Source organism: Bidens hawaiensis, unplaced genomic scaffold (genome assembly GCF_021521415.1).
Source record: "Bidens hawaiensis isolate Kalapana, Puna unplaced genomic scaffold, B.hawaiensis_p1.1 tig00016188_1, whole genome shotgun sequence".
NCBI lineage: Eukaryota > Viridiplantae > Streptophyta > Magnoliopsida > Asterales > Asteraceae > Bidens > Bidens hawaiensis.
In genome coordinates, this window is record NW_027492472.1 from 403,860 (window position 1) to 475,948 (window position 72,089).

The following is a 72,089-nucleotide window of genomic DNA, read 5'->3' on the forward strand; positions in this document are numbered from 1 at the left end:
GCCCTTCATGTTTTTTATTTTTATTTGTAGTTTGTATCTCATCTTGTAAACTTGTAAATTTCAATGCTTTGGAATGAAATGTTGTTTTTCCCTTCTTCGCATCTTGCGCATTTCCCATTCATCTCTTTATATTGAATGCTTGCTTGTTGAATTTATATTGAATGCTTGCTTGTTGAATTTAATCCTTGTCATATTGTAAGTGATTTTGCCATATCTTGATTATGTTGACACGTGTCTTGGCGTTTCCATTATTCCTCTTTTGCGCGACGTTATCGCGCATTATGGAATTATGAGTTTTTTTAGCCTTTACGTGTCAATGTGTTACTCAGATATCCATTACAATTTTATGCGCGACCTCGACCTGAGACCTTAACAACTATGTTTTGGCATTTGTTTTGCCTTAGTTGTGTTTAGGTATTTTTATGGTCAGGCTGCGCAGTATGTAGGATGGATGTTGTGAGTGATTTGAGCTAAGGCTCACATTATTGGGCTAAGGCCCTGGCGTTTTAGAGTTAATACTCATTAACGCGTTTGAGCTTGAAGCTCGCGCATGTATGTTTTACTTCGTTTTATTTCGTTTTGATGTCAATACCATGTTGTCATATTGCTCAAAATTAATAAAGGGAAGTGTGAAACATGTATGCAAAAGGTAATAGAATTGGGCTAAGGCCCTGACGTTTTAGAGTTAAGACTCGTTAACGCGTTTGAGCTTGAAGCTCGCGCATGTATGTTTTACTTCGTTTTTATTTCGTTTTGATGTCAATACAATGTTGTCATATTGCTCAAAACTAATAAAGGGAAGTGTGAAACATGTATGCAAAAGGTAATAGAATCCACATTAAGAGAAGATAGCGCGTATCATTATTCATAATGGCTTAAAAAGCCTTGATTACAAACTTGACATTTACATGAAACATTTTCTAAGCTGTGCCGCGTTCCATGCGCGCGGGATCTTCTTTCCATTCAAATCTTTTAAAGCGTATGCACCTTTTCCCAATTCCTCCGAGACTTGGTAAGGTCCCTCCCAATTGGGGGACATTTTTCCCGGGGGTATCGCGCGGCTAGCTTCATTGTTTCGAAGGACAAAATCATTTTTCTTGAAGTGGCATTCTTTCACGCGCTGATTGTAATATTTTTCCAGTTTTTTCTTGTACTTGGCTTCGCTGATGATAGCCGCTTCTCTGCGCCCTTCAAGTAAGTTGAGATCCAACCTTCTTTCGCGCTCGTTATCAATCTTGCTCATCATGAGCACTCTATGGGATGGGCATCCAATTTCTGCTGGAATCATTGCCTCCGTTCCATAGGTTAGGCTGAACGGGGATTCGCCATTGCTGGTTTTGCTTAATGTCCTGTGTGCCCACAGGACATTAGGTAGCTCTTCGACCCAAGAATGGGATTCTCCCTCCAACCTTTTCTTCAGCCCATTTAACAAGCTTTGATTCGCGCGCTCCACTTGTCCATTCCCCTGAGGGTGATAAACTGAAGTGAAAATTTGGTTGATGCGCAATTCCTTGAGCCAGCTGGATATCTTCTTGTCAGTGAATTGTTTGCCATTATCGCTCACAATTTCCATGGGCAAGCCAAAACGGCATATGATGTGGCTCCAGATAAACTGTTTCATCGCTTCGGCTGTGATTTTTGCTAGTGGCTTGGCTTCAACCCATTTTGTAAAATAATCTACTGCCACTACCAAAAATTTTACTCGCCCAGGCGCTTGCGGTAGGGGACCCACAATGTTGATTGCCCATTTGTGGAAAGGCCATGCTGAGGTTACTGGAATCAAGTTGTTCTTTGGCCGCATGGTGTTTGGCGCATAGCTCTGACATGCTTTGCATTTTTGGATCTCCTTTAGAGCGTCCAAGTACATGCCTGGCCAATAGTAACCTGCGCTCATTGCCTTGGCAACCACCATGCGCGGGCCAGCATGTATTCCACAGATTCCTTCGTGTATCTCTCTGATCACATAGCTTGCTTCCTCAGCATCTAGGCATTTCATGAGCGGCCCAAGATAAGAGCGTCGATAAAGTGTACCATCAAGCAGTTCATAGTTTTGAGACTTGTGTCTTATCTTCCTCGCCTGTGCGCGATTGTCTGGTACTCTTCCCTCCTTCAAGAATTCCATTATTGGAGTTATCCATGATGAAGGGGTTGTATGAGTTACAAGGACAGACTTCGCCCCCACCGACAGGTTGCTCATTACTTCTACTCTGACATCTTTGCCAAAGTGATCGAAGCTGGTTGATGGCATCTTACTCAGCGCGTCTGCAGATTTGTTTTCACTGCGCGGAATATGAATGATTCTGAAGCAGTCAAATTGCTCGATGAGCTTTTTCGCCTGCTCTAGATACAGAGGCATGGTGTTCTCTTTGTCATCATAAAGGCCATTGACCTGTGCTGCTACCAAGTATGAATCAACATGGGCCTCTAGCTTTTTAACCCCGAATTTGTGCGCGATGCGCAGGCCAGCCAGCAGGGCTTCATACTCAGCCTCATTGTTGGTGCTCTTGAAGTCCAACCTGATGGCGTAAGTATATTCATGATTCTCTGGATCCACCAGTTTGAGGCCTGCGCCGGACCCTTCATTGTTTGAAGCTCCGTCAGTGAACAATCTCCAAACATTTTCTTCATCATTGGCTCGCGGAGGGTCTACCTCGCGCTGAGCCTCTTCAATTTTTCGTTCGGGGACTTCTGCAATGAAATCAGCCAAGACTTGTCCCTTTATTGCTGGACGGGGCTTATAGGAGATCGTGTGCTCTCCTAATTCCAGCGCCCACTTTGTCAGCCTTCCTGAGAGCGCGGGACTCCGCAAGACTTGCTGGATGTTGTAACCAGTCAGAACTTCAATGGGATGACCATTGAAATATCTATGAAGCTTGCGCGAAGCGTGTGTTAGTGACAAAACTAACTTTTCCATGATGGAGTAGCGCGTCTCAGGATCTGTCAGCACCCGACTCACATAGTATATTGGCGTTTGGATTCCCTTGCGATCCACCAATAATACTGCCGATGGCGCGCTCTCCTGCTGATAGGTATAATGTCAAAGTTTCACCAGGAAGTGGAGCTGTGAGCGCGGGCAGATTTATCAAACATTCTTTTATCTCCCTGAAAGCTTGCTCGGCCTCAGGAGTCCATTTGAATTGGCTTTTCTTTAAGCAATTCCTCAATGTGTTGACAAACGGGGTAGATTTGCTTGCATGGTTCGCTAGGAACCTGTTGATTGAAACCAATCTACCATTCAGCTTCTGGACTTCTTTCATGGTGGATGGCGAGGGCATGTCAAGGATGGCCTCCACCTTCTCAGGGTTCACCTTGAAACCATCCTTGATGACCATTACACCTAGAAATTTTCCCTCTAGTACGCCGAAAGTGCATTTGCTCGGATTGAGCTTCATGTTAACTTCCTTTAGGCGCCCAAGGGTTTCCTCGATGTCTTTGAGCATTTGTTTCTCCTCCCTGCTCTTGATCACCAAATCATCCACATAGACCTCTAGGTTTCTTCCAATTTGCTCGCTGAAAACGGCATCCATAAGTCTTTGGTAGGTGGCGCCCGCATTCTTCAAACCAAAGGGCATTTTTGTGTAGCAAAAAACACCCTTGTCGGTTCTAAATGCGGTCTTGTCCTCGTCTTGTGGTGCCATTTGAATCTGGTGATAGCCCTTGTAGGCATCCAGGAAACATTTGAGTTTGAATGGCGCCACGGAGTCCACCTTTGCATCGATGTTTGGGAGGGGGTAACAATCTTTTGGGCACGCTTTGTTGAGGTCCTTGAAGTCAATGCACATCCTCCACGACCCGTTACTTTTCTTTACCATCACAGGATTGGCTACCCACGTCTGGTATCGTATCGGGCGGATGATGTTTGCGCGCAGTAAATCCTCAACCTGCTCATTCATGGCCCTCGCTTTCTCATCCCCCATGACTCTCTTCTTTTGAGCAATTGGCTCTACAGACTTGAAGGTGTTGAGAGAATGCTGCGCCAGGTCTCGCGGAACCCCAGTCATATCAGAGTGCTACCACGCGAAGACCGACATATATGCTGTGAGCAATCTTTTCATTCTCAACCTCGTGTCGTCTGATATCGTTGCGCCAATTGTGATTTTCTGCTCCGGGAATTTTGGGTTGAGAATCCATTCCTCTGGCGCGTTGTCTGCCATTGGAATTTTCATTCTCCCCTCCCGCGGAGTACTTGTCACTGCACACAAATGATCCCGGTATACAAAAGTGACGCCTGTTGGTGTTGGGAACCCCAACGCGCCGTGCGCTGGCGACGGTATGGCGTTGAATTGGGCAATCGTTTCCCTACCCAAGATCATATTGTGGCATGAAGTGGTGGGCAAGACCAAGAAGTTGACAACTTCGGCTCGCTTGTGTTTCTCATCCCCCATAGTTAGCTCAAATTGTATTTGGCCTAGGGGATGAATGATTTCATTTGAAACACCAGAGATTGGTGCATTCACAATTTCAAGCCTTGCTTGGTCTGCCGGATCCAGTTTCCTGAAACATTGCTCATACATTATGTCTGATTCGCTGCCAGTGTCCACCAGGACTTTTGACACTTCATAATGAGCAATGTGTGTAGTGATGACAAGAGGACTGCTGATGGAAGGGCCTCCCCTGATTCTTGGGAAGATGACTTGTTGCTCGCGCCAATCTCCTTGGATTTGCGCGCTTCTCTTTCTTGATATTTGCCCTTGCCTTCCTCCCTCGGCTACACAGATTCTTTTGTACTTTTTGCTGGCAGAGGCTCCTTCTGGTTGTTCATTTTCCGGTCTTGAGTTTTTTACCAGGTGAGCCAGCTTGCCTGATTTTACATCTTTTTCAATTGCATCCTTCAAGTGGTGGCATGCATCAGTGTTGTGTCCTGTGGACTTGTGAAACTCACAGTACTTGCCACTGTCTGATGGTCCCTTGTAGTGTAGTGGCTTGGGGCTTTTGAACTGGACATTCTCAGTGCTTAACACCTGTGAAGGCGTTTTAGTGAGGGGAGTCCATATTCTTGGCAGAGGTCTGCTAGGATCTCTGCCGCCTTCCCTCTTATCACCTTCCCCGCGATTACGAATGTCTTTTTGGGGCTGAGGTGAGCTTGGTTGCGCCTGTTTTTCTGCGGGAGAAAAACTGGTTGGTTGCAACCTGGACCATACAGAGTTCTGTTTGCCCCCTTTTTCTTTGCTGCGCGGTGACTCGGCTTGATGCGCTCTTTCTCTTGCCCTATCTTGGGCAATTTGTTTTTCATTTCTCGCGAAAACTCGCGATGCTTCCATTAACTTGGCCCACGTGGTGGGCATGCCATCTCTGCTTACGAGAGCTCGGCGGAGTTGATCACTGCGCGCGCCTTGTATAAAGGCCACGCGCAATAGTTGCTCAGTGATACCTCCGATTGCCAGAGACTCCTGATTGAAACGAGTGATGTAGTCTTCAATCGTTTCATCATTCCTGCGCACGCAGTGCATGATGTCATCAGGGTCGCGCGTGTGTCTGCGCTGCTGTACGAAGTGGGCTTGGAACTTTTCCAATAGTTCCTCGAACCCATCAATTTGCCCAGTCGGCAAGCTCTCGAACCAGACACGTGCCGCGCCCGTGAGGCAGCGAGCAAACATGTGACACCATGTTGGCATCGTCCAGCTCTCTAGGTTTCCCGTGTTGTAAAAACCTTGCAAGAAATCGTCTGGATCTGTTGTGCCGTCATATTTGCCCAAAGCACTTGGCATCTTGGTTTTGTGCTGGATGGGAGCCTTCGCGATGCGCTCAGTGAACTTTGAATGTTTCACCAAGATGGCTGGTCTGTACGGTGTGGTTACGTCCACTTGCCCTCTAACTGGTGGGCTGTACGGTATTTGCAGATCCAGATCGGCTCTGGCTCCAGGCGCCATGTTCACGTGCGCGCGGAGCTGTGAGCCTCCTGCATGAGTATCTCGCGTCTTCCTCATGCTGTGCACTTCTTCATCACTGAACTCAGTGTGTGCAGTGTGAACAGAATGTCCTTCTTCCGGCGCGTGCGCCCTTTTTGTTCCATGAACAGTTTGCTTATCAAACGCTTGCCTTTGTGTTAAGTCGGCTAACTTTTTCTGTTTGACCATCTCATTATACTTGTCCATTAGACACCGCTGCTCGTTTATGAGCCATTCTTTAGGGTCATTTGTTTCATCTTCTGGACCCATTGGTCCTTTTTGTTTCGCGCCGGCAAGATTTTGTAACGTGAGATCGTCTGGAGGAGTTTCAGTCTGGCCATGAGGAGTTGTGATGAAGGGACGGTTACTGGTGGTGCGCGTAGAATCACGCGGCACCCTCAGAAACTGCTGTCCCTCATTAACATCCTCACGTTCAATATCCTCCAGAACTTGATCGACGTTACGAGCACCAGAAACCATGGTGAAAATTTGTTTTTTTTTTATAGATCTGATGAGATCTTGTTGCCGTTGTAATAGCGGATGGCGCCAATGAAGAAGCGTGGATCGACTCACTGGTAGACGATCTACTTTCCTCGGGTGTGATTATGCTATTTCACCGATGGTTCTCTTGGATCTGAGTTCTTCCACCTACAAAATGAACAGCACCGTCAACTTACCCCTCAGAAAGGGACAGAGGGGTCCTCTTTGGGGTAACCCTCCGGTGTGAGAATAAGTATTTGTAGGAGAAGATAATGATATGAGAGTAAGGAAATCTGGAGAGTATTGCTTAATAGCTGAATACTCTGTGATTGGATGTGATTGGATGTGATTGTGTGTTACTGGCTGTAACTGTCTGTGATTGAATGTAATTGAATATGATTGAATGCCTCTCCTTGTGGAGTTGATGCTGTATTTATAGTGCTAGGGTTTCCACTGATTAGGCTCAGCCTTGTTGGCCTCCTCCAATTGCTCTGCGCCACGTGTCCTCTGGGACACCTGGTGCTTTCTCGTTGGTTATAATCACGTGGTAGCACATGGGTTATGCTGAGTTGTCCATCTTTCATTTGGCAGCTGTCAACATCAGCATATTCTTATTCCTTAAAAAGATACCTTCTGGAAGGTTGTCTGACGTGCACAATCAAGGTTGCCCTAATCCTGATTTGGATAAGGGCGAGGTTGATTATGTGCATGTATGATATGCACCTATCCTGAGGATGCGCGAGGTCTTCTCTTTATTCTCACGCGCAGATGTTTCATGCGCAGATGTGATATGCACAAGCATGTGATATGCGCCACGCGCGGATGCGCCACGCGCAGATGTGATGTGCGTGAGCCTATGTGATGCGTGAGCATATGTGATGCCTGAGCATATGTGATGCCTGAGCATGTGATGCATGCGCCATGCGCATAGGTTTTGGCTTTGTGCCTTCATAAAGTCTTGATTTCAAGCCTCTTGTCTATATCTTGTGGGTTAACCCGCCTCGCTCGGTGTTGAGGCGGGTACATACCTCTTCATATAGCATCTGTCGAAAGTCACCGACCGACCATAATCAATAGAATGTTATAAATAGCCAACAATATGAAGGTAAATTTAAAACCCAATTGACAATCAATGACTAATTACTGACAGGTTATCGACAAACATCTTAACCTAGGAAAGTCAATAATAGCTGATGGATTGCTAACATGGGTAGCCCATATTTCATGATTTTTTGTGGGACCCTTTTGTTGATGGTTAATCCATTAGTAACATGTGGATAATACTTTTGGTAAATTCCAGTCATAGTTTTTCTGTGGTTTATTGGTTCATTTAAGTGAGACACTGGAAGAGTCGTCGATAATATGTAGTTAGTTATCGCTAACCGGTCAGTAATATCCTTCAATAATATGTTGGAGATCAAATTACACACGGCCTGATTTCATATGCTTTATGACGATAAGTACCTTTATAAAACTTGAAAAGTAGGAAAATTAGATATCAACAAACAAGAAAAACTTACACTTGGTATGCATCTTTAAAACATGTCAACAATTTATCAAATTCCTAAAACATGTTTAACTATTTATCAAATGCCTAGGAAATGTGCTAATTCTTTGGTTGTTACGTATGAATTTTGTTCATGTCTTATGAAAACTGTGGTTTTGAATAGAATAGTATGCATGATGTGTATATTTTTGGTTGATTGGTTATTTTAGTTTTGTTCAACGACGTTATAATATGATAGTATGAGTTTTTTGATTATTAAAATAAGGAAAATTAGTTTTTATTGGTCCCAAGTATTTCATTTTCGTCGGCGCTAGTCCCAACTTCCATTTTGGCTTGCAATGGTCCCAACTTTTACATTCGTTTCTTCCATCAGTCCGCGACTAACCAAGTACAAACTCCGTAATCTCATTGATGACATGTTCATCCTACTTGTCAAAAACATATGACATGACAACCTACGTGGATATTAGTTTATACTTAACACTTTTACATTCATAATCCCCAATTCTCAATATTTCACTCCTTCGAACATAACCCTTTATCCTCAAAATACTCTCGACACTATCAAGCCATAAGTATTCGGTAGTTAAGATTCTTAAACAAATTTAGCCGTGGATGCACGGCGGAAAGTATGATTAAGAGACGCAAGTCTACATATCTCTTGTGGGTTTAAGTACACCAGAACCACCACACTCTCCGGAGAATCGCTGAGATTGGATTCCGGCGGTGCTGCCAGAATGGAGGTGGTGCTGCTGCGCATGAGGAGAAAAGATGATAGCCCAGATCCCATAAACCGAAACCCAGTTGATGGGTTTTGATTTGGTTTGATTAGGGTTTGGAATTCGATTGAAATTTGGGGGGAATAAATACGTGGTGAATGCGCCTCCGAATGAGTGAGATATGATTAGGGCTTGAGAGAATTGAGGATTTTGATTGTGAATGAAAAGTTGGAGAATTGGGGATTATGAATGTAAAAGTGTTAGGTATAAACTAATATCCACGTAGACTGCCATGTTATATGTTTTTGACAAGTAGGATGGACATGCCAACAAAAAGATAACGGAGTTAGTACTCAGTTAGTGTTGGACTGATGGAAGAAACGAATGTGAAAGTTGGGACTGTCGCTAGCCAAAATGAAAGTTGGGACCAACGCCGACCAAAATAAGATAGTTGGGACCGATAAAAACCAATTTTTCTTAAAATAATAAGAAAATGATGGATCAGCCAGTTTACTTTCTCAACACAGAGCATACGCCAATCAAAATATCAAGTGATTCTTTTGGGTATAACCCTACGCATTATATTTTGGAAGAACTAAAGGCCATGGAGGAAGTCGAAAGCAAAATAAACACTATCTATCTATCTATCTGTCTGTCTATCTATATATCTACCTATATTTGTCAATCAAAAAATCCTATGTGTCGCTCTTTGGTCGCACCTGACCCCCTATCGTTCCACCAGATTACTTTATTTCTAAATGTTGAATTCTCATTAATTTGACCCGTTTAAGTTAAAAAAAAAATAAGTGGGTCACGGGTCTCACAAAACCAGGGTAGCTATTAAACGGATTATAACATCTCATTTATTTGTGAAATCTTTTCATCATCAAATAGTAATTTTCGTGGGTCATGAGTTCACCAAACCCAAATAGCCCATAAACGATTTATAACATCTCATTTACACGTGAAATCATTTCATTTCAAACCTTAATTTAATTTCTCTTCTTGATATATTCTACGTCGCAAGTCTATCTTATACATCACCGGTTAACTTCCGATTACAACTCACCATCGTCAACCTCTCCTCTCATGTATCAACCACTGTTGTCACCTATAATATCACCGGTTAACTTCCGATTACCACCCATCATCGTCAACCTCTCCTTTCATGTATCAACCACCATCGTCATCTACATTAACCGCCCCTTCTTTGTTGGATTTTCCTGAATCACCTAATGAATACAGGTTAATCGGCATCCGGTTCAAATCTGGTCGCCCCTTACATCATCTTTTTTTTTATGAAACACTATCTAGGTCAACCCGTTTTCGTAATTATCACTCTTACCCTTATCACCACGCCAAGCTTGATTCTAGATTTTCAGGCCTAGAACGGTTGTTACTAGTGGAAGATACAAACATACCATGTTATCTTACATTTATAAAAGCATGACTGATTTAGTTTTTTATGTTAATGCTTTCTAATATAAACCCGAGTTAAATGTTCGTTTATTTAAAATTTAATTGAAGAATTCATGAAAAGAAATGGACATAACTGAACAAAGGTAAACGAATATAAATAAACATATATGAACAAACGTAAATGAACACAAACAAACATAAACGAATATAAATAAACACGCTTAAATGAACAAAAACGAACAAATACAAATCATTAAGTATATAATTCATTTAACATTTCATCCATAAATAAACATAATCGATATAAATAGATTAAAATGTGTTTTAAGTATACAAAGTTTCTAACAATGAATTAAGCTAAAATCCAAAAATTATATTCACAATATTAATTAGAAATGTCAAGTATATAAAAACTTCATGATAAGACGGCTAAAAGCTAGTACATCTATGAAAATAATTTTTTTTTCTAAGCATAGCGGCGTGGAGCGAAAGATAATAATAAAAATGAGATATTTTTTCTCTTAAAATCCGTTCGTGTGTTCTTTGCAAACATCCTTTACCCTTCCAAATTTAGAAAATGTAGAAAGAAAATATTAAAATAATAGTAAAATAAGATATCTTTTAGAACCACTCTTCCAACTTGATGGAATATATACATTTCTGTTTCTTAGAAATATATTAACAAATAACAATTATATAAGATATCAATTGGGCTAATGGTAATATCAATATGGTATGGTCTCTGTACCTGTAAATGTGGTATATTGATTTAAATAATTGCTACACAAAGAAATATGAAATTTTAGATGTTAAAAAGGTATTGTTAAAAAAAGAATTACAAAACAAATCAAGAGATAAATAACAAAACAAATTATAATAATTAATAAAATTAACTTGATTTTTTTAAATCAAGTGTTCTGAAAGGCATTCGCTAATGTGACACCGCGTAATGGTTTAACTGATTTCTTTTTTTTTTTTATAAAAATGAAAGCTGAGTATTATAATTGGTTGTATTTATAGTTGGCCCCAAGTCCCTTACTCATTACTACACTAGTGCCAAGGGGGCATTTTCTTGTTTGGCGACTCTATATTTAATGTAGTATTGATTTGGGCGACGTTAAAAAAAAGATTAACTAGTATTCGTATGTAAAAACAACTTTTAGTATTATGATTTATATTTGATACTCATATCACTTAGTATTATGATTCATAGAAGCAACTTTTAGTGATATATTGATAATAGATCTAAACAACTAGCTAGTATTCGTATGTAAAAAAGATTTAACTACTTTATTAGAAAATAAAAGAAAACTAGAAACGTGTGATCATTTTTATCATATAAATTTGTTTATTCTAAAACTACGAAGTGGTCCTGTATTTAGAAACAAACAAGCACCTAGAAAATTCAATTACAAATTAAAAAAGTTAAAAAGAATATTTATATGATAGTAGGGAAAAACGTAACTAGGACTTGTTTGTGCACTTGTTGAAGTAGATTATTTGGAGGCACATGTTATACATTTTACACATTGTTGTAATTGATTTAAGTACACTCTTGCAAATAGTTAACACACCGTTGTACTTGGACAAATTAAACCAGTTATTTTAATTAGTTTAGATACACCGTTGTAATTAAAAGGGGGTTGCGACGTAGCTTGTTACCAGTTTATCTGTTTCTCTATTGTAATCGGATATTTTATGAAATTAGTTAGATTAAAAAATATTATGATTTAATAAAACCATCAAATTCTTGATATTATGCTTTATTTTAATTTAAATAACAAACTATATAAATGTTATTTGAATTATAAAAAATTCCAGTATCTATGTTTTTAGACAAATCTCACATGAATGCGACGAGTTTGATATTAGGTTATATATACACTCGAATCAGTTGCTAGAAAAAATCATATCATTTGCCCGAAGTATACACGTAAAGAATTTTCTTTTGTGCTTATTTTCTTTCTCATTCATAGGTAATGGAGTGATACATGTATATATTTTTTATTTTTATTCATTTTAGAACGGCGACTTTTTTGTATTTAAACTACCGCGCGCTTCAAAGTTTGAAAACCCCGATGTCCCACTTTGGTCAGATTATGTTGTGTTAACCGGGCTCAAGCTGGCTTCAGAGTGATACATGTATATACTAATTCACTAACTTAATCTATAATCACCAATTATAAATTTATATAAAAATTAAAACATAAATAAATGCAGTTGGCATTCCTAACATATAATTTTTATTTTTAACAGTATACCCGAGAACTAGAGTAATAAATATTTGGCCATGAGCTAGTGGTGAGGTGGTAAGGAAGATACTTTGTGTTCCATGTAACCCGGGTTCGAAATCAGCCCCGAGCATTTAGATTTAGCGACACCAGGGTGATGATGGGAGACTAGACGAGCAAGTGACATTCACTAGTTGGATCCTTGAACTGAATGAGTTTCACAACGCACTATCGTGCTTTCGGACGAGTATTCACAGACGTTAGCCTTAGGTGACAGATTTCTCTAGATTGAAAGATGAGTATATCCCAGTGTGTTGCATTCAGTCGGAGTTTATTTGAAAGATTCGTTGGCCGTTTCAGAAAAAATAAATGATTAGCCAACCGGGTAAAAGATGCATATAGACTATAAAGTGTGAGAAGAGATTAGTGCTATATTAATTCTCTCAAAACCTTGTCATTTGTGGGTTTGCATGCTGCTTACGCACCACATGACGTATATAAATGGCCGGCAAATATCAAATTATAAAATAAGCCGGTGGTCGGTGGTTCGGTCTTATATATGGAACCGTTTTTTAATACATGTATAGCAATACGTGTCAATAATGACAAGGTTTGGTTTGCTTACAAAACTAATCATTAGATTATTATGAAAAAAGTTTATAATTTAAGTTCATATAATCTATGTTGTATTGTTTTTATCATTTTAAACTTTCATAAAGTTTTCATATTATTAGTAAATAATAGGAACTACAACATAGATTGTTGATTTAAAGATTTCAACAATATAGTTTAGTACTAGAGTTAATGTTCGTGAGGAGGGATGTGTTTTTTAATCGTACCCGACCTGAAGCGACCCGAATAACGAATAAGCTGACCCAAATTCACCCGACCTGATTAAAATCTTAACCCAAATCTGATTTGGTTTGAAATACCCAAATTCGGGTTGACCTGAATAACCCGAAGTATGATCAATCGATGCATGTATCCCTAATTTTATAGGGTAGTTTAGCGCATGAAGTAACGGGGGACCTTATGTGTGCTTGTTTGGATGTTCTCAAGACTCTTAACTAATAATGTATCGATGCATGTATTAATTATCCTGATGTAAATCAAGAGTATGTATCTTCAATTCATAACCCTAAATTACTAATAGTATTTAAACTAATATCTATCGAGTATGTTTCTTCGATCCAACCGCAAGTATTGATCCACAACACTCATTCAAATTTGTTTCAAAGGTTCAAACCCGTATGATGTATGATAACATGTTCAAACCCGTCTAATGCATGCTTGTATATTACATTTCATGCTTTGCTAAATATATATGAAGGTTTTGTATTATGTTATTGTTGAATATGGTTGTATGTTAAACTTGATTTGATTATCGTTTTATGAAATTGGAATATGGTTTTTAATTTATAATATTGTTAAAGGTGGATGAAATAATTGTCTTTAACTTGTTAAACTCAAAATCTGACCCGTTTAACTCGAAACCCAAACTTATTCGGGTTAGTTCTTGAGTCAATTTGTTTTGAGCTCAAACCAGAATAACCCGAAAAATAACGCGAAGAATGCCCCTAGGGAGTGGGGAAACCTTTCAAAATCAATTTTAAAATATTTAAAGTAGTTATAAAAAGAACTTTCACTATTTTAGTTTTCTTATAAACCCTTGTAGTACTTTAATCATTTCAACTTATTAATAAGCTCTTTTTATAGAGAACATGATCATTCTAGGACCTTCTTTGTGAGCGTATAAAACTTTGACCCTTTTCTTTATTATAATACACTTTAATCAAATTTAATAATTATAAATAATAAAGCTTGTTCAAACATAGAAGTGAAAGAAATAATTAACATATTTCTATATAAAGTAATAAAAAAAACAAACAAACATACTAACTTAAGAGAGAACAAACTTAATGGTGGGGGCCTTAATCCTAACTTCTAAATTCCTAGCGCTCTAAGCCTCTAATTCTAAGCTTATTGCTTAATCTCGTTGCATGAAGATTTTTCTTATTTGACCAAATAAATAATTATTCTTTCACTAATTCATTGTATTTATATATTCTTTATTGATATTTTCTTCTCATTGTTAATAACTATATTATTGAAAAAATGTTATGTGGATGGTTTATAAAATACTTTTAAGCTTTATTATGATGTTTTATAAAACATATACTTTTAAAAAAAATGTGACGGCTTAACTTTTAAGTTAAGTTATGTGGGCCTTCCGAGCGAAATATTGAACAATCTAGAAATTGCTATACAGTTTTACTAGTAATGGTTGTTCCATGAGAGAGTTGTCTCGACAAGGTAAGAATAAATATTAGGTGACATGGCCTACAAACTTGCATGTTTGTTGGGGGTGGGGTGGGGGTGGGGGGACTCAAAGCGTCACTAATATTGTGTCACGTGTTTTAACACACAACAATCAAAATTGTTATAAGCGGTGTGACCAACCCACTTCACATGCCACAAGTTTTAACCCACGACTATCCAAATTGGTATAAGCGACGTAACCAACCCAATTCACATACCTTTTTGCATCACCCACCCGTAAATTTCTTCATAGTGGTAAAGCTCGCAAAACTTACTCAAGTACCTAACTCGATCGAGATGGGGCGATGTGCTATGAAGCTTGTTGAACTCGAGTTGGGCGAGTAGAAAGCCCCGCCCATCCTTCGCACATCACCCACTTTCTTACGTTTAAACTATTTTAAATTTGTAAATTATAAATTTACATTTAAATTGTATTGGTATATTTCGTTGTATAACATCAACTCTATTTATAATCTTGTATTATGTTAACACTAAGGCATAGACACAAAAAAGAAATACATCCAAATGACACCGCACTTGTTTCCAGACCCTTACACAAACCTAGTACTTAATGCCCATGATATTAAGGGACATGTCCTCGTGAGTGGAGGGACAGTAGGTCAACCTCAAGATATTATTGATATTATTGAGCTTGAATTGATATCTAATTTCCATTCACATCCAATCCAATCTCACTTGTTAGATACGGTATCCATAAAAGGATAAACGAAAGGGTTTGATTATTAAGATCGAAACCATCCGTCTTGCTCAAAATATTTAAAAAGTAGTGTTTACATCATAACAGAAAGCAAGCGGGCAAAAAGTTGCGCTCCTACGTTGTTTTGAATTACATAACCCAATCTTGAAAGTTTGAGAAAAATTAGAAAGTATATTGGTTTTTTATGGTATTTTCTAAACGTATAATGAAAGTAGGGGTGAGCAAATTAACCGTCATAACCGCAAACCGAACCATAACCAACATAACCGAACCGATTTTAACCGGTAACAGATATAACCAGTGCGTTGATTTAATGAATTTTTTAAAACCGACAAATGTTGGTCGATTTTGATTAATGTTAATTCCAAACCCACCATAGCCGAAGCGTCCCATTTATGTAACTAGTATTTGAGAAATAAGGACATGAAAATTAGAATTGGTGTATGAGTAGGATATTTTTACACTTATTGCCGTTACTTATTAATATTCATTCCAATGTTTCATAATTGTCGTTCTGAATTTCCATCCAAATTGTCATTTCAAATATTTAACATGTCAATCAGATATGTATAATCCATAAATTGCAGTAAAAAAGGGAACATATATTTGAATTCCACAATAGAGGTAGCGACAATTCAGTGTTTGCAATCATATGAAAGGATTGCTTATTTTGTTCATGGTTAAACGACTCATAACCGACTCCCAATAACCCTTAAAACCGATTAACCGCAACCGCCATGACGGATCGGTTATGGTTATGGTTATCTATTAACTGCTATATCGGTTACGGTTACGAGTTTGACAAAAATCTGCCCCATGCACACCCCTAAATGAAAGTTTAAGTGATATTTTTCTTTAAAAAAATGTTTTATATAAAAGAACATGCAAGTTATTAATTGAAATCTTCCTATCAAATGGAGGAATATCTCCTGCATTGGCTTTAAATGCTATCGAGACACACATGGCATTTCATAATCCTTTTCTAAAGCTAACATATGTTAGGATGGTCGAGCTTTATCTCAACAAAAACTTGGCAAAACTTGGAGGTTTTTATCTTATATAGACCGACTAATGTAAGGTATGAAATAATACAAATATTATCATATAACTTGGTGTGCAAGTTCAAATAATATCTTTATTTCATGTGCAAACCAAAACTTTGACCTTAATTGTCCTGAATCAAAATCTAAAACAAAATTATGAAAGTGGATTACAACCACTAGAATTTAGACTTTTGCCTAATTCTTGTCACATACTTGTGGCTACAAAATGTGTTGTTACAAAAATCTTGTTAAACAAGTTACCTAACATTAACAAAAATATTGTTAAAACTAACGGATCAAAAATAGTGTATTTAATCATTTAGTTTGTAATATGTTTATATCAAATCAAATTGATAAAGTAAATATTTTTTAACTAATTAAATAAAGGGATATTGGTTTTTAATACTCCCAACTTTTCCTCATTGGTAGATAACACTCCCAACTTTTGATTTGTCACTCACCACTCCCAACTTTCACCTTATTTTCCTGTACCACTATCCGTCTAAATGAACACTACACTCGTTAATGTTTTGGACTAAAAATGTCATTCAAATTAGTTGAGGGGGTAAAACAGAAATTTTATTTTTAACACACAACCTTCATTTCTGGTGACCTCGTTTTTCCGGCAACATCGTTTTATCCTGAGAATTAGAGTTTTCCGGCTATCTCGTCTTTCAGAACACCATATCCATCATTTCACCGAGCTTCACATATGAATTTGAGTTTTCCGGCGAGTTGCTGTTTCCCCAAAACCGCAACCCTCGCCTCCCGCCACCACCATTGTCTCACCCAGCTACCTTCCGGGATCGCCTGCGTGCCGGAAAATCGAGTTACAGGTTTCCGGCGAGCACCATCTTCATCATATCTCTACCGGTGTACAATCTTCATGATCTCCATCACCTTTTTACACCTCTGAACCATCTCCATTTTCTGAAGCATGAGATATTCGGAAAACTCAAATTCGCCGGAAAAACGAGGTCACCGGAAATGGAGGTTGTGTGGTAAAAATATAATTTCTGTTTTACCCCCTCAACTAATTTGAATGACATTTTTAGTCCAAAACATTAACGAGGTTAGTGTTCATTTAGACGAGGAGTGGTACAGGAAAATAGAGTGAAAGTTGGGAGTGGTGGGTGACAAATCGAAAGTTGGGAGTGTTATCTACCAATGAGGAAAAGTTGGGAGTATTAAAAATCAATATCCCTTAAATAAATAGGACTGTGCTAGAAATGGTAAATCTCATCTTATTCATCCCAAATCAGAAGTGTTTACCGAATGACAAATACAAGAACGGACAAATATAACTATTGATAAGAACTCGGATTGACAATATGATGACCTAAAACAGAAACGACAACGAGAATAAACAAAGAACAAATAAGAATCACCAATGAGACGAAAGTCACGAAACCATAGATAGAAAGCTTAGAAAGATGATCACATTGGAGAGAAACGGACGAGGGGATCACACCCTGAGGACTATGAACATCCAAATCAACCGCTAGGTTTCAGACGTTTGTTTAGTTAACATACTCCATCGAGTAAAATGATCATCCGGCCCCTCAGGTTCGAAACCTACCAAATCATCTATAAGTAGCCCAAATGAATTGACACAATTCTTTTTATCTCTAGCCCTGCTAGATGTTGGTCAAGCCAATTATCTCTAGCCCTGTTTTACCCCCTCAACTAATTTGAATGACATTTTTAGTCCAAAACATTAACGAGGTTAGTGTTCATTTAGACGAGGAGTGGTACAGGAAAATAGAGTGAAAGTTGGGAGTGATGGGTGACAAATCGAAAGTTGGGAGTGTTATCTACCAATGAGGAAAAGTTGGGAGTATTAAAAATCAATATCCCTTAAATAAATAGGACTGTGCTAGAAATGGTAAATCTCATCTTATTCATCCCAAATCAGAAGTGTTTACCGAATGACAAATACAAGAACGGACAAATATAACTATTGATAAGAACTCGGATTGACAATATGATGACCTAAAACAGAAACGACAACGAGAATAAACAAAGAACAAATAAGAATCACCAATGAGACGAAAGTCACGAAACCATAGATAGAAAGCTTAGAAAGATGATCACATTGGAGAGAAACGGACGAGGGGATCACACCCTGAGGACTATGAACATCCAAATCAACCGCTAGGTTTCAGACGTTTGTTTAGTTAACATACTCCATCGAGTAAAATGATCATCCGGCCCCTCAGGTTCGAAACTTACCAAATCATCTATAAGTAGCCCAAATGAATTGACACAATTCTTTTTATCTCTAGCCCTGCTAGATGTTGGTCAAGCCAATTATCTCTAGCCCTGTTTTACCCCCTCAACTAATTTGAATGACATTTTTAGTCCAAAACATTAACGAGGTTAGTGTTCATTTAGACGAGGAGTGGTACAGGAAAATAGAGTGAAAGTTGGGAGTGGTGGGTGACAAATCGAAAGTTGGGAGTGTTATCTACCAATGAGGAAAAGTTGGGAGTATTAAAAATCAATATCCCTTAACTAAATAGGACTGTGCTAGAAATGGTAAATCTCATCTTATTCATCCCAAATCAGAAGTGTTTACCGAATGACAAATACAAGAACGGACAAATATAACTATTGATAAGAACTCGGATTGACAATATGATGACCTAAAACAGAAACGACAACGAGAATAAACAAAGAACAAATAAGAATCACCAATGAGACGAAAGTCACGAAACCATAGATAGAAAGCTTAGAAAGATGATCACATTGGAGAGAAACGGACGAGGGGATCACACCCTGAGGACTATGAACATCCAAATCAACTGCTAGGTTTCAGACGTTTGTTTAGTTAACATACTCCATCGAGTAAAATGATCATCCGGCCCCTCAGGTTCGAAACTTACCAAATCATCTATAAGTAGCCCAAATGAATTGACACAATTCTTTTTATCTCTAGCCCTGCTAGATGTTGGTCAAGCCAATTAGCTACTAGATAGTAGATGTTAGCCTACTTGTCAATTAACCAATTCTCATTAACACAAGAGCAAAGAATTAGAACTAATATTGTTTTAGATCTATCTAGGCTATAATATAGGGTTCCTTTAATCATTCTTGACACAGTATGTGAAGTTTTTAAAAATAAACAAAAAGCGATTTGCTTAGTCAACCATGTATGTTTCAAAACATACAAAATGCAAATAAAACCTTTTTTTCTTAGTTTTAACTCTCTAGAAATGTGATCATTAATTATTTTGTAAGCAATAAAATAGTTTTGTATTATGGATCAATTTGGTTGGTCTGGTCACACTAACCTTGATTTCTCTCTCATGTGATAAGCCTTGGTTGTCACTTCATGTCTAATTAATTTATGTCGGGCCTCCATGGGCCCAGCCCATGCTCTAAAAAGTTTTATTAAATAGTTGCTAAAGTTTAGATGTAACCTGGGCCGGCTCATATTCTGCGGCTCTTTTGTTAGATAAAATTTAAGTATTTCTTAATAAAAGTTATATTCTCACAATGTAATTACAAAATACGACCAATAGGCATTTGGGCCAACTATATCCGGGTGTTTGTTAGGTGCTCCCTTTATTTAGAGGTTAATGGTTCAAATCCGCAATATGTAGGTATGGTGAATCTAGATGTAGTTTAGCCGTTAGAAAAAAAAACATAAAATATATTAAACTGGAAATAACTGAAATTTCACCTTTCATATATGAAAGCAGGGCATATACAATTATTTAGGGGTGAGTTAAAAACGGTTCGGAACCGTCAGAACCGAAGAACCGGAACCGAACCAGTGCCTCAGAACTGCTAATTTGTGTACTGGTTCGGTTCTCGGTTCTCATAATTTGCATTAAACGGTTCCCGGTTCGGTTCCGGGTAAAACCGGCGGTTCTAAACTTGGAACCGAAGAACCAGAATATTCAAAGCGTTTTAAATAAATTTACCAATCCCCATTATTTATAGAGTAACTTATTAACCGGCATCCATTCAATCATTTTTTAATTCAAATCTTTTTTCTTTACGTTCAAGAACTAGCACCCATGGTCAATTTTGATTTAAGCTATCAAGGTAATTTAATATAAAATGATATGATCTTCCATTAACCTATCGTTGCTAATGATTTATTTAACTTCAACACTTAGATTTTAATAAAAATATAACGTATGTCCATGTTGTAATCTAAATTAGTTTTACCGTGAAAGAAGACATACAATTGTATAAACTTGTTTTGCAGTTTGCAAAGTTTGCATAACTCATTTAATAAATAAATGTTCATACCGGTTCTAGCCAGAACCGATTAGCGAGAACAGGATTTAGCGGTTCTGAAACCGAACTGGTTTACTATAATAGGTTCCGATTCCGATTCTATTTTTCACTCATTTTCGGTTCCGGTTCCGGTTCGGGTCTCACGGTTCCGAACCGTTGCACAACCCTACAATTATTTATTAAGGAGAGGATTCATTTGGTAATGCGAAAAAAAAAACAAAGAAAGTTGATTTTGTAACCTATGCCAAATTTTGGCATTTGAATTTTGAGGAATTGAGGGGCTTGATTAGGGCTTGATATTATCTTTTGTGGGCTTTGGGAGCCCACTTGCAAATAACTCACCTATAAATTTGACTTTTTTCCTTCTTTCCTTTTTAAACCAAATCTATAAATAATTTTGTATTCTTTTAATACAATGCTATTTTTCATGTAAAAATATTAAAATAGTGAATTTTTCTTTAATCGTTTTTAAGCAAAACTGTTTTTTAGTTTGTATATACTTCATATATAACCTATGTAGTATGTACAACACGAGGTTGAAGTATCAATAATCATCATAATTATTAAACCTTTACATGTATGCAAATTCTAGGTGTCTATTATCTCTCTCTCACACACACAAACATACACACATATATGTTCGTATGCATGTAATCTTATAAGTTAAAGTGAACCTAGATTTTGGTTCATGTGGTTTCTTACAAGTATCAATTTTAGTGCAACTAGTTAACAACATCCACCCAACCGTTAAATACTAGTTAACAACATCCACCCCAATTTGTCTCCATATTTCAATTTTAAATCGTTTAACCTAACAGCCGATGCTTCAACGTTCCATCGCTTAACCCTACTTTTAATCAAAACGGAAGAGTTCATCATTAACGATTTATAATTTAGGGTTCCTTCGCACTATTAATCTGTGGATGGTAAGCAATGATTGGCAACATTTTTTGATCCAATAAGAGTATATGGTGAGATTTTAGGTCATTCTTGTAACACTTTTTTTTTATTGATTATGAACTTTAATATGTGTTGCTTTTATTACTTTTAGGTGAAAATGCTACCATTTTTTTTTTACTGAATCTCACATATTTAACGGTTGAGTAGATGACGTTAATTGCTTGGACTTAAATTGATAGATTTTTTAAAACAACTATCAATTAAAATTAATAGTTAAATAAAATTATTGTACAATAAATATTCAAAATAAATTCACATGGATCAAAACCGAAGTTCACTCTATATTTTATGCGAGTTTACACTATGTAATTCACCGAATTTGTAACTCTATTTTATGCATATACACATTGATCACATACATGCATGTGCATTATTTATAACACTTAGAAAAGTACAAAGAACCCGAATAGATCATTTTAATCTATTAGACTTAAAGACATATTAACTCACATAATTTATTCCACATATCATTAATCTGTCTCTAAACTCTCTTTAATGTTTTGGATACAAGATAAGACACATTTTGATTTATTGGCATGCTGTCTACCAAAAATACAATAATAATCACTCAATAAGGTTTCTCACCAATATAATTACCCGGAGGATAATAATTACATGTCATGAAAACACCTCTACCACCAAAACATGTAACTCTAGCACACCCAATCCTCTTAGTCTTTTTCCACACAATTTGTGTATAATGCCCACACTCCCTTCCTCCGTAACACTTATTCGAGCCATAGCTATACCAACGTTGCTCCGCGACCCACACCAATGCTGCTTGAGCCGGTGTCCACCCATCACCACTACCCCAAAATATATTCTCCCCATACGGTCCATTCGAATGCTTTAGCAAGCAATCTTGACGCCTTTGTCTAGCGTACATGTCAGCATATCGTGCTAGACCTGCGTCCCACACGAGTGGTGGCATTCGCAGGGCGGCTCGAGCCTTGTTTTGAAGAGTTAAGAACTGGTTGATGATATTGGTTTGTGGTTTAGTTTTTTGTTTTGGTGGTGTGAGTGCATTGAATGAGTTTGAAGTGAGGAAAATATAGAGGATAATAAACAAAATAATTAGAGGTGGTTTTTGAGACATTGTGGGATTGAGTTTGAGGTTTCATTTGAGTTGGTATATAAGTGTTGGATTTTTGTCGAATATTATTAAAAATTTAAGATGAAATAAAGTATATGGTTGTTGGGTTTGGAGAATTTAAGGCGCAAATGAAGGTGGCACCCATGTTCGATAATGATTACCATTTTGTTTTTGTTAATTCATTTTGTATTTTATATAAGAATAAAAGGGTTGAAATATAGCCGCTTTTCATTATAATTATTGGAATATTTTTGGTGTAACAAATTAATATTTTGTTACGTAAACTTGTTTCATACAAGTTATTTCATTTAAGCTTGGGCATACACGTTGAGAGGGACGGACTCAATACGTATAAAAAAATTCATAGACTAGAGGGGGGCGGGCTCAAAATTTCGGTCGGAAACGGGTGAATTACACCATGTATACAAATTTTCGGCTGAAAAATGATAAATATTCACTGCTGAGCGAAAAAACGGAAGAGACCGGACTCAAAATTTCAGTCGGAAACGGGTGAATTTACACTATGTATAAAAATTTTATAGGCTGAAAAATGATAAATTTACACTGCCGAGCGAAAAAACGGAGGAAGCCAGGCTCAAAATTTCGGTCGGAAACTGGAAAATTTACACTAAATATAAAAATTTTCGGACAAAAAAGGTCAATTTTACGCTACCGAGCAAAACCGGCCTCAAAATTTCGGTCGAAAACGAGCAAATTTACACCATCTATAAAATATTTCGACCAAAAAAGGATAAATTCACACTGCCGAGTCAAAAACGGAGGGGACGGGGCCACCCCTGGCCTCAACTAAGCTACGCCCTTGATAATAATAGCTATAGTCATGTGTTATATATGGTTTTTTAACTATATCAATTTATAAAAAGAATATTATAGTTTGAATGGTTTTAAAGTTAAAAAAGTTGAAATGTGTTTAATGTTTTAACGAATTAATTCCATTATTTTGTTTAGTCTTACAAGCAGGTTGGATTAAGTAAAATATATAATAAGACAATATATGCGTATGAAAGGGCAAGAGGTTTGTCAACGTTATTAAAAATATATTATGTATCAAATTTATATCATAGTTGAATGAAACATATTATATTAATATTGGTTTGTTCATTCCTTTTTATTGTGTATTGTTTATGATTTTCGTTCAATTTATACTCTTTCATATCATATCTTAGGGTATCCGTTATAGGAGGGGTGAAAAGTAAGATGCGAAAGAGTGAATCACGATACATATACGGCTAGACACTGAGATGGTAAAAGAGGTTTTTACATATCAAAGACGCGTTATCTTTATACATACCTTTCCATGGGCATGCAATTTGAAGTTTTAAAAGAATATTGTTCCATCTTCTATGACTCGAACACAATTATAGAACGAGTTATGCTCATAGAGAATTCAGTTTAGATTTAAGGCGCCACCAACATTTCATTAGTGGTGTGTTGTTTGCGGTCATTAACAGATTTAAATTGTAACCTTGTGGGTATGCAGGTTTGTATATTAAAAAACCAAACGGGTCGGGGGCAATTTGGTCAAGTCAATAAAAAACAAAGAACATGAAAGGGAAATTTTGCACATTTAAAAACTGTTATATGCATGTTTAAATACAACGAGTCAGGGTAGTCTGCTCAAGTCCGTTAAGGGAAAGAACAACTTGTTTTATAAAGTTTGGTGAAATGCCTAGAAAAAATAAAAAGTTGTGGTTGGGAAGGTTATAGTAGCCAAAGCCATTGGAATTCTTAGTTTATACATTAAGTTCAGCTCGATTTTGGTTAACGCTATAAATTGAACGATGCAAACCCCTAATCCATAATATACATATCAGAATCTGAGCACGGACGGGACCTTCGTTGTGAAGATTCAGGTGCGTTAATGTTTGTAAATAGTGATGACATTATGTACTACACGGGCATATAACAAACAAATATCAACCTCCTACTCGGTACTACCTATTCTATTTCCATATATCAATCATTAACATATTTAAAAGTTACTCGTTTAATGGCTTCAAGTTCCATCTCTAGTTTACTGCTTTTGTAGAATCTATAAGAAGCCAAAAATTGAAACCTTAGATGCACCTTGGTATTACGCTACATGTACACAATCAAAATATGCACATCAAATATATAAAAAGGGAGCTAAAATACTTTTAACATTAGAATCAAAAACTTTTATTTGTTACACATTACCTTCGTTCTTGCATTTAACAATATGCCTAAGTACTTATGTATATGATGTATATTGTTGCACTTATGGAAGTAGCCTAGAACAGATAAACATTTAGTTAATAACTTTAGCAAATTGCGGCATGCAGTGGGTTTGGTGAATCCGTTTAATAAGTGAACATCTAGTTATGAACCATTTAGGATTATCCTAGTTTGGAGAATTCGACAGGTCTTTTGACCCGCAAAATTTTAAGCTTAAACGGGTTAAACGTCTAGGAGTTCACTATAAAGCAAAAAAATGAATATGGTTGGTACTATGTCAGCATAAAAGGGTGTGGAGAACCACTAGAGAGTGCCACGTCAGATTTTTTGTTATTCTTTTATACAAAGTTTTGATAGATATTAAGCTAACCATTAAATGTTAATACATATATTGGAGATGGCTTAACCAACCATAAAACTATGTTTTAATTCCATGTGCATAAAAAGAATAAAAAAGATATTTCGTTTGAGAGAACCATAGAAAACCAAAATATATTACTATAGTTAAAAAATATTCTGTAAATAATTATTAATATATTATCGTTTATAGTTTTTATGAGGCATCTCAAATATTTATATTGAAAAAAAGATTACTGAATTAGTTTTTAAGAGGCCTAAGCCCTAAATAGTTTGGCCCAAAACTATGGCCTGAATTTGCACTTTTTAGGTATATACTGGCCCAAAACTAAGCCCTTCTAAAAGGAAAAAAAATCAGCATACGAGGTGTTATAATATGATAAACATTTGAAATAATAATAATATTAAAACAATTATAACAGTGGTGGTGGTGGCGGTGTCGAAAAAATAAGACGGAATGAAATGTAAAAGAAGGAGCTGGGAAGGAATGGGATTTCTTATGTAATCGTTGATTCCATGAATTCATTGACGAACCATATATATTTTTTTTCTTTTCATTTCCTCACATAGACCAGTTCCATTCCACTTGTTATTCTGCGTACGAGACGCGATCTAACAAATCTAAGAGTGGAGAAAGTGATGGTTAGTATGAAATAGAGTGAAAATACTTGTTTTAGAAAGTAAGGAATACTAAATTTACTGTGCACGAACAATTAGAAATGGACAAGCAAGATATAGATTTACTTATGGTCCGAAGGAGATGAGATCATGGATGAGAATGGAATTATGAATCAAAGTGTCCCAATGGAAGTGGTGATAACACTTGTTTCCACTAGCTATTTGTCAATTTCAAAAATGTCAACTTCTGCTTTTTATTTTTTTTCACATAAACGCATATAGTGACGAAATCACACTTCAGTTTTTATTCAACTAAAATGACACCCTCATAAAAAGTTACAACTCCACTTGAATTAATCATCATTTTATCTTAATATAGATTTTTGACAAATCTGTATAGTAATTAAGCAAATGAAAGTTCCACTTTGAAGGATTAATCTTGAATTATTAGTAAAGTTAAAGGTTTATTTTGTTAAGTTATAATTTAGTTATTTGAATTGTAGTAGGTTTAGGAAATGTATGTCTTGGAAAACAAGTTTAGTGAGTCTATAAATAGGTCTAGTTTATTAGTTTTATTGGTGAGAGTTGAGAGAGTTGAGAGGGAGTTAAGAGAGAGTCAAAGAGTCTCATCTCCATGTACGTTTGTTAAGTTCGTAAAGTTCGTTTGTTAAGTTCGTTTGATTATATGAAAAGAGTCGAGGGTCGTTACCCCAATATCCCGTGTTAGTTTGTTTGATAAGTTCGTTTGATTCGATTGTTTGATCCGCCTGGGCCAACAATTGGTATCAGAGCTACACAAAGCTAGTACTAAAGTTCGAAGAGAGCAGCCGATCACAACAAGAGTTTGATCATGGTAAAGAAGCCACTTATCGATATAAAAGATCGATCATCGAGTCATGGCCAGTGATAAAGAAGCAGGAAGTTCAGGAACAATGAAAGAAACGATAGGTAGTTTTGTGTTACAAGCACCAAAGTTAACTTCAACCAACTACACGTCATGGTCGGTTATAGTGAAAATTATTTTGGGTGCGAATGGTTTGCATGATGCGATTGATAAGGAAAAGGGGACTGGAATTGAAGAAAGAAAGAAGTTTATGGCATTGGGTGTTATCTTTCAAACCCTACCTGAAGATGTGATGCTTCAGATGGCCAAGTATTCAGAACCGAAAAATGTTTGGGAAGCGTTAAGAGTTCATTATCTTGGTGCAGAAAGAACTCAGAAAGCTCGTGTTCAAATGCTAAGAACCGAGTTAGATGCATTGAAGATGGGGGAGACAGAAAGTATTGATGATTATGCAGCGAAGTTGGGTGGAGTACAATCAAAGTACAAAAGCTTAGGAGCGGTACTTGAAGAAGAGGTTTTGGTAAGAAAGTTCTTGAACTCTATGCCGGATAAATGTTTACCTATTGTTTATTCGATGGAGCTACTCGCAGACATCGAAACAATGGCGTTTGAAGATGTGGTTGGACGTTTGAAGGCATATGAAGAAAGAAACAAGTTCAAGAATGTGAATGGAAGTTCATCCCAAAGTCAGCTCTTGTTCACCCAAAACGAAAAGAAAGTTGAAAACTACCGAGGACATGGTAGAGGCCGTGGAAGATACAACGGACGAGGAAGAGGGAACCAAAGATGGATTGGTGAAAGAAAGAATGATGAACGGGGTGAATACCGAAAAGGAACCCTGAAGAATGGGAAGATAGAAGGAAGTATGTAACGTGCTACAACTGTGATAAGATTGGGCACTACTCGAATGAATGTAAAGAACCGAGTAAAGGGAACGATGAAGTAAATCTGACAAAGAAAGGAGATGACGTTGATCCTTCTTTGTTCATGGCAGTTGGTTCAATAAATAAGGTAAGTTTGAATGAAGAAAGGGTTATCCCTGGTGTTTTTGAAAAGGATGAAAAGAGTGAAGGTACATGGTACTTAGACAATGGTGCTAGTCATCATATGTCAGGAAAGAAAGAGTTCTTTACTAACTTGGATGAAGGAGTTTCGGGTCAAGTGAAGTTTGGTGATGGATCCGAGATCGAAATCAAAGGTAAAGGTAATGTGACTGTAATAAGTAAGACTGGTGAAACGAAAACGTTTTGTGATGTTTTCTATATCCCTAAGTTGAAGATCAATCCTCTTAGCTTGGGAAAGTTGGATGAAGAAGGACGTAAGATTGAAATAGCCAATGGTACATTGAGGCTATATGATCAGAAAGAGAGATTGTTGATGAAGGTTCAGAGAAATCTGAATAAGACGTACAACATCAAGCTTCAGGTATGTTGTAATCCTAATAACTTTGAAGTTGAAAAGAAAGAAAGTTATGATGTGAAATCGATTATGAAAGTGAAGGATATTCGGTTTGGAACGATCCCGAATGATTTGTTTGGAGTTCGTGAAAGTATTAGTCAAGAACGAGTTGATGAGAAGAAGTGATTCGAGAAAGAAAATGACAATGTGGTTTCAAAGTTAAGTGCGGAAGGAACGAATGCTAAGATTGAAGAATCAGTGAAGCAAGTATGCTATAGTTAGTTGAAAAGGAGGAACAAATGCAAGAAGAAATACAATTCAAGATTAAGGGGGTGAATGAAGGATTAATCTTGAATTATTAGTAAAGTTAAAGTTTATTTTGTTAAGTTATAATTTAGTTATTTGAATTGTAGTAGGTTTAGGAAAGGTATGTCTTGGAGAGCAAGTTTAGTGAGTCTATAAATATGGTATAGTTTATTAGTTTTATTGGTGAGAGTTGAGAGAGTTGAGAGGGAGTTAAGAGAGAGTCAAAAAGTCTTATCTCCATGTACGTTTGTTAAGTTCGTGAAGTTCGTTTGTTAAGTTCGTTTGATTATATGAAAAGAGTCGAGGGTCGTTACCCCAATATCCCGTGTTAGTTTGTTTGATAAGTTCGTTTGATTCGATTGTTTGATCCGTCTGGGCCAACACACTTGTCATAATTTTTTAGGCCTTGTGTACCTTTCCGATTGTCTGTTTTTTTACTTAATAAATAAGTTTGTTTTCGATTCTCTTTCTTAACTTTAAATTATCATTTACTTTTTCCGCTTCTTTTATTCGATCTATCGTATATTTATTATTGTTTATATACTTATTTCTATATCTCTATTACTAAATATTTAATTTTAATTTAATATTTTCTTTATTTAACATGTATAATACAAAAGTTTCTAGCCTACTTGTTGGCATATAGGTTAGTGATTCATCAGTTTTTACCCATATTCGGTTTTCTAACTAAACGCTATGGATGGCTTATTGAAAGTTCCGGTCTATCTTCACTGACGAATATGCGACAAATCTTTTTAATCAAATAGTAGCTTACACAATTGGAAGTTCTTAAAAATATTGTGCATGCGGCATAAATGATTAAACACGAAGATTCAAAAAGAAAACATGTACCTTATTATTCATTATAAAATTAGATCACATTTTTTTCATGAAAATAGTAACAAATAAATACTTTTTATAAAGTTCTGAAATCTTGTACATACGATCAAACATGATCTTTACTATGTACCACCACAATTGATCGGAGCGACCTAAACCTCACCTCAAAGCTTTTAACATGTGATGATATTTCACTATCATTGGTCATTTCGTTTTCCTAAGTTTTGAGGATCATAATGTTCTAAAACAACAAAAATGGGCCTTGCCCACAAATATATGGAAGCACCATGCCAATATTGCAAATTTGACTTACATTGATTCTATCCATTTCCGAAGCACTGTCCATCTCTGTATTTTCTAAGTATATATCATTAGAGTATTTTAGAGTATGCGGAATAGACCAGTTTCGGGTATTATTAAGAAGAGATGAAAAGATGTGGAGGAGAAGAGAGAATAAACGTTTTTGTGCAAGAAAGTCAAAATTGAATCATGTCATTCGGGTGGGAAGAGAGAAGGGTTACTATTGGGGTGTTTTCGAAACCAAATTTACTTTTTAAGGAGCAAATTTTAGACATATAGTGGACACATGCTTATGTGATCACGTTTTTTAAATTCGCTATTGTGAAAACTCTTATAATGTACTATTTATATGGGAATCTCTAAGGTATATACTAAAATTTATATAAGTTTTTATATAACAAGGTTGTCAAGCCGTGCTTTGCCATGAAGCTGGTTATCATACGACGGGATGTTGAAATGTGTAAGGTTTGGTTTCAAGGAAATGCAGTTAAAAATATAAAAAATAATAATAAAAGAAAGCTTGGAGCATGTATACATGCATGCTTCGATGAGTTGTGCATTATTATGCAAAGTCTGTTCTTACTAGACTGTTTTAGCTTTTCATCGGTAAAATGTGTATACCTTGGATCAAACTATATGTTTGCGCTTATGGTCTGAATGTTGTCTAGTCAGACTAACTTATGCATCAAATGGTATTAAAAACGTTTTAACTATTTTAAGGAAATCAAAAACATTTTCAGGGTTTTGTTAAGAGTTAAACATATTCTCCTTGTAATGATTCTTGAAATTACAATTCCTTTATGGCAACTATTTATCTTTCTTGAACTATATATAGATAAACTATAGGTTTTATATTAATCACCTAGATCATGGGATCTAGTTTTATAACATATATATATACACACACACATTTACAAGGTCTAGTTTCCAAACAATTACCAATAGCCAATCATAAAATCAAAGAGTTAGCATCAAAGGTTTCACCTTATCAAGTTTGATTTTCATAGGCTTTCTTAAATGTATACATGGAGAAATTAAGAAAGCAAATATGAGTGGAACACTGAGTTAGTGATGGAACTATTCATGTTTGGTATGTCATAGGTTTAAGTTCGATGAAGAAACAAGAGAATGTATGTATGTATCGAGACTAATTGATTCTTGTGGTTGGAATGTCTCCTACATGGGCATATCATAGTAACTAGATTGAAACCTCAAAATAATGATAACCACATGATTTTCTAATTGTAGAGAGCCATTTTAGGTGGTCAAGTTAGGTACATGAAATGACTAGAGATCACGCAAAGACTTCCATAATAAGTTTCTAAACCGATTAAACTTCTAATGTTCCTTAAAATAACCTAAGGTACCTTGAGTTTTATCAATCACTAAGCTATCATGTTTTCATGATCAAAGACATTACATGAATAGATAACAAAAATATTATGATGAAGAGAGCACCATATGTGATCTCTAAGCAATTGTTACTTAGAAGGTGTTGAAAAGGCATACTGACCCTTGTTACCTTTAGACATTATCCATGCTGCTTCCCTTGCAAAGTTATGGAGTTATGCAAGCGATATAAGTCATTGCTCCATGTAGGGGTGCAAATAAGCCGAGCTACTCAAAACATTACATGATAAAAAGCTCGAAATGAGCCAAGATTTTTCGAGTTTGAGCCGAGCCTGAGCCTCAAATAAAGCTCATTTAGTTATCGAACCCAAAATCAAGCCTTGTCTGGAAATTTCGTTTAGTCTCGTCGAGTCTTAACGAGCCTTGTGTATTTTTAAGTTTGACATCTTTTGGACTTCATTGTATTAAGTTCACATTTCATAGACAAGCTCGAGCCAAGCTTATGCTCTTCTAAGCTTTTTCTCAAAATAAAAAAAAATGTATATAAATTAATTAATAGATAATAAACGAGTCGAGCCCTAGCCAAGCTTGAGCTTGTAAAAACAACTCAGGAGCCGAGCTTAAACTTTAGGAAAAGAGCTCAAAACGAGCCAATCTTGAACTCGAGCCCTCATAAGTCAAAACGAGCTAAGCTCAAGCCTAATTGAGCTCGGGCTCGGTTCGGCTCGACTCGTTTTTGCACCCTTAGTTATATGTCATTTTTACGGTAATTTTTGAACGGAAGCAATGCATGCACTTGTCATGCAATTATCTGGACCAAGACTCCAAGAGTAAAGAGAGTAGTTTGCATGTAAGTGGTAGGTACTATATTTGAGGCATTATGTTTTATCTAGTTTTTGAGCTTTTTATCATGTAATGACTAAACTTTACAAATGACCAATAACGTTAAACGAAAAGCTGGTTTATACATTCTATTAAACGTTTAGCTAACATTTAAAAGTTCCACTTAACTTATTATTTTGTAAGTAAAAGAACTTGTAGCTAAATCAGGAGTAGCTAAATGCTCAATGGCATATATCAATGTGTGGTGATATTGTAGAAGACTAGAATCCTTTCAAATAGTGAAGGTTCAAGTTCTATTGTGAACTACATGGTGTAAATCAGGTGTACGTAGGTTATTCAAGTTCCATTGTTAACTAAATGGTGTAAATTAGGAGTAGGTTATTGGACTTGAGTAGTTGAGTTTGCTGTTAAAAAATTGCTTTAATTAGTGTTATTATTAGTGTAATCAAGTTCAAAACAAAAAAAAAATAATAATAAAATAATTGGATCTTAATAAGTTAGAGAGTGATATATGAGCTACTTGACCGGTATTAATGGTCTTAATAAAAATGTTTGTTAAAAATCACATCTTAAAGTTGCTTACAACACTTGGATCTCTCCTGTTTAACATTTTTATTTATTATAATCCACCACAATAATGAGATCCATCATGTTAAGTGGGGTCCACTCTCAAAGTAACAATCCAACTTTGTTTCTTATTTATTTAATTTTTAGTTACTCAAATGCATTAGTTAAAAATGTGTGGTTAGTCAATGGCTTCCTATCTACGTGGTATTGATGTAACGTTTTAACTAATGGCATCTAGTCAGCTCAAAATACATAGACTAAAAGTTGTTCAAAACCTGAAGAGTTATACGTTCTCAAGCTAACACTTATATTTCTCTTAACTCGAGTTCAAAGTCATCTAAAATTATTTAACTGCTTGCCAATATTCAAGAAATACAAAACTGCATGTTCTTACTTTTTATGTATTTAAAAGAATATTACAAAGACAATTAGCATAGAACATCTAGAAAATATAATGGACCTATGGTTTGCTAGAAGGCAACAACATTGTAAGATTATCTCTCCTCCTCACTGCATTATGTCTGTATATTAGAGAACCAAACTCACCGCAAACATAGCCGACAGAGAAGATCATCGTATCATGTTAATTAATCATGGTACAATTATTTCCTTAGTATATTATAATCTAATATTAATGTCAATTAATTATTTTTCATTTGCATCGCTTTTGACGATTGGAGAACATTTCCCCTTATCCCCATGTGCGTGCCTCCCTCTTCATTTTAATTAGGTTATATCACTAAACATACGAATCCATGCACTACACGTACTACGGACTTCTGTGTATAGGAATTATTAATTGTTAAAAGTTATTTTTTTAACGCCAGTTGGCTTAATCCAGTCGTACGAAGCCCTCAAACGCTTCCAAGTTATTTACAGTTCCAGCGAAAACTTACACACCCAAAGGTCCAATGGTGTTAAACCCGGATACCCACATGATCGAACCGGAGATCACAAAGATCTCGGTATTCTTTCATTGAGCCACACATGTCTTCCCAAAGTGTTGTCTGTAATTATTGAACTTGAATCTCCATTAAAAAACCTAGACTTCCTACCACTACACAACGTTGGAAATTACAAATTATTTTGTTTTGTTTATTAAGTTATACTGTGTTTTCTTTCTTTTTCTTCTTTTATTGAAATATATGTAAATCCTAACCAGATTATAACTGATAGGTTCTTTTTATGAAGTAGCTAGCAAGACAATTTTTTAACCAAAAAGACAGAAATAGGAGATATAACAAAAACATGAACACCACTATGATATGGTGGTCATGAGTTTTATCCAATGTTCACTTAAGAGTTTCTTTTGTTTGGCATCGTAGGTTTGAATCCCACTCTTGGCAAACATCACTAGATTGATTAGGCCTCACGAGATCTATCCAACTATTGCATATATGGGTGGCAATTTAAACTAATAGTTAAAAGGAAAAAAAAATATGTAGTGATTTTAGTCTTACAAGAATATACTTGAGTCATGACTAAACTAATCATTAGTACAAAGTATCCGTAACATTTCTCACATGTCATTTACCTTTTGCTTTGAATTATAAGGGTGTATTTACTAGCTAGTGATAGTAGTTAAGGGCGTCATAGTATATATTCAAAACATATCATATACTCATGTGTGTTTTGTAAAGGAATCATTCTTGCTGGTTTAATTGAAGACAAAATGTTGGTTACTATATTAAACTGAAACTATACTCCCATCACCATTTTGTACTTAATTTCTGAAATCAATGCAAGATTTGAAGTCATCTTGATGGAAGAGTTTTGGTCGTATAATAATAATAATAATAATAATAATAATTATTATTACTATTAAATTGTTTAATTTACATTCCTTCTATTTGGTGTCTCATGTTTATTTTTAACAAGGATATTAGATTTTTATAGTCTAAAATTTGATCAACCGGCTGGCATGACTGCTTGAGTCTTAACTTTCAACTTATTTTTCTTCGATGAGATTTCTACTAATAGAGTCTAACCTCATTAGTTCATTATGACATGACTGCTTGAGTATGTAGACTGCATATGTGTCATATATCACCTCTCTCTCTCTCTAATGTAAAACTAATTTTTAAATTATTGTGTGTAGAGAATTTTAAAGTTCGTTAATATTTTAACCTACATTTCATTTACCGCACCTTAACTCATGAGGTGAGTGATATGTCACTCGTTAACTCTTGCCAACTCATTTTAATGCCCTGAATGTCATGGTATATCTCTAGGGCGGGCTCAACGAATGTCGAGGCCTAAATTGAAACAAGATTTTGTGGCATTTTCATGACAATTGTTAAGAAAAAAAATATACTTATTACAAGTTTTGAACTCAACCAATTCTTTATTAACAACCACCATACTAATACGTTACTTTGAGTTACTTTATCCATTATAATATATCTATATATAATAATTTTTTTTAACTTTAAGGCCTTAAATAAATGTGGACCTCGCTGTCTCACGAACCAACCTTGTATATCCCCGAGTCTTATCCTTACCATATTCACCGTCCGTTGTAATTAAATAATATACTAGATTTTTCTTTATGCACTTTCTAAGAATTCTTTTTGTTACTTTTCTTTAAATTTAACCAAACGATAATCAAGACTACTCATATAGATTACTTACTTTCATAAATTTTAATATTTATTGGAAATATTTATAGACTAAAATAACTAATGAAACTTGAATAATTTCAAAGAAAAAATAAAACTTTGAATGATTATAGTAAAACAGTAAAAAAACTAATTAATTACTAATAAGCTTATCAACTTTTTTTTATATAGTAATAATGGTCTATATCCATTTATGATATTCTAGTGCATGTTATAAAATGAGAAAGTGTGACCGACAAGAGACTCCATGGTTGCCACTACTGGAGGCGACAACTCTTCGCCTCCCACTCATTCTCCTAGATATCTCTATCCACAATTTTATATTAATATTAACCAACACTCACCATTTAACACCTTATATAACGTAACATAAACGCCCTATTCATGTACTTAAAACAAACCATTTTCAAACTCACCTTATAACACATTCAAGATTTCAAGCCATGAGTTTCTTCAATCTAAACTTACCCGAAAATGACCTCAATTCGCCTTCGTTATCGACTAATTTGTCCCCTCTAAACAACCCCGAACAACGAGTTTTCCCTTGCAACTACTGCTGAAGAAAATTCTATAGCTCACAAGCACTTGGAGGCCACCAAAATGCTCATAAAATAGAAAGAAACTTAGCTAAGAAGAACCGTGAAGTCGTTTCAAGTGTTAAAAACTCATTCAGCGTACTTTAGCCAACTACAACCCAAGTCAAGATCGGGTTCTGGTGGCTCGAGCCATGGTAGACAAGTGCAAGTGCAACCGCTGGTTGTGACCGGGATTAACCATCAAGAACATGTTGGAAGGTTTAGTTCTAGTGGTTATAGTTTTAAGATGAGAGTGTTTAAGAAGATTTTGGCCAGCTTGATTTGTCTCTTAGACTTTGAGCAACTAACTTTTAGTGTGATGAATATTCTGATGTTAAATTCCATCTTGATTTGTATTGTGATCAATGCATTTTCCTAATTCTAGGAAATTAAACACTACTAGAAAAAAGACTTTTAATGACTCGCATTGCGAGTCATAAATGGGTATAGATGACTTGCAAATGCGAGTCATTGATAGCCCAGTCATAAATCAATTATGACTCACACTCGCGAGTCATAATTTATGACTCACATTTTTTTTTTTTTTTGAATGTTAATACTTTCCTCCTATTATTTACATTAAACCACCATTGCCAGGAATCGAACCCTGGACCTCTCACCCAAAGGCCAAAGTCTTTACCATGACTCACATTTTATGACTCGCCTTTATGACTCACATTCACATTTATGACTTACACATTATGACTCTCATTTATGACATGACACGCAAAGTTGCGAGTCATGGTATTATTTTTTTAAAAAAAAATTATTTATTTATTATTATTATTGTTATTATTATTATTATTATTATTATTATTATTATGCATTCTAATATTTAAATTAATGACACAATTATACAAAATAAACCTTTTATTTCATTTCTTAATTAAGCATCCTACATCAAAATGTTACAAAAAATATTTTTTTAGTCAATACAAGAAATCATTCTCGCAAAACAAACTGAACCGCATAGCTTGCCCATTCTTCACGAACCACGTCAAGATCCGCATCCGTGTATACCTCTTTGCCTCCACCAACCTAAGAAGAAAAAAAAGACGTTACAAACTTGGTCGGGTCAAAACACATTCGATCACAACAAACCAATAAAAGAGTAAATTACACTTATATTGTTATTGACGAGTATGTCAAGTCCGTCACGAACTATCTCCTTCATGAAGTTTAAGATATAACATCCGCACTCTATACTTCCCGGTTGAGTTGGACACTACAGAATAACATATTCAAAGTTACAGATTATGATTGAATGATAATACAAGATCATAACAGCCCGCGGATCATAATAACGCTCAGATCAGAACAACGCACGAGCCCGGATCAGATCAGCACGTGCGCAGTCAGTTCAAATCTGCGCGCGCGTGCAGATTAGTATGTGTACAGTTCAGACAAGATATGATAATAACGCGTGCAATTCAATTTCCATTTAAAGAAATTAAGTACTCACCTTGTTGTTGACCCAATTGACTTTGATATGCATGTTGGCTCCCGTTTTTACAGCGTACACTATCATTGCGCTACAATATAAATTTTGAAATATATCAATGAATATTGGCGTGGAGTAACAAATTTGCCCATCCCACGTACATGCCCATGTACTTTTTATATGTGTTTCGTTGTGTGAAATTGAGTCTAACTCGTCATTTTCTGAATTATTTAGTTTACTAATTTAGAAAAATGTAGTTAAATAATTAAAGAAAGCGCGCGCTGACCCGGTTCAGCACGCGCGCAGTCCGGTTTTGCACGCACGCAGTCTATGTCAGCGCGCGCGCAGAGTCTGGGTCAGCGCGCTCAGAGTCCGGGTCAGCGCGCGCGTAGAGTTCGGGTCAGTGCGTGTGGTCCGGGTCAGCGAGCGCGCGCAGAGTCAGGGTCAGCGCGCGCGCGTAGATTCTGGTTCAGCGCGCACGCGCAGTCCGGTTCAGCGCGCGCACGCAGTCCGGTTCAGCGCACGCGCAATACGAATCAGCGCGCATGCGCCATCCGGTTCAGCGCGCGCGCAGTCCGGGTCAGCGCGCGCGCATTTTGCTTCTGTATTTTTTTTTTAAATAAAAAATGATCTATATGAATTTACATCTGTAGTTATTTCTTTAAAAGTTCATGAATAGTTAACATATTAAAATATAAGTTACAACAGAATTAAGCACAACCAAGAACTGAAATAATATTCCCTCGGCATCCATGCGCGTACACTAACAATCTTCATCAATCTCTACTGAAGCGAAGCCTGGTGTAAGATCAACAGTAGACTCAAACTCCAACATATCATCAATTTCAGCAATTGCTTCAATCACAACTTTTAACGTATAGTTCGGGTTCGGCTCATTTATGTAACACCCCGAAATTTCTAATATAATGTTAATTATATTATTTAATAGTAGAGGGGAAGTTTACTCGGGTAAGCGGAGAAATAAATAAATAGAGCAGGAGCTAGTATGGGTCGGGCTAGTGTTGGTTAATGGATATGGGTTATGGACTTGGGTCATGAAGGAAAGAAGGATGAAACCATGGGCTTAAGCCCATGATCCATAATTATAAAAGCCTTAATCACCCAATTATCATTCATTTCTCATAATCTATACACCACCCAAAACACACACTTAGCTCTCTCTCATCCTACTCACTCTCTCTCTAAGCTGAAACCAAGAAGAAGAAGAATAATTGTTTCCCGACCCGAGATAATGATAGTATGATATTGTAGAGATACAAACCCGTTAGATTTAGTCACGAAACAACGAGCCGACACCGTTAAACCGTTGAAGTCACGAGATCCGGGTGGAATCAGGTATAAACCGAACCTAAAATGAGCTTAGGGATCACCCTAGCTCAAATTTGGATCGAACGGGACGAAAAACGGTGAAAACGGTGGCCAAGCGAGTGAGATCTCGCTTTTCCGGCGAGATTCACGTTTTTCCGGCAACGGCGGCGCCGAAAGGCGGCGCCGGAAAAGTCAGGTACGAGGTAGCATATGTCAGAGAATGTTTCTGACCTAACCCTAATTCGTTAGCGGGGAAAGGACGAACCAGAAGTAATTCGTTAAGGGGGAATAACGAACTAACACTAATTCGTCACTTCCATTCGTTAAGAAGAGATAAAGAATTAGAAGCCAGTTCGCTATGTTAAGATGACGAACCGGTATAACCAATTAAGCTAGCGAATTAGGCAGTGAAGCAGATAACGAATTAGATTGTGATTTAATAGCGAATTAGAACTTGATCTGATAACGAATTAGGCTTAATTCTTTATACAAAAATGAGTTAACGAATTAATTAATAATTCAAAATCGTAGTGAAAAATGTGATAAGACAATTTAAAATCGACCCCAGCCAGGGGCTCTACCCCTTGGACCCCCGCTAGGGGCTGCCGCCCCTAGAACCCTGCTCCCGAACCCCCGTTCGTTGTGGGTAATAATTGAGACTAGAAAGACGATATGATTAGCAATAGTAATTGATATTGTAATTATTAAACAGTTAGACGTGCACAGCTCGAGAAGGAATAACCAGTACCAGAAGAAGTAACCGAAATCAGGTGAGTTTCTAGCCCCATTTCCTTGTTATGTTTTCGGGGTTGTGTGCATACTCGATGTGAAGTGTGAATACACTTACCTTAAGTGGTAAGTGTATGCTATAGAAGTCATACGAGGTAGTTAATATATAATGCTTGTCGGTGCGTGAACGATCTTCGGATATTGCACGTATCGCCAAGGATAGTGATTCCCAAGAGGTTGTCAGTGTGTATGTATGCCATGATGTGACTTGTTTATTTTGTAAATGATGTAATGATATGAAGTGTGTTGTAGACAAGTAGAGGTAGAGTGTGTTAGAAGTGGCAAGAGCCTCGTAGGAGTGTTAGTGGCATGACGGTAGTACGTGGTAGGGTGAGCCTATACGTGACTTCGTTATTAAAGTGGCAAAGTGGCATAACGTTATACGTTATTAAAGTGGCAAAGTGGCATAACGTTAATTCGTTATTAAAGTGGCAAAGTGGCATAACGTTAATTCGTTATTAAAGTGGTTAAGTGGTAGGGATAAATAAGAGGTTAAGTGGTAAGGTGAGCAGGTCAGATAGTGGACTACGTGTCTTCGGATACGTATATATTGCATGTAGTGGTTGTATGATAAGTTGCTTGATAACTAGAACTTAGTATGCACGCAGGTATATATGTTTATCGAGAAGGCATGAGGATGACAATGGCATGGATTGAACGGCTGGCATATGAAGATAGAAGAAACGATGTTTTAACTATGATGTCTTATGTTATGGTTTTAAAGAAAAGATTAAATGTTTTGTAACGAATGATTAATATTTTATAATCCGCGAAAGTTTTAATTAACTCTGATTTATAAGAACTGTGTTTATGAGTAAATCCGACACCAAAGTAGGGCTACCGGGAACGGGGCCTTACAGTTTACACACATACAAACCTATAAACAATTAAATATACATTGTGTTTAAAAAACTAACATGTAAAATCCACCTAAAATCACAACAATTAACACACATACATACAAATCTGTTCATATTAAGTGCAAATCTACATACACACATACAAATAACTTTTAATTACCAGTTCATATTAAGCCGAAATCAGCACATATGATGAAACAATAAACAAAAAGTATTAGAAATTTAGCATAGGAGGTGTGTAAACGAAATCAGTATTACACTTGTATAATTATACAGTTCATATTAAGCATAGGCAATTATACAGGTGTGTAAATAAAAAGTATTAGAAGTTTATGATAATGATATACCTGTTTAGGCAATTCTCAAAAGTTTGGCGGAGAGGAGGTGCGGCGCCGGAGATTCCCACTGATGGTGAGGAAGTGCGGTGCCGAGGAAGTGCAGCGGCGGAGAAGGTCTGGTGGTGACGCCGAGGAACGGTGGTGGTCCGGTGGGTGACGCCGGGAGGTTCTCGGTAGTGGTGGTGGGTGATTGAAACGGGCCTGGTGTTTTAGCTTTTCATTTGTGTTGTGAGGGAAAAATGGGAGGGAGAATGGGTGTAAGGCCCCGTTACCGGTAGCCCTACTTTCATGTTGGATTTACTCATAAACGCAGTTATAATATTAGAGTTAATTAAAACATTCGAAGAATATAAAGACTTTCATAAAACATTTCATAACAAAACACATCTTGTCTTAAAACAACATCTTGTCTTTCAAAATAAACCAAACGTTAAACTTAAACGTCTTGAGTCTTCCGATGCCAGCCTCTTATTCAGTGCCACGTGTCTCCTCAAGCGAGCTGCCTCATCCTACTCACCTGCGTGCATACTAAAAGTCAGCTACGCTGAGTGAGTTCTAGTTAATCATACATTATACAATACACATAAACTTATATTCTTTCAATCATACTTTCATACTTTCTTTTGTTTTAACTTGCTTTCATATCTTACGTTATAAAGAGCATTACGCCCTACATTCCTCGAGTATTATTAGGGCTCGGTACCCTCCTTCCTCGAGTATTATTAGGGCTCGGTACCCTCATTCCTCGAGTATTATTAGGGCTCGGTACCCTCCTTCCTCGAGTATTATTAGGGCTCGGTACCCTCTTTCCTCGAATATTAGTAGGGTTCGGTTCCCTAGTTCTCGAATATTAGTAGGGTTCGATTCCCTCTTCGTTACCATACAGCCATACATCATACCTCGAGTATTATTAGGGCCAAGTACCCTCTTCGTAACCATACAACCATACAACCATCCTTTCCTTCTTTTATTAACTTTATCACATTCATACACATAAGCGTACATATCATACTTACCTTATACATAGCGTTACAACCTGGCAGTACGTGCAATATCCGAAGATCGTTCACGTACCATCAGGCAATCATTCATACATTTCACATCATTCATATAAGGCATACACTTATCACTTAGGATAAGTGTATTAACAAACATATCGAGTATGCACACAGCCCCGAAAACATAAGCACAGAAGTGGGGCTAGAAACTCACCTGAATCCTGTTACGCTCTCCGTTAATAGTTATTCCCTTCTTGAGCTGTGCACGGCTAACTGTATAATATTTACACGTATCAATTAACTACTACTACTCATGTTGTATTTCTATCTTTATATGACCCACAACGAACGGGGGTCCGGGGGCAGCGCCCCTGGCAGCGGGGTCTAGGGGCGGCAGCCCCTAGCAGGGTCCAAGGGGCAGAGCCCCTGGCTGGGGTCGAGCTGTCTTAACACATTTTTCATTAGGTTTTTAATTTATTTTCTAATTTGCTAACTCCAGCGAACTTAACAATAAGCGAACTTAACATCAAGCGAAGTTAAGTTTGGCGAAGTTAACATTAAGTGAACTTATGCCAGGCGAAGTTATCAATTAGGCGAACTTAGCCTTAGGCGAAGTTATCAATTAGGCGAAGTTGTTAGGGGCGAACTTGGGGTCTAGCGAAATTAACCATAGGCGAACTTGCTTGCAAGCGAAGTTAAGCTTCCAGGCGAAGTTAAGCTTTGCAGGCGAAGTTATGGCTTTGCAGGCGAAGTTATGCAGCAGCCCCGCTGTTCATCCTTAATCCCTAAAATCATCATCGTTTTAACGTGAAACTCTTGGATACGATATTTAACCAACTCGCGATCAATCCTATGGTCGTTTTTGGATATGGTTCGACCCGAAAACACGTAAAGTTTGGACCTTTAAGTTCAAAAACGTTCAATACTAGTTTAAGGGTTCATTTAATCGAGCCTTCTCCATTTTCGGGTTCATTACACTCGTATTTATCATCAAGTTTACAACTTTATGTTTCGTTTACACCCGATCTACTCTCGTTCTAAGTTTCAAGGCTAAACGTTAACAAAAACGTAATCTTTAAGATCAAAACGTACATTTTCGTGTTTGTTTGGCTTAGTCACGGACCCTAGATCTTGTATTTATCTTGCGTATTGAAGGATCTATCAAGAATCTCGTTTACTTGGTCTTGGATCCCACTCTCGCTCTCGGCCGTATATAGGTGTAAGTATATGTGTGTGTTTTTGAGTGTGTAGAGATTAAGATGGAATGAAATGAGGTTTAGGGTTTTATGGTGGTTTAGGGGGATATTTATATTCCCCAAGGCCCATGGACCTAAGGCCCATTATCCTTAACCCATCTTAATTAAATCCAAGTCCATGATCTTTTCCATATTAGACGTTAGTTAATATTATTAAACGCACGACAATTTAAAGCAACTTTCTTTATTTATTATTAGAATATTTAGGATGTTACAATGGGTGATTGAAACTTGAAACGGGTGAAGGGTTTTAAAACGGGTCGGGTTAGATGGGTGAAGGGTTTTGTTTGGTTGATTGACAAGTTTTCTTTTATTTAATTTTTATTTTATGACTAATATTTAATGAATCGCGAAAATGAGAGTCATAAATCTTTTTTTTTCATTTTATGACTTCTGCTTAATGACTCGCAAAACAGTGAGTCATAAATCTTCTAATTTTTAGAAAATATGACTCTTTTTCTATGACCCACGTCTTTGCGAGTCATAAATAGCTGCGAGTCATAAATTGTTAGTCATTAAAAGTCATTTTTCTAGTAGTGAAATCAAGTAAATTAAGTTGTGGAATACTTCATTTCATAGTTTGGTGAGTGCATAACTAATTGTTATGTGCCTTAATTCATGTTTCAAACTTTTGTAATCGAGTTTTGTTAAGTGTTGGAGAATGATTACCGAAAGGAATGGTTTTTAACTAACATAAAAATTTAGAAAAATGTAAAGGAAATTTGCAATGGAATTATACCGTTGTAAAATGCGATAGATATGAGACAGCCTTGAGTCGCTATGTGTGGCGTATCTGGCAATGACTTCTATAGGTCGCTAATGCACACCGTCGACAACCTATAACTAAAATTACTGATATATAAACAGATTATTTTTCGTCGCTTCCACCCATGCGTTGCAACGGAACTCGCTAAATGCATTACATGTTCGTAAGCTAACACGCATTGCTATAGAGACGGGATGGGAACTTAGTCAGTATCGGGTCGCTTTATTATGGGCAAAAGGTTTGTTTCCAAAGTTAAAAATGTAAAACTTTCCAAAAATTTTGTGTCAAGGGTTGAAAGTAAACGTTTTTATCGTAAAAACTTTACAATTATTATGCAAAGTTGAAAGACTAAAGGTTTTGGGAATAAAGCTTATGTCACCAAAGTTTTGAGGCCTACATGTAAATATGCGATACTTTGGTGACAAAAAATTTATAGAAAATCAAAGTTTGATGGACAAACATGTAAAGTTGTGAAACGTTAGTCCAAAGAACACAACTTTACATGTTATTGGTAAAACAATTTTTGTAAAGAAAGCATCATCAATAAGACCATCACAAATTTTCAATTTTCAATATTTGGAGTCCTACATGTTTCTATGTTTTATGTCTTCGGTCATGAACTCTATTCGACTTTTGTGTGGTACAAATCCTCTCTTGTTTCACTCACAACTGTGAACCACTTATAATGTTTGTTAGATTCAATGATAATGTTTTGTAGAAACGTGTGGCCATTTTTTTGTTGATGTTCTTTGGTCTTAAAATGAACATGTCCCATATATGTTCCCAGATTACAAATGTTCCAAGCTAGTTTTTAAGGTTTTAGATATGTGGTTACTAATTAGACATATATAGCTGCATAACTGTCACAAGTTAGTTTTTAAGGTTCTAGCTGGCATAGTGTGTTGAATGATATGGTTCCAAGTGATCCCATCCTTTCATTGATTTTGACCATATATACATAATACGTTCCCTCATAATAGGGAAGTCAGTTAATACAAATTAATACTATCTATAAATACAAATGACATATTCTTTATACAAATATATATTCTATTACACACCCGCAGTCGAAGCAGGAGGTGGTCGAATGTTGAGACTGGAGCGGAAGTCATCAAACAGGATGCGTGGAAGACCTTTGGTGAAAATGTCAGCAATCTGTAGACGACTCGGAGTATGAAGAATCCGAATTGTACCTCGTTGAACATGCTCGCGAACAAAGTGAATGTCAAGCTCAATGTGTTTGGTGCGCTGGTGCTGCACTGGGTTGTTGGACAAATAAATGGCACCAATGTTGTCACAATAAACCAGAGTGGCTGAAGAAAGTGGTATGCGAAGTTCTAAAAGAAGGTTGCGAAGCCAACAGATTTCTGCAACAACATTTGCGACACCACGATACTCCGCTTCTGCGCTAGAACAAGAAATAGTCGTCTGTCTCTTGGAAGACCAGGAAAGAAGATTATATCCCATGTAGACACAATAGCCAGACGTGGAGCGGCGGGTATCAGGACAACCCGCCCAGTCAGCATCTGTATAAGCCCGAAGAGAGACAGTGGAACAAGAGGACAGTATGAGACCGAAATCGGCAGTACCACGAATATACCTGATAATACGCTTTAAAGCATTCCAGTGATCAGTGGTGGGGTTATTCATATGAATACATATCTGCTGAACTGCATAACTGATGTCTGGTCTTGTGAAGGTCAGATACTGTAGGGCACCTGCAAGGCTTCTATAGAGCGTGGGGTTATCAAATGGGACGCTGTAGGAAGCACTAAGCTTCGGTTTAGTGTCGACGGGTGTGGCCACTGGGTTACAGTTGTTCATGCCAGCTCGGTTCACAATGTCTAGAGCATAAGGTTGCTGAGAGAGAAACATAGAGTTACCAGATTTGGTGACAGAGTTACCCAAGAAATAACTGAGAGGTCCAAGATCTTTCATAGCAATTTCAGCCGCAAGGCTGCCCATGAGTTTCATCCTAAGAGAGTCGGATGAGGTGGTAAGAAATATGTCATCCACATATATTAGGAGGTAAGCAATGTCACCCCCGTGGTGGTAAGTGAAAAAGAGAGTGATCACATCTGCTTCGTATGAACCCAATAGATGTTACAAAGTCTGTGAAACGCTGGTACCCAGGCCCGTGGTGCTTGTTTAAGACCATACAAAGATTTCTTGAGAAGACAAACATGATCCGGAAAATCGCGGTGCCGAAACCCCATTGGTTGGTACATGTACGCTGTCTCAGTAAGATTTCCATGTAAAAATGCATTGGTAACATCCAACTGGTGGATGGACCAAGACTGAGATAAGGCTAAGGTTAAGACAATGCGAATAGTGGCCGGTTTGACAACCAGACTAAATGTTTCCCCACAATCAATACCAACTTCCTGATTTCTGCCATCACATACGAGACGAGCCTTGTATCTCTCAAGAGTGCCATCTGACCTGTATTTATGACGAAAAAGCCACATACTACGAATAACATGCATGTCAGGACGTCTCGGGACAAGTTTCTAAGTCTTATTTTTAATTAAGGCATTAAATTCCTTTTCCATGGCAGAGTGCCACTCCGGGTTGGACAATGCGTCTTTGGGGTTTTTAGGAATGGGGGGTGATGGGGGTTGTGGATAGGTTAAAAATATGTTTGGGTTTTGTGATGCCGGACATGGCACGGGTGGTAATTGTGCAGGTTGGAGGAGGCGGTGGTGGAGGTGGTATCGGGCTGGTTTGGACCGGTGTGGAGAGGGAGGGAGTGGTAGGTGAGGCGGGTTGAGGTTGATGGGTTGGGCCGGTTGGGGGAGAGTGGGCTGGTTGGGGGATAGTGGGTTGGGCCGGTTGGGGGATTTGAAGAAGGGAAAAATAGTTTCATCAAAGATTACATGGCGGTTGATGGTAATGGTTCGCGTTTTAAGGTCAAGGCACTTGTATCCCCGGTGGTTGGGTGGGTAGCCGAGGAATACACACGGGTAGGAACGGTAGGCGAGGTTGTGAATTGTGGTGTGTGGTATGTGTGGGTAACACATGCAACCGAACACGCGAAGGTGGTCATAGGTGGGTAGGCATTTATATAATCTGTGGGTGGGGGTTTGAAAATTATGTATTTTACTTGGGATGATATTTAGCAAGTAGGTGGTGGTTTCGAGGGCATGATGCCAGTAGGTGTTAGGTGTTGAGGAATGTGCGAGTATGGATCACATGTGGTTATTAATGGTGCGGATTTTTCGTTCGGCTTTACCATTTTAGGAGGAGGTGTGTGGGCAGGAGAAACGGAAGTGCATGCCATTGGTGTTGCAAAAAGTATGAAATTGATTGTTGGCATATGCACCTCCGTTATCACATTGGAATTGTTTTATTTTGGTGTTGAATTGGGTTTGCACAAATGTGTTAAATTTAGTGAACATGGTAAAAACTTCAGATTTATTGGTTAAGAGGTAGGTCCACAAAAAAATGGTAAAATCATCCAAGAATAAAACATAATATCGGTGACCCCCATTTGAAATTATAGGGGAGGTCCACACATCACTATGAACAAGATTAAATGGCATTAACGTGCGTGTATTAGATGAAATAAAAGGTAGTCTAGTATGTTTTCCATAAATACAAGCAGTGCAAACATTATTATTCAAAGAACCAAAAGAAATTGAACTAGAAGTTTTTAAAGTTTGCAAAATGGCTGGGCCTGGGTGGCCGAGCCGTTGATGCCAGATGTCTTGAGTGATTGCTGCATAAGTGGAAGCAGTGTTGAGGTTGGTGATGTTGGACGGGCTGAGAGTGTAGAGATCCCCCGAGCTATTGCATCGTAGGATAGGTCTCTTGGTCTGTAGGTCCTTCACAGTAAAACCATACGGGTCAAATTCCACAGATAATTGATTGTCAGTTGTGAAACGACGAACAGAAATTAGGTTTTTAACTAGGTTAGGGGCATATAGGACATTATTGAGTTTAAATGGTGGGAATGGTGGTGGTAGGGTAATATTGCCTTGTCCCAAAACTGGAATGGTTTTACCATTCCCAACAATAATGTTGCGAATAATGCCAGAATTAAAAATAGACGGAAACTTATCATATTGAGGAGACATTGTACCTGACACGCCTGTGTCCATAGTCCAAGAGGAATCATTATTCTGAAACGCCAAGTTGTAGAGAGCTTGAGCGATATCGGTTGGCGAGTACCCAGCAGCATATGATTGGGCCGATCCAGATGAGTTGGGTCTCAGGCCTAATATTCCTGGCCCAGCAGCATTGGAGTGGGCTGTATTGGATTGTGGAGAGAATTGGGCCACAGGAGCTGATGGGTATGGACAGGGAGGATATGACCATGGGCTCCATGATGGTTGTTGGGCCAGGGAGGGGGCAGGAGAAGTGTGATGTTGCTGAAAGCGGCCGCGGCCATAGGAGAATTTTCCCCTGGGACGACCCCTGCCACGACCTCGATAACGGTTGCTGGTGCCGGTGTCTGATCTGGGTGGGTTACGGTTGTCCAAAGGTTGTGAGGTGGGTGTTTCGGGTGTTGTTAAGAGAGCCGTTCCAGCATGTTGGGCAGATTGTTTAGCTTGGGATGATTTCTGATCTTCGACTTGACATAATTTTGACCGAGTAGTATAGAAGTCTGGGAGGGGTTGGGTGTTTTGGAGAATGAGAGAGATGCTTTCGAATGGTCCAGTCAAGCCTGTCAAGATTTGAAGAACGAGTTGGTTTTCAGTTACGGGTGAACCGAGACGTGAGTTGGTCATATAGGAGCTTCATGTGTTGGCAATAGGCTGAGATATCGGGGAATTGATCAAGGCGAGAGTTGAAGAATTTATTTTGAATGACAATGGTACGAGTGGTTTGATTGTCAAGAAAAAGATTCTTAAGTCGGCACCAGGCGTCGTACGCAGTGGTGTTGGGAATCATTATGGTGTGGACAAGGTCGCGAGTGATCATACCATAGATCCATTGTAAGACAATGGCGTCTATGCGTTCCCACGATTCTTGGTGAGGGGTTTTGGTGGTTTCCTTTTCTTTTTCAGAGGACGAAGAGGAGGTGGCTTGGATACGGGGTTGAAGATGATCAAAAGCATCATATGCTTTGCAGTGAATAACAAACAATTCGGCCCAGGTATTATAATGCTCGTTTTGGCTGTCAAGGATGATAGGAAAAAATTTTTAATATTTGTCACAGTCACAGCAGGGTGGAATAAGGATGCCATGATTGTGTATGTATGATTTGAAGAAGAAGAATACGGCAGGAAGGAAAGTAGGAAGAAACTAGGGTAAGGCTATTGATACCATGTTGAATGATATGGTTCCAAGTGATCCCATCTTTTCATTGATTTTGACCATATATACATAATACATTCCCTCATAATAGGGAAGTCAGTTAATACAAATTAATACTGTCTATAAATACAAATGGCATATTCTTAATACAAATATATATTCTATTATAGTGATCTTGTGGAATCTATGGTCTTGTTGCTAATATATGTTAATTGTTTCCAATTCAATTGTCTCGAAATTAATATCTGTATAACTTGGTGTAATATTTGTCTTCAAGGTGTTTGTGCGGCTTTCTAGCGTCTTGATAGTAAGCTTGTGTTTTAATGAAATTTGTCTTTCAAAAAACGTACCTAATGTAACTTATTAACACATACCATGGCATTAAACCTTAAAATACCTATATTTTGTGATGGGTGTTGCTAGTTGCTACTACTTTCTCAACTCTGTTACAATGGCGGATCTAAACCAAAATACCAGGGGTAACGAACTACAAAAACCGACCAAAAGATTAATAAATTTGCACTTCCGACGAAAGTTGAGGGGTAGCGAAGCCAACCCCTAGCTACAGGCTAGGTCCGCCCCTGCTCTGTTACTAATCGCGTCGCTAATTCTATATTCAAAATTATTTTCTTCGTTTTCTTTTAGTTGTTCCTGTGTAGCAACGAAATTTACGAATATAATCGTTGCTAAGATCAACTACAACTATTTAGGACAAATAGACAATAGACTTATTATTACATTTTAGCTCATTAAGTTAATCTCGAACCTTACAATTATACAAATTAGTTAATCAGAAAAATAAAATTTTTAATCTTGATTTAAACATTAAATCATCTTTTAATGAACTCCAAATTACTCATCAGTCAAAGTGACGACGTACTGACTACTGAATGTCTCCCCGGTTAATAAAAAATTAAGAACATGTCTTTCCCATGTTTGTTTATTGCTAATATGTGCTTAACATTGTCGGGCAAAATCGCTTGTTACTTTTTTAATTAAACACAAACACTAAGGCTAATGGTGTCATTAGTTTTCTATTTATTGTCTTAGCAAAATCAAACATATATTACACTACATACCGGCCACTAGCCAATCTAATATGATTAATGTATAAAATGTATCCCATTCACAAAAATATTATCATGAAGACAAATTTTACCGTTTAACCTGGTTATATTGTTGCAACTTGCCTTAATATGGTCGGGTTGCAAGTTAGGCTTAAAAAAATTTTAAAAAAAATTCACTAACTTGGGATTAACTTCCTTAGCTGCAAACTTGCAATATGTGGATGCAACATACCTCTGATGATTAACAAATAATCCCCCTTAAATATCGTACATTAATATTTTAGGATCGCATTGTCCATCATCGCATTGTAGTTATTGTGACAAAACAATTGTGTTCATTGATAACAACGTACTATATTTTGTGACACATGCCAAATTAGTAATTGGTCCACATACATATCTTCAGGGACATCATGCATGGAGTTCTTTAATTTGTTGGCCTTCGTAGAGTTTGAGCAATGAATGAAAAATGTGTGTTCTTCAATTTGTTTTCCTTAATAAATGTGTTTTTTTTTTTATTTTGGAGCAATGAATGAAAAATTAGTAAAATTATTCTCTTTTTCGTCTGAATTTTTAGAGAGTTTAACATATACTCGAACATGTTACTATCAATATTTCATTAAGTCGTTCTCTTTCCCGCAAGGAGCAACCGGCACTCGACGAGATGCTAGCACGGTGACCGTATCACGACAACTCTTACATTTTATCACTCCAAAACCTTGTTATTTTTACGCCAATTTGTTTTACATATAAAAATTTGAAGACATTAGTTTATTGGGAAATTTTCCAGAATACTCATTTTTTTTTGTCAAGTCTTTCTAATTTTAGCCATCAATTAGTCAAAATCCCCAAATAGCCATCAAGAATCGTTGGATTCGACAAAACTCATTAAAAAAAACATCGGATCAGACGGAACTCGTATTCACCCTTACCTCTCAAGCCTAAACCTCTATAAACAACATCCATCTCCATGTTTCTTATTCTTCCCAAAATCAAGCAAATTCATAGTGTAATCGCTTAGTTTTCGAGGAGAACACAACCATAGTGTTTGTTTTCCATGAATCACGTCTATTATTGAGAAATTTGTGTAAGAAAGTGACGGGCCCTAGATTTTCAATTTTGGGGTTTTTGATTGAGTTCATAAAGTGAAATTGAAAACCATGGTTGTGTTCTATTCGAAAAACTAAACAATTTACACTATGAATTTACTTGATTTTATGGAGAAATAAGATACATGGAGATGGAGGTTTAGGGTTTAGGAGGTAGGAGATGAATATTTCTCTCGGATCCGTTAAAATTTTTGTCAGATCTGACTTTAACGAATTCTGTAGGATCCATTAATACGTTAACGTGTGGCGAAATTTTACAAGTCAACGAATTCTGTTGGTCGTTGATGAAATTCCGTCGGATCCGATGGAAAAAATAGCTATGTTAGTTTTTTTTTTCAAAACCATGACTGAAATTGGAAAGGCTTGGTCAAAAATGGCTATTCTGAACATTTTCCGTAGTTTATTTCGTTGACATGAACATGCAAAAGTTTTGTTTTGTTTTTCCGTCGCCACGCACATGTTTTAATACTAGTTGATTACTTTTTTTTAGATACATGGGCCTCAAGGGCCTCAACACAAAATTATTAGTCATCGAGAAACTCATTAGAAACATCTTAGGCCGATTATGGTCAGAAATGAAAGAAGTGTCCGTAAGTGTCCTTGACACGAGCCACATTAATCCCTGAACCAACCATTGCGGGTACGTAACATTAAAATAAGTCATTAAGTCTCAATGCATGATAACATATTTTATTAAGCATTTATTGATGTGCACTTACTTATTTTACTTGCATACTATCACTTCTAAGGAAAGTTTATGAGAGAGATGGCAACGTCGTCCTTGTGAATCATGTTGATAATATACACCCCTATTAATTCATTTTTTTGCAAGCTATTTCCCCAATGATATACGATCGTATAACCAAATTAAGAACCTAAAATGTTGTTGTGTGATGATAATGATATGTGACAGATCAAATATTTGAAGATCGATTTGGAGTGACACATGGGCCCACACTCGTCCATTTATCAGTCTTCAGCCACGGATCTTCGACCGCAGACTTTCCTCCACAATGGTAGAGTCTACCCCATCCCCTCGTCTTCCATCAGACCTCGAGTTTAGATGCACGTTGTGGGCGCCGTAATTATCATAATTCGTAAAACTCATGGGCATTGATATCAGTGTTTTAAAAATCGGTTTGTACTAGCCTGTTGAACCGATAATACTGGGTTTCGCATATTAGGCCGGTATTTTTGGACGGTATGCTAGAACATCGAACCGGCGGTTTTATATAAAATACCGGTTTTAAGTCCAAGAGATTTTTGATATTTTGCGGCCATATTTTCTAAAAATTACTTTTAACCTAGTGATTAATATTCAAATGAGTAAACTTTTGGCTTATTTTTTTTTGAAAATCAAGTGTTTTTGTATATATGTTATTATGGATTAACTTTTATATTATATTTTTTTATGAAATCACACACTTTTGGTTTATTTTTGAGTGAAAGTTGCATTTATATGAAATTATAAGGTAATCTATTCAACCAGGTTTAACCTCCCGTTACAAACCAATTCACAATTGTACCACATTTTAGCCCAATTGGGTTTGAGTTAAAAACTAGTTTTTAAAACATTGATTGATCTTTTAATTAACAAGTATTTATCATGTAACATGTCAATATCATCGAAGGAGAAGGTAAACGGTCAAGTAGAGTATGTTCTCGGCAACTTGATCATTAAATATGATGGTATTACCTTACCAACCCATTAATTCCTCAACATCTAACTATCTAACAAGTAATACTATGCTTTAAATGATCATTTATGCATTATTTCTATTATACATGTGGAAATTGACCACAACTACCCATGAGTCAGAGCCTTCATAGGTATCCTTAACTATAGTTACAATTTATATGATTATATCACTAGCATATATAAAATAAAAACATGTCTATAACATACAATGACCTTGTTTTTTTCACTTTAGAACAAGGAATGCTTTGGGTGAATAGTGTCTAAAAAGACTGTAAGCTGAAAGAGATGAGACCACAGCCATCAAGAGGACCGCAACGTAGGCGCAAAGTAAGGCACCACCAATTTGAGTACAAAATCGGGTGAACTTGTTGCATAATTTCAACCAAAACAAATGATGTTCACCGGTGACTGCGTATGTAGCGGCCAAAAGGCATGCCGAGTTTGCTGCGAAAATCATGTATGCGACCGCCTGTGTTTTAAATCATATACATCAACAGTTTTCATGTTCATGAACCATTTAACGGTTAGAAATTATGGACCATTTAACGGTTAGAAATTATGTGGATCCTATCTGTATTGAATGCCAATTTCTTTTACACCGTTAATCTCATTGGTGTCGATTCAAATCATTCAATTTCCATTTAAGTAGATAAGATGAGAAATAATGTTAGGCATTTGTTTTTCTTTGCTCATTTGATGTATCATAAACGTATTTAGGGTATCAATAGTGGTTTAAAAAAATGAAAAACATATGTTCCACCACATCACTATCACGTAGGTGAATAGCCCCAAAAAAATGTGTAACGTTTTTACCCGTTCAATATATTAAAATAATTTCAAACTAATTTATAACTGAATTACTTAATTAGTTAAAATCAAGAACTGATGGGGTTATTATTGGTTAATTAAAGATTAAAGGGTGACGTTTTAACCACCACATGCGCCCCATGCCGTACTACCTCCAATGTTGTTGCCCCAAAGCCCTTAAAACACCTACCCGTTAGTGGTGTTTGGATGTGAAGATGAGTTGTAATGTTTCGTTACATGTGACCTTATGTTTTAAATTTAGATTAATAAAAATTTAAATAGCCTAATTTAAATGATTATATAAATAAAAATTATCTAGTAATAAATAGCCGAATTTAAATAATTATATAAATCAAAAAATATTTTGCAAAGGGAAAATCACAATAATAGTCCTATAGAGCAAAAAAGTTGTCAATAGCCATTAAATTTGTTAAATTATCCCTTAATCTTTTAGGCACAAGAGAAATATGGCGGCACAAGAGATTATGGTTGGCACATAAGATTCTTGTCGCCGACCTATATTGGTGCCAGAGACGATGTGTTGCGTCATTTGGCACATGAGAAGGAAAATAATGGCGCAGGACGAATATGGGTTGTCACAAGTCACGATCAAACAACGAAAGGAAAGCAAAGTTGAGAATGATGACGGACATGAAGCATACATACCTGGTCGATTAAGACAGAGAACCAAGCAAGATGCTTGTATGAACCCCTCATATCTAGTTTCTGATATTGTTTGTATAACAGATATTTGATCAAAAGTTGAATCAGATTATATCCTCCAGCTGCTATGTCCAAGAACACCAACACACTAATTCACCCCAAAACATATTTCCTCGTTAATAAGCAAACAAAATATAATATATAAGAAAATATATATGTTTGTATGTGTGTGTGTGTGTGTGAGAGAGAGAGAGAGAGAGAGAGAGAGATGAGTGGTTCTTACAAAAGAACATTCATGTCTTTGAAAGTTGCAGTTCTAGAGTATGAAACGAAAATAAAACTGGTTTGGGAATCAAATCTAATCAAGCAAGCACTGGTGAGTAAGAGCAAGGCTACACAAAACCTTAGAAATGCTTCCATTCTCATAGTGTTCATCTCTCAATTCAATATTAGGGTTTGATGGTACTTGGAGTACTATAATGGAATTGATGAGCCTTGATCAATAAGCTCTCTATTTATATATCCATCTACTTTCCTTTAATTTCAATTTAATTAATTTTCATGGTCTTCTTTTCATGAATAGTTACTAGAAGTAAAACACATAACTTTATATACTAAATATGAAAATAACATATTTCTCTCCTAGAAGTTTAGATAATTGACATAACATATAGTTGATAAAAGTTTTTTGACAGTAACTTGAATGATTAAAGTACCATGTAACACATTTAATAAAATGGAGCCTAGAAAGTTGTAGGCTAGAGACAACTTGTATCTTGTGTGTGTTTAAAATTTGCACACGATGCCAATAAACTTAAATATTAATGAAGTGAAATAAGTATCACTTCATACCAAGGTTTGTATTAAATTCTAGTAGTTTCAATTTCTAATTTGGATCCAGTTCACTTTCATATTAGGTTGATTTTCACGAAATTACTTTGACTAAACTTGTTGTCTCTTCAAAAATTTACCATAAAACCTTCAATTTCTTCACCAAAACGAACATTTATCGTCTCAAATGGAAGATTTGTGGAATAATGACCCATATATCAAGAGCAATCACGAATCGAATAGTGATTAAGCTAAATTCGATCCATAACCCGCTCCGATACCACTTGCTAGGACCAATCATCAACTAGATTGTTTGATATACATTAAGATGGATATGTGTGTGTAATTACTAATATCAACAATACCAAAATCGTATGTGTATTCATAACTAAATGATTATATCCTTCTACTATGGACAAAAAGTCAACATAGTTTTAAGAATTGAATGCTGACAACTCATACATACATACATCATTTATGCTTGATCCATCCCAGGTGAGCTCCCACTGGACGGCCTATCTTGCATTCTAAATTACACATACAAATGACACACACCTCAAACCAAACAAATAGTCAGATTTATACAAATCCACTTAAATGCGAAAACTCATAGCTAGTTTTCTCTCTTTCCGACCCTTGATAGAGTTTTCGCTAATCTTGAACACTTGGTGGGTTTTCGCTTTTTTCTACTATTTTCGCATTTGGTGAAGCTATTCAAGTTCTCGCTTATTTTGATATCATAATCCATAATATATAAATTCCAACATGTACAAGCTTTAGGTGTAGCCCATAGAAACTACAATACCCAAGACCAATGTGATAGTGATCCTCTTCATAAATAAATACAATATAGTATAAACTCTCCTGATTTTCTATTCCCTTAACAATCTTGGATTGTACCTATCACTTTTGCCTTGTTCTAATTTTACCATGAATGTCCATTTATCTTTGTTATTTTCTTCCGTGATAGTAGTTTCACCAAAGAACTTGTATTTGTTCTTTCCAAGTGAGCTCATCTCTTAATAGCTTTCTATGCTATAAAAATTCATGTAAATGCAAGATTTCTAAGCAAATAGAGGTATTCATTCAAATTCATCACTTCCATGCATTGCCATATGGACCACCATTCCTCTCTAACGAGCCTCACACCTTCTCTCTTCTATCGCTTCACAAAAATAACCTAGATTTCCCGTCGTTAGTCCTTGGCAATGGACCTATATCTCTCCCCCATCCGATCCACATTAGCTACCCCCTCTCTCCCCTTAACATCGGTGTTAAAGGATCGGTTAGCCTCATTGCAAATGCTCTTAGACTTCTTAGATCACACACCACATTCCATAATGCTACCAACGTGTAATGATTCAATATTGTCATTCTATACTTCAAGTCAATAATGATCTTTTGGCATACAAATTTAAGGGGAAAAAACATTTGCCCTTATTTACAGGGCAACATCATTTTAAAGCATAGATGTACTTTTGGCAATTATATATTAGGTGCCCAGAGTGAATCACTTGCTTGATGTACGTTTGTCATCTTAACGGTGTTAATTGAAAATGTTGATGCTTCATGACTTTTAGCAAACCAAAATTCAAATATTTATCACATGAGTACAAACTTCGGTACTAGTCAGTTTTAATGCAAATCCCCACAGGAAATACTAATTTTTACAAACATAACACATGTTTAACTATTATAGATAGAATATTATAAATCACCAAATTTTCAATATGACATGTGACACAATATATATCTGATTTATTTCAGTTCATTTTAGAAATTAAATACTTACACAAAAGTTATAAAATAAAAAAAGAAAATTTAAAGTGTATATGGTCCATATGGATAACATTGACATTTTAAAACGATAGAAATGTCAATGTATCTACCAAATTAACTTTTGGCCAATATATTAAAACTTAAATTCGTATCAAGTATTTTAAATCATACGACTCTAGTCTCTAGATATGATAAAAGTTTTAAATTAAGAATTTTTTTTATATCATAATCATTTTAATTTTTTTAGCATAAAAACATCAGTCACGTCGCCAACTACCCGAGCTCCTCTTATAGTTTGACAACACCTCCTTCTTCTTCTTTTTTGGAACGACGAATTTATTAAACACCTAGCAAACAGTAGCGTCACCAAACAACAACGAGGAAACTACAAAGAAAAGCTACACCAATCTTTCCATAACAATTTTATAAAAGAATAACGATTCTTTATTCGAAAAAGTTGAGAGATCTTATGTCTTCCATCGTTTTGGAGTAGTTAGCCAGCTTGCTATGGAAGATAACTTCATTTATTGTCTTCCAATTACACTGACATGTCGTAAAAATGATCCCATACAACACCTTGTTTTTTGTACCCAACTTGCAAGACTCATGAATCTTAAGCAAGTCTCGGACCAAGAAAGCGAAGATGAGAGGGATAACATATGGATGAGGCACCCGCAATTGTTAGGAACACCAAATGGGCTTAAAGACGGCCTAAAACTCATTGATGTTTTCCGTAAGTTATAATGTTATTTTTATATTGAGATAATGATGGTAATCTTTTAACTATGGGGCAATTTCATATATACCCTTACAAATATCGAAAATATCATATATACTCATGCAAAACTAAAAATATTATATATGCCTTTACAAAATTATTAATGTATCATATACACCCAATTAACTAAAAAGTTTTAATAACGACCATATTACAATAGTATGATTAGATGCGATAAAATGTTTTTCAGTGATCCAAACGACTTGTTTTTTGTTAATTGGAAGTTCAAACACACAAATTGAAGCAAAAAATCAAGTCGTTTGGATCACCATTTCAAGTTAAGTTTTACATCAATCGATTTGTATTCTCCGTTCGATCAAAAGCCCTAAAAAGTTAGTTTGAAATTCTAAAAAAAAATATAACGGAGGACCATTGGGAGCTAATTTTTTGAAATTTGGGACCGCCAGTGGTGATAAAATGAATAGAGATTATTATCGGCCAATACTAGTCACTAGGGATTATTAAAATCCAATAAACCTTAATTAATAGGCGTATATATGATACTTTAATTGAGTTTATAAGGGCATATATGATATTTATTTACTTTGTAAGGGTATATATGATATTTTAAGTTTTGCTTAGATATATATGATATTTGTAATATATGTAAGGGTATATATGAAATTAATCTTTTAACTATCTATGAGATATTTACATACATGGTTGGTATTATTTCAGAATTCAAAAAAGTTAAGAATTTTTAAAAACTCATAACAACCAAACATTTTTTTAATTTTTTTATATATTAACATTATTTAAGACTAGTTTTATCATATTAAAAAAAACAATTTAGATTACATATATAAACCACAAGTTTACATATGTGTAAAATTTATGTAGTAACAAATTTACATAAATGTAAAAAAAATAGATATGTATAAAAACTAATGCTAATAATTGTAAGCATAAATAGATTTATAAGGTGATAAAACTATACTCCAATAATATTAACATACAACTTTTTTTAAGAAAACCTTAATCATTAAGGGTTTATTAAGGTTTTTAATTAATTTATGAGTTTTGTAATAATAATCATTTACATATATTATCTTTAAATTGTCGTAATGTTGTTCAACATGGAGGGGCTTTAAAACCCTTCTTCATAACGTCTCGTTATGGTATAAAATCTCTTTACCATCCCCATTATATATATATATATCTACTATATATAAAGGAGGAGTCAAGGACCTCTTAATTTTTAAGAGGTATAAGATTGATTGCTAATTGTACAACACACAATGCATAATGTTATGAAATTTTAGGGGTAATATGGTCTTTTGTAATTTCATAAACGGTTAACATTATTTCATTCAAATATACTTACAAATATGGTCCTTTTACTTCAATCAAGTTATGTAAATCTTGTAAAATAGTTACATATAAACTCCCTAATCTTTACCCATTTATTTGACAAGTTTATTTATAATTTTTATTTATTCTATATCTTTTAATATATTATGTTTTTAAAAAAACCGAATTTACCGTTGTGACGCGCTTATTTTTGTCAACGTTTTGATATAAAAAAATTTCAACATCTATGTGTAGTTTATAATGTACAAGTTAATAGATCATTAATGTACAAGCCAAGTATGCAATTATTAACCTACAACATGTTACACATTCAACCCATGTTTTCTATTTTACTTTACCTCCAATATGTAATTACAAAATCAGTCCTTCCAATTATACCACAATTCAAATTACAAAACTTAATGTCTTAACTTAATAATTATATGTTATTAACCCTTATAATAAATAAACCGCATAACAAGTGTGAATTGGTTTTGTTTATCTTTTAATTTTTAGCATGACATCTAATACAATTATGAACATATAATATGTTTAAAGTATAAACATAAGTTTGAAACAAATTATTGACTTTATTAATAGCATGATCAAAATTATTAACATAAAATCATTTTTTTTCGTAATTACATACATCCCTTAAACTATAATATGTTTAAACATCAACTGAAAAATATTTTCATTAGATTATATCAAGAAATATTTGTATTAATCTTATATAAGTTTGTAACTATTGTAAACACTTTAAGCTCCTATCAAGGAACTGAACCGAACTCGAACATGGCCAGTGGCGTAGTCGGAAATTTTTTCTACCGGTTCGGAAAATTTCGAGGGACGGACGACCGATTGTTTATCACTTAGATTTGGCTTTTCTACAGGTTCGATGTTGAAATTTCTACGGGTGCAATGTCAAAATACACTAATATATAACATAAAAACAAAAATTTGAACGGGTTCGGCCGAACCCGTTCCTCTAAAGCTGCCTACACCACTGAACATGGCTCAACTTTGTCTGAGACGAGTCTCAACGCAAGTTTGAACATAAAAAAATAAACTCAAACTTGGAGACATTAAGAAAATCTAGCTTAAAATATATAATTTGCCACTTTATTATGGTTAATTAAAAAAATGTTATAAAAGCATGCCACTTATATTAAGTTTTACTTTGTATGTTGATCGTTAACAAACATAAATGAGATATTATGTTGACAAGATAAGTAAAAAAAAACATCTAAAAAAAAACGTTAAAAACTTACACATTGTAAAAGTCATATAACAACTTTTAACACATATAAGTTCACTGTTAACTTCGAACAATAATATGAAAATTTCATAAAATGGCATAGCGTAATGTATGACAACTATAAAATCACATGTCACAAAAACTTGTGTTAAACTACATCTCATTCTCATATGTAATGGTCACAAGGGAAAGAAGAAACATTAGTGAAATAAATAGACATAACGTAATATACAATTCATATAGAGTAACTGGTTATACTTAGTCATATAATATGAAATAATGGAGTGTGTCTGTTTCAAAAAGATAACATGAAGTTTTAAGGGTTTTTTTTAATTCATTGTAATTTTTTTATTTTTTAAATTTCAAATTCATTTTAACTTAGTTAAGTACTATGAGCCCAAACTATCTATTATATGTTATGGAAACTATTGTAATGTTAATAGTTATTAAATAAATAAAGAGAGCTAAAAATGGAATGATGAATAAGATAAAAGTTAAAATTTTGTTAAATACTTGAATCATCAAAAATACTTATAATAAATGTGTTATCTCAATACAAATATGTCATTTCTTTACCACCCAAACTAAACTATTAGAATAATTTCATCCTTGTTTAAGTTGATTTTTTAATTTGTTTGAAATATTGCATATACCGGGTTTGAATCATTTACCTTATATTTCACATATTAACCACCTTACCACTCAATCAAAGTGGGAATAACTTATTTAATTTGAAATATTAATGCTCGATGATCTTTGATTTTTAAATAGGACAACTTCTTTTAAATATTTGTAAATTTACATATTTATACTATATATAATGCAGGAGTGGGAGACCACTTAAAACTTTTTTACATGGCAGCCGTATGCTTATGCTATGAACCTGAAAACTTTAATAACTAATAAAAACAAATAATATTATGAACTTTTGTAAAATATTGCACGAATAACAAAACTAAGTAAAGTACTACACAATATATCACGAGATGATTTGATAAATCAACATAAACGAGTATAGACTGTATAGTGTCGCAAATTGCTAACGCCGCAGCATCGCGCGGGCACCCAACTAGTATATATGTGTGTGTGTGTGTCCACAAAAACACCCCATACCGCCGGTCTTCTTGAGCGCGACCCCCCCCCCACCCCCAGGAACGCCCCACAATACCGCCCCTTGGCGGTGTTCACTTCTAAAACCACCCCGATAAAGCCTCCCATACCACCCATGGCGAGGAGTCTAACTACCAATTTCTCTTTGGGTTGTTTAGTGTCATTTTGCACGGCATAAAGTTCATTAAATTGGAATGACTGAATTCGAATGCAATCATGTCACCATTAATTCTACTACCGATGATTTAAATGTTTGGTTCATAGGACAAAGATGTCGATGTGACATCTCATGGATACTAGAGCCTATTCTTAACTCTAGAATACAACTTGTGGGAGTTCAATATCAACTTGTGGGTTCATGGTCTATTCTCAAACTTTAATAAAAGATGAAACCATTAGTTATATAAACTTAGTGGAGTAAAGATGTACTTTGGAAATTATGTACTTGTTGCCTAGAGAGAATCTTGCTTGATGTATTAATCGCACTCGAAATGTTAACAAGAAATGTTCGATTTGTATAAAACCTAGATTTTAAATTAATTGCACCGATACGAAATTCGGTGCAAGTCGATTTGTGTTCCTAGCCAACAATATATTATTGTCTTACTGATTTAGATTTTTTTTCATGTCGGTATAACAATACAAAAGTATTTTGGACATTAGTTATCCCAAAAAGAAAACGCTATTTTTCTTCTTTTAACAATAAATACTCACATGTATTCAATGTTTTCTAGCCCGGACCAAGAAAAGGACATCTCACTGGTTTGGCTCGCATAGCCTTTCTAGTTTCATTAATAAAGAATAAATTGATTTGGGAAAAATAATGGTAAATGTTATGAATGAACCATAATGTGGTAACTTTCAACATACATAACTTGCATCCTTAATTATGTTGTATTAATGTTCTAGTTCTATAAATAGTGGCTCTTGTATTTAGTATAATACGCATCCCAATGAATAAGAACTTTTTCCCTTTCTTTACTCATTTTCTCTATATTCTATGATTATATACATATTTGATGGAGCTAATGGGGGGTTGTTTTACAACACGTTATCAGCACGAATGCCTTTTGAATACGTATCATATCATCACAAAAGAAGAAACGAAGAGATAGAGGTCAAAGTAAACAAATAGAATGAGGTAACTACCAAATCCTATCTCCCTCTCCATCGTATGCTATGTATATATGCTTGAAAGTTAAAACAACGTTATGAAATCGAATGAATCCGAATTTTATATGGAATTGTTGAATTTCGGATATCCGCTGTTAATAAACTAATGGCTAAAAGTTCATAGGAAATAATAAATATGCTATTGAGAACAACGAATTAAGATATTCCAATTTATAATTTTTTTGAAAACATGCATCCACATCATGGTTCTTTGAGCATGTATACGAATAACTTTTATGATATTTCAATATATATGATATATGTGAAGATTTTAGATTTAAATTAAAATAGGTTATGATATCCATTCAAAATTCAAGAAATGTGTGGCTTATCATTTTCTTTCTGTAACTGACCCATACTTTAATTTTCATATATACTTTTCATTGATTAGCTTTAACACAATTGATAAATTGTTGTTGAATTACCTTCATGAATTATCAACTAGTCTTTTAAATGATTAATCACATTGGAATTTTTAACCGTATGTATGCCAGCCATATTCAACCTGCTGATTTGTCTTTCTTTTTAATGTAATCATTGTTTTAAAATTTTGGAGTGGTCCTTTTTTTCTTGCCACGGTGAGTTCTTTTTAATCTACATGTTTCAGTGCACATTTCCTACTCTTAAAGGTATATTGCTTCTTGTTGAATATGCTCACCTTTTCAACTTGGTTTCTTAAGTACTATTATCTCGACAACTTCATTTAAAATGAAACAGTTTGTAGACCATGTACACCCAAAGGCACCTATCGTTTTAATAAAATTTAATGATAGGTGTGTATTAAATGGAGTTTAGTTGCTAAATTTGTTGGCTGTCAAGCCTCTCTCAATACAAAATTAGTAGACAGAGTTGAAAAACATATATTGTTGGCTAAGTTCTTAAAAGAATGGTTTAAATATATTTCAAGTTATATTTTAAACAATGTGGACTTTCATTCAATTATTATTTTGAATTTGAAACTGAAATATGTAAGTTATCTTTTAAAGGTTTTTATTTGAAAAGTTTAAACTCCGAACTAAAAGAAAAATAAAGGTTGTAAACAAGCTGTGCATCTAGCCACTTTGAAACATTTTATTTGTTTGTTTTAATGTAGGGTGAAAAATTTGTGTATAAGTTACCCGTAAAATTTGTTATATGTGTTAGGTTAATATATAACTTATATATATTTGTTTGTAGTTGATGAGAAAAGAGAAATCATCTCATCTCATAATAAGTTCTTGAATATAATTATATTACTTGTTTTATATGACAAAATGATATAAAATGATGTAGCATTAGAATTTAGAAATTACTAACTTCATAGTACATGCCTTGTATACGTTAGAAATTATTTGTGTGTAAAGTATTCAATAAAGAAATTATAAGACCTGGCACTAGAAACCTGACATTAGAATTGTCATCTCATTATCAGTTTACAAAAGGTCACAAGATTTTAAGTGACAAATATATGTATTATACGATACTCTTGATTGGTTATATCATGATACTCTTGATTGGTTATATCATGATAAACTAGTACGTGAACTATATATTTTTATTGCAAGTCATGAGTAACTTGTTTTACTTGATGACATGTTATATCATGCATGTATAATATAACTCGTTGTACGTCATGCGTGAATAATCTAACTTTTGGTATACTCTTTTTCCACGTGCTATTACTTTTGAAGTGAAGAACAAAAAATAACCAAAGTGAGGTACATGATCACAATTATAAACACATTTGAATTGTGATAGATATTCATTTATATTATGACCCTTGAGTATCAAAACTCCCTAGATCTAATTATTAGTTTATAGAAGGTCATAAGGTTTTATTCTTATATATCTTACATGACTCAAGTATGTAACTATTTCTCATTTTACATCTTGTAACGAGAAGAAAATGTTGGATAAAACAATTTCATTTGTTAAACCTCAGACATGCTCATCAAGTGTCAATATTATAGAAGAAGTGAAAGAGGTATGAAATAATCACTATGAAAGATGTAATATAATAATAACCGCTATAAAGTATGTGATCATGATAATTGAAAAGAAAAATGTTACAATGCTCATGTTAATAATGTGATGAATATACAATGATCATTATAAAGGTCATGATCATGGTAAATGAGGAAATTGTAATGACTCTCGTCTTGATAATGAGATCAACCATGTTAATAATAAAATTGACCACAAGAAGTGGCACACTGAGGGAGTGATTATACGAGAATAAAATACGGGAATCGTGTTTTAACATGAATGTTTGTAATGATGATACATTATTCTCTCGTATTTTTCATCGGGTATTAGACAATCATGAATGAAACTAAAAGATATATGATCATAAGTTGAAAACTTATGGATCAAGATTGTTCAATATATATTGGCATGACCGGTTAGACCATTCCGAGTCATTAATGATGTGAAAATATTGAAGAACCAGAAGATTCTTCACGGTAATTAAGCATACGATGTTTGCTCTCACATGGAAGTTAATTATTAACCAACTAAGTTGGGTGTAAATCTCTAATACATCATGAAAATGAAAAAAAGGATATGCATATTTCGACATGATACCATTTAGTGTTTTTAAATCGATGTATCGTCTAAATGGTTATCAAATTCGCAACCTGAAGTTTGCATGACTTGTGACTTGGCTGATAGCAAACACATTACTATAGACTATTTTTGATAAATGATGTGATTATAATTCGCATATCACAAATGATTATTGGAATAAGTGTTACACTACATGTGATGAATGTTGTTGCAAAATATGCTTTTGTCGAAGACGATGAACATACGTCTCCGATTGATTGCAAATCCAATAATTATGAGAGCAAAAGTTCATATGTGTACGTTGGACATGTGTTTTTACATTTTGATATTAATTCACATCAGGCCAATAAATTATAGTACTTCCTCCCCATTACAATTGGCTTTAGGTCATAAACAAATTAAAGATTATACATATATGATTTTTGGTGTGCGGTATGTATTAAAAATGATCCACCATACACACAAAGATGAGACATCAAAGAAGGTTAAGAGTATACGTTGGATGTAGAAAAGTTTTGATAGCTATGCATTTAGAGTCATTAACGTGGTTTTCGTTTACGACTCAATTTACTGATTTCTACTTTAACAAAATAATATTTCCAACATCAGGGGAGAGAAGAAGCAGTTGAAAAAAAAGAGTTGCAATGAATTATCATTTTTTCATAATGATCCTCAAGCTAAAAAAAAAATTTACAAACCAGAAATTCAAAAGATAATTCATTTACAAGAATATGCGATTAAATTACTAGACACATTTATTGACCTAAACAAAGTGACTAGCCAAGTCACATATACCAACTGCTAGTTCTCTGATTTAGATTAGTGTCCTTGAAGGACAACAATATATTGGTGATAAGTCTAACACACCTTAAGCATGGTAGACGATTCGGTTTCCATAATAAATATCCTTGAAAATGGAGCAAGTAATAAAAATGGTCAAGTCGAGGTACAGTAAAAGGGCCTCCAGAAAAGGCATTAAACATGATGGTTCCAGAAGAACCTAAGGTACCTGAATAAAGAGATCTCGATAAATTATATCATGTCTGAAAATACGTGAAACCGAAAAAAAATCGACGTCGTTGATAATTTTGTATAGCGCTTGAAATAATGGAAAAGATGAGGATCAAGAATTAAGTTCTGGTGATAAATGAATTTTGAAATGAATAAAAAGAAAAAGATACAAGTGAGGAAAAAATAAAATCTCTCACAAATCTAGAAGTTTGGGCAATTGGTCCGTATAACTAATGGTTGTAAAATACGTTAGATACAAATGAGCCTTTGTGCAGAATCATAATGAGAAATGTGACATTATCAAGTATAAGGCACAAATGGCGGCAAAATGTATATCTGAAAAAATCATAATTAATTATGAGGAGACTTATTCTTCAATGGTGGATGCAACAAGTTTAATCTGGTGATACAAGAGAGTTTTGATATGTACCTAATATATATATATATATAATGGAATTTATATGAAATCTACAAAGGATTTAAGTTGCCAAAATCATATAAAGTTCTCGATAACGATATGACTGCAACATATAAACTGAATCCGAGCAAATTATTATTCTTGTATACTATGATGAATGAAATACAAATGAAACTCCTTGAGAGTTTCCTAAGATGATTCAGTACTTAAAAGTAAACATTTTAATGATGTAAATCCTATGCGTCAGTAAGCATATGGTGATATTCAATAAACTATGTATACGAATTATGCAATATGAAATGAGAATAAGATAATTGTTAACGGTATCTTTGAATATGATACTATTAAATGATGTGGCAAAAAGATGAAGTTTATGTGTAAACTTTTGAAGAGTAGTATTTTATACATGTTTGGTCAACATGGAAGGAAATCTATGACAAATTATACACGCATGAAGCATTTAAACTAAAGCTCAAGAAATTTTCTATATGAAGTAAACAGGTTCTAATGTGAGCTAATATAGCTGAGTTAGACATGTTATAATCAACTCGGTGATTATCTCGGGGAAAAGAAATACGAATATGATATATTCGATCCACTTTTTGAACATTTTAAAATCATGTTGATGATTACATTGTATCCCATAAAGAGATGATACGCGGGTAGAACATTTGTATAGTGATATTTTTATACCAATCAAACTTCAAATAGAAGATACTGGAACATTTAATACGGATGGAATTCATCTCATATAGAACAAATTTCCCTTATTCTAAAACAAAATTATTTGTCAAGAAGTACCATAGCTTATTGCAATATATGCAATATTTTTGCTAATTATACATAACTATGCATATTATTTATTTATTTATTGATAAGATCTAATTTGTTCAAGTGAAGAGACACCGAAATGATCTGAACAAAGATTTTGATACATGCAGGTATGCAATGTATGATTTATATTTTGCTAACCCGTTAAAAGTTTTGGTTAGTCGTATTAATGCAGAGAATGTAATATAACAAAGTTATGGATGTTGTGGTACTTAATTACAAGAAGACGCATTGCAAGTCACTTACTTACAAGATGAGAAAGTCTTACATGAAGATAATACATCATTCCACCGATTAAGGAAGTCTGCACTACAAGATCAACTGGTGAATTATCAACTCCAAAGTCTTAGATAAACTTTCGTAAAAGATCAGGACCCGTCACTTAAAGGATGTATAAATGAGGGGGAGCATTATACACGTTGCACTCTTTTTCCCTTAGCTATGGTTTTATCCCACTGGGTTTTCCTAGCAAGGTTTTTAATGAGGCAACATCACTAAGTGTATATCATTATGTGGATAGTCAAGGGGGAGTGTTAAGAATGAACCATAATGTGGTGACTTTCCACATACATAACTTGCATCCTTAATTATGTTGTATTAATGTTCTAGCTCTATAAATAGTGGCTCTTGTATTTAGTATTATACGCATCTCAATGAATAAGAACTCTTTCCCTTTCTTTACTCATTTTCTATATATTCTATGATTATATACATATTTGATGGAGCTAATGGGGGGGTTGTTTTACAACAGTAAATACGTTTATTTGGTTACCACAAATTAGTCAACAAATTAAAATGGGCAAGTACATTAGACATGTTAAACTTAAAAGGCGTCCAAATAAATTAGCATCACCCACTACAACTGTCACACCCCGACCAAAGGCGGCGGAACATGCCGGGGTGCAACGATTGCTCATAAGCGCATGACACTATTTAAAGCGACAATATTTAACAAACTCATTTCATTTCACAACATCGAAAATGTCACATAACCAAATATTCATAACTCAAATACAACAAAATATAACAAAATATAGCAAATCAAATATTGTTCATTTTTGCTAATATTCTAACGGTATTTGTGACGTTTTCTTCACCGAACTCCATAATCAACCTAGATGCAAACCTGTAACATTTCATAAAATAAAGTTTATCAACACAAAGGTTGGTGAGCAATTCATAAGTTTGAACAATAGATATATAGCATGAAAAGCCACAAAACTAGTATACAAAACCATAAATAATAGCTATAAACTTGGATAAATAGTTATCGCTAACAAGTTAGCGACACCCAACTATAAGGGGTTGCCAAATAGTTTAGGATTTTATAGTTATCGTTAATTGCATTACGTTAACGACACCTTGCCATGAGGGGTTGCCAAATGGTCTAGGATTTATAGTTCCACCATCCAAAAGCGATAAACACATAGTCAAATAAGCATAGAACACCAAATCGAGGAATTATTCAAGTAAGGTATACAACAACGTTTGTGGTTTAAGACCCAAGTATAAAACATTTAGTTTAGATAAGTTGAAATGTCACCCCCAAAATAAGAGATAGAAAACGGGGTATGAAGTTACTCACGTTCAAGTAATAAACTTGAAAGATTGATTATTTGGAGATTTGCCGGAACGACGAGTTTAACGTATGAAGCCTAAATAAAAGAAAGTCTTGGATTTAGAAAGGTTGTCTTGAAGATCTTTAAATAAAATAATTGTTGCAAAAACTAATCAATTAAAGTTCAAGGTTTAAAATGTAACTATTTAAGAATTTATAATAATAACCCTTTTAAAAAAATGTAAGTTTGCTCAAAACCGGGTTAAAGTATCTAACATTAATATTTACTTAACTAATGTTAAGTAATAAGGTGGGGAAAATGCTAAAATGCAAGTTCCATTAGGCTAAAGATACTAAAACGGGTTTTTAACGAGTGTTCGGGTTGTCGGTTCGGGTCTTCACAAATGGTCAAACCCAAATTCAACTTTCCAAAATATTAATTGTTATGAGATAACTCATTAAAACATACTAACACTTAACCAAGTATGTAGATCTATTGTTTAGAACTAACAACGCACGTTAAGCGAGTGTTCGGTTTTGTCGGTCCAAACTATGTTATGAGATCAAGTTGGATCCAACTATTCCAAGTACTTAAGAAAATAATTAAAATCAGTTTGTAAACAATTTTTTAAAGAAATATACAAGTCTTGATAGCTAAAAACACACTTGTGTGTCTTAAGCGAGTAAAAGTCGGTATAGTTCGGTTTGGTTCGGTCTCCATCTCACAAATAGTTAATAGATGGTTTCTACATGCCCAAATATCATAGAACTTGTATATTGGTTTATAAATGAATAAAACTTAAATTTTACAACAAAAAAAAGTTAACTACAAGTCTTTTAAGCAAAAGTTTCGGTTTAGTTCGGTTTCCATCTCCCAACGAGTTCATAGATGGATTCCATATGCTTAATATCAAAGAACTTGTAAAATGATTTTTGAAACTCAAATCTAGCAACAAACATGTTTAAACAACTATTTTAACAAAACTAGTAAACAAAAGTTCGGTTTCCGGTTTGGACTAGTTTCGGTTAAACGAGGTTAGTCTTATACAAACCCACACCATGGAACTTGTAAATAAGATGAACAAACTAAAGGGTTAGAAGTTAGTCATAAGTGATATGTATAATAAGTTATGTGTGTGTAAATATATATCAAGAACACGAAGTCCTCCATGAAGCCTTGCCTTATGACATTCGAAACTTAACCAACCAGAGTCGGTGAAGTAACAAATAAAGGAAACAAGGGGTGTGTATTATATATATGTTGTACCACCATATTCAAGAGTTAGTAATGTTAGATGAACAAGTTAGAATGAAAGACTATAGTTAGTTTGACTTGAGAAGTCAAAACTTCAAGAATACATAAGAAATAACAACCTTGAATCTATGGAGTTTTGAGAGAGTTTTTGGAGATGTAGCAAGAGTAAAATGAAGAAGATGGGTGTGTATATATAGGGAAGGAGTGAAGGGTTGGGTATAAAGATTCCTTTATGGTTTGCATAAAAATGAGTATGTTTAAATGGTCAAACAATGCATAATATAAAAAAACAATATTTTATATATTTTAAATGACAAGATCCAATATTTTATATATTTGAAATGTTCGGGTTACAAACGGGTCGGGTTTACATAACAAAAGTGACCCGAAATTGACGAATGTCACAACAACACCACCATCACCTCCGTCTTCACCGCCAGCACCACCTCATTGTCGTTACCACCACTGTGGCACCCACCTCCAAGATCACCATAAGGAGATCTACGGTTAGAGTAAACTAGTAGTTACAATCAGATATCAATTAGACACTAAAAAGAAAACATTTAGTGTACAACTAGGATTGTACCCTGCACGTTGCGCCGGGGCAGGTCGGTAAAATTCGAGTGGTGGTAAAACTCAAACGTTGTTGGTCTCGGGCGTTGAGACGGTAAGTCGACACGAATTCAGCCGGTTTCGTTACGGTACCGAAACTAAAACAAAATTGGCAGTCGGTCGGTTTTCGTTACGTTGGTACTGGAACTAAAACAAAGCGTAGTGGCTTGGCGCGAATTTGGCCGGTTTCCTTCGCGTTCGTTACCCATACTAAAACAAAAACAAAATTGGTATCCGGTCGGTTTTCATTACGTTCGTTATGGTACCGAAACTAAAACAAAAAAATAGATTGCGTCAAACCCGAGCCTTGTCAGTCCCGGACGCTGACGTGGTGAGTTTACGCAAATTCAGTCGGTTTCCGTTATGTAAAAAAAATTGATGTTCGATCAGTTTTCGTTACGTTCGTTATGCTACCAATACTAAAAACGAAAATCGAAATGGTGTTGACAAGTTTGGTGCCGCCACTTGACCCCAATAAGAGCTTAGCGACCCAAAACTTCTTTTTTACTATATATAACGTGTAGTACACGGGTTAATAACATAGTTATTAATAAATTAAGAAAAATAATTGTGTGGCCCAATGGTTTGGTGCCATGTGGACCCATGAATGGTCTGCGGCACCAAATTTCTTATTTACTATAGATAGACTAGTATAATTGCCCGCGCGTTACTGCGGTTTGCGCAAATTATCCCCTCGTATTGCTTTCTAGTGTTTGGTGTGGTGTGTAATGGGTTATCAATGCGAGCGTACTGCCACGTGTGCATATGGATGTTGCTTGCAGGAGTGCTTACTAAAATATTGACTTATGAATATATATTTGATACATCGTGTTTTGTGAAGTAGTTTTTAATAAAATATGTTTATTGGTTTTATGATTTTTAATCAACATAAAAGATTGAATGTGTGTTAACTGGCGAATAGTTAGAGCTGACATTTAATCAGGAGACGAAAAATTTTTTCAAGTTAAAGCTACAAAGTTGTCGGTCAATGAATTGTAAATAGGGTAAAGTGGAGAGCATACGTGATTTGATTGTGAACATGCATACTGACATATGTATATAAATTGGATAGATGGTGTTATAAAGTGATAGGCACTTAACTTGTAGATACAAAAAAAATTGGGGCATTAGAATGTGACAAGAAGGAATGTGATGGTAATTAAGAAAACCATATGACATTGACATACTTAAATAGCGAGAGAGACAAGGGTCCCCCCCCCCCCTCCAACTGGTAAACTGATTAATGTGGTTGGCACGTCCTAACGGTTTGGTGACAACCACAACCCATATAGTTTTGTTGTACCATCCATAGCAAACAGTTTTTTGTATGTAACGTATGGGTAACGAGGATTTTACGAGTGCAAGAATATTGGTGGGATTGTTAGGTTGTGTACAAGGGGATCCACTTGTCTTGGAGCACAAACCATAAGTTGTATGATATGTTGTGGTTTCCATGAATTAGGAGCATGTGCAGGGAGTTGTCAATGTTTCCTAAATGGGCCCTAATAGTTAATTTTGATGGAACAAGGAGGAAGGCTATCTCTTTAACCTCGTCCGTAAGCATGTGAAATTTAGTAAAAACGTTCGTAAACACAAACCAAGCCTGCGAGACGAAGAACTACAACGCATGTTGGAAAAGAGTTTCATTGGACCACATGGAATTCGTTCTGACATCCCCTTTTGTGTTGAAGGGTATTTGTGTCCTTGTTGCTATTTATGTTGAATGATTGTGTTCTGTAATGAAACCCATGATACGTTTAATATGCAAAACTTTGTAGTCATTTGAAGTGTCATTGTAT

At 35.5% G+C, this 72,089-nt stretch overlaps 1 protein-coding gene and 1 pseudogene across 1 annotated transcript; both read right to left on the minus strand.

Moving 5' to 3' along the window:
• Nucleotides 1-21,914: 21,914 nt before the first annotated feature.
• LOC143550770 (pathogenesis-related protein PR-1 pseudogene) lies at nt 21,915-22,650 on the minus strand (annotated as a pseudogene).
• Nucleotides 22,651-52,429: 29,779 nt separating this feature from the next.
• Nucleotides 52,430-54,373, minus strand: LOC143550771 (CASP-like protein 2C1). The gene is made up of 3 exons (XM_077041364.1): nt 54,126-54,373; nt 53,846-53,990; nt 52,430-52,841 (listed from the first exon to the last, which is right to left on the minus strand). Exons 1-3 carry the CDS (start codon nt 54,275-54,277, stop codon nt 52,596-52,598), a joined length of 543 nt encoding a protein of 180 aa, XP_076897479.1. The 5' UTR covers nt 54,278-54,373; the 3' UTR covers nt 52,430-52,595.
• Between the last annotated feature and the right edge of the window lie 17,716 nt (nt 54,374-72,089).

Bases quoted from the DNA above. Each gene is read 5' to 3' on its own strand.
- LOC143550771 (XM_077041364.1), bottom strand. From the start codon at position 54,277: ATGAACACTATGAGAATGGAAGCATTTCTAAGGTTTTGTGTAGCCTTG. The intron at 53,991-54,125 runs GTAAGAACCACT...GGGGTGAATTAG, and splicing joins AAAGACATGAATGTTCTTTT to TGTGTTGGTGTTCTTGGACA. The intron at 52,842-53,845 runs GTATGTATGCTT...TTTAAAACACAG, and splicing joins TCTCTGTCTTAATCGACCAG to GCGGTCGCATACATGATTTT.